A 71,227-nucleotide genomic window follows, 5' to 3' on the forward strand; every position below is an offset into this window, starting at 1 on the left:
CTGTCCTGTCATTTTCATGTGTTGTGACAGCTTCTTCTGAGTTTTTTTCAACCACTTAAAAACATAAAATCCCTTCTTAGTTCACGGGTTGTACCAAAACAAGCTGCAGGCTGGAGTTTGCTGAGCCCTGACTTACAGCTGTTCATCATACTTTTCCTGCAACTCTTCTGTCTGTTTGAAGATATTCAAAACAGAAAGTAGGGAAAACAAATAAAGAATAAAAGGAAACAGAGGCCATCCTGCTTATAACGGGCAGACTTTGATCTAGTCAGGTTTCCAGGATTCTCCATGCTGCCTTCTTTATCAATTACACACCTGAGGCTGAGTCTCAAAGCCATGGAAATGTGGGACATTGGGGAAAGATTTCTGTTCAAATGGTTACGAAGATCCGTTTTAAAGGAGGACACCTAGCATGTTCAGAAACTATGATTTCAAAAGAATATCTCTCAAAATTTTTGGATTTGGGGTTGCTGAAGTATTAGATTTGAAACCACGACCACATCTACCCTCTGCTAAATCATGGAACTGGAACTGCGGTGGCTTCCCATCCCTCCCTCTGCAGTGTCAATATTTATGCTGTTCTTTGTCTAAGTTTTCCCCGTGTTTGTCATTCCAAGTCTGCACATCCTTTTCGTGTTTGTGGGCATTATTGTGCCTGTTTCTCATCATGGGTGTCTCCATGAGGCTCTGACTAGGCCAAAGGGGGAAAACAAGAAAGACGAAAAGAAATGCTGCCCTTTGAGAAATGCTTCAGGTGGAGGAAATAAATGCTTTCATCTCAATATAGTCTTCACAGTGATTTAGTCACACCTACCTTCTCAAATAGAGCAAAGCTAAGAGGCCTCTGACAACACTGGTTTGACAAGGTTCCATCTGTGTCATTCATTCATTCAACAAACAGTTCCCAGGCGCTCGTTTTGCCACCTCGAGCAGAGGATGCAGTGATGAATGAGGCACTGCTTCTGCCCTTGAGGAGCTCACAGTCAAGCAGGAGGCAGACCTGCGAACACAGGCTTATCCCTGAGGAGCGAGAACTGCTTACCCAGAGCAGAGGGCAGAGGGCAGAGGGCAGAGGGCAGAGGTCATCTCTAGTGAGAACCGTCTTGTTGGATAACACATCTTGGAGCACCATTTTGGCATTAAAATGTCAGCGTTTGGGGCCTGGCTGGCAAAGAACTCTTCACCTGCTGCATTTAAGGCAAGAACAAGAATTTTAGGGGCCAGGAGCAAGCAAGCTGGAGAGAGAAAAAGGCCTAGCTCATGGTGTGGGAGAGGGCCAGGGGAAACTCTCTGGCTGAGGAGTGTGACTGCGAAAAGTTTCAAACGGCAAAGATGGGTGATATTCCATTTTTACTTACTTGCTGAGCTGCCCGAGATGCCCCACATTTTTGGCCGTTACCCCTCAATGCTTCATAAAATCCACACCCTCGCTGGTGGGAAAGTCAATTGTTCTATCCAACCTCCATGATGGGCAATGCAGCAACATCTGCCAAAGTGAAAGATGCCCAGACCCTTCCGTTCAGCTAGTCCACTTCTAGATATTTATTCTAGTGCAAGAGGGTATATGCTCACATTTATCCATTGCAGCTTTGCTTTCAGTAGGGAAACAGTGAGGACAGCCCAGACAACCATCAGTAGGGGACTGGTTAAATAAATTATGCATGCAGTGAAATGGTTTATCACACTTAAAGCGAAGAAGGCAGGTCTTTATGTCCTGATGTGGAAGGATTTCCAAGATATTGAGTGAAAAAAGTAAGGTGCAAAAGTAAGTGTGATTTCCTGTGTAGGTGTATGAAAAACATTGCTGGTAGAATTCACAAGAAACTGGTGAGAGTGGTTGCGTGTTGAAGAGAAAATGAGTGGCCCGAACACATGGGAGGAATAAATTCCTCCCACATGGGAGGGAGACTCACATTTTATACCCTTGTGTTGTTCACACCCTTATCTAGTTCGCTCCCGCACTGGATAGAATGAACCTGTGTAACTAATAGGATATCGTGGGAATGACAGTGTGTGACTTTCCAAAATATGTCATAAAAGACACTGTGGCTTCTGCCATGCTCTCTTGGATCACTGGCTCTGGGGGAAGGCAGCTGCGTAGTCATGAAGATGGTTGAGCAGCCCTGTGGAGAGGCTCATGTGGTGAGAAACTGAGGCCTCCTGCCGACAGCTTGCCAGTGTGTGAGGGAGCCAGCCTGGAAGGAGATCGTCCAGCCCCAGAGAAGCCCTGAGGTGGCTGCAGCCCAGGCCCTCATCTGAACTGCAACCTCCTGGGAGACCTTGAGGCAAGACCATCCAGCTAAGCCACGCCCCAATTTCTGACCCACAGAAATCATGTGGTATAATAAATGCTTATTGTTTCAAGCCAATGAATTTTGAGACAATTTGTTATGTCGTACCAGATAACTAATGTGTCTTTTTAACTTTGTACCTTTTGCATTTGTGCATGTCCAAATAATGGTGGTGATGATGATAATAATCATAATCATAGTAATAACCTAATATACACTGTGGACTTTGTGTGCAATAATTCAGGGATATTACCATTGGGTAGATATGGGGTGGAGAGATGGGAACCACTGCATGGACAGTGAACCCTGGACTAAGAAGGGACTCTACCGGAGTGCTCAGAGAACCCGGCTTCCAGGTGTGTGTGTAAGGGGTCGGGGCACTTGTGCAGGCAGTGGAAAGCCCTTAGGTGCAGAGGTTTCATACTAGATGCCTGCAGGCCCACAGACCCTTTTTGTTTGGCTAGCACTTTGGATTTTAAAATCTGAACTTGACACCCACCAGAATTGCTAAAATTATAAATATTGACAATATGAATCGGTGATGATATAGAGCAACTGTACTCTCATGTTGCTGGGGGGAATATAAATTGGTACAACTACTTTGGAAAACCATTTGATAGTGTCTACTAAAGCTCAACATATGCTATCCTACAGCCCAGAAATTCTACCTCTAAGTACATATCCAGGAGGATTGAGGGCACATGTTCACCAAAAAAAATGTTCAGGAATGTTATAAGAACGTTGTTCATAATAGCTCCATAATGAATACAACCCAAATGTCCACCAACAGTAAATGGGTAATAGACAATGTTGTATTCATATAATTGGATACTCCTCAGCAATAAGAAGAATACTGCTACACAAATGAAGATGTATCTCGTAGGAATGAATCTCCCAGACCCAACATTGAGTGAGGGAAGCCAGACAGAGAAGGTTACATACTGTATTATTTGCATTTCAAAAAGGGCAAAACTGATCTACAGTGGTAGAAATCAGGGTAGTGGTGATCTAGGAAAGGGCTGGTATTGATTGGGAAAGGGTAGGAAGGAGCCCTTTAGGGCTGTTTTATAGAATTTTATTTATCTTGATCTTAGTGATGATTCCAAATGTGTATACATATCTAAACAGTTCACTTAAGTGTGAACATAAATCTTAAGATTTATGCTCTGTATTGTATGTATGTTATACCTCAATAACACAAAATAGAAGTAACTTTAAAGAAATCTGCGCTGAGTGCTATTAGGGGGCATGCACATCCTGGACTCTGACGGCTGAGTGCAGTTCCTGCAAGACGTGCCCTCTACTGGTGCCTCTCCCGGAGGAGTAACCCTAGAGTCTGGGTGGGGCGGGCAGCTAGGGACAGAGGAGAGCAATCTTACCGGGATTTTCTTCCCTACACTGTGCCCAGTCCCTTTACAGTGGAGGCTGAATGAAAATGCATGTGATATTGTGATTTATAATAAATATATATTTGGTCGGTCCCCTGTTTCTGGCACAGGGCTCCTAAAACACTTGGCATTTCCTAAGTGTTGGGAGCTAAAAAGGTGTCTCTTGTTATGTTAATGAGGTGACCTTTGGGACGCACCTAAGTGTGCGGGCAGGTTGCCAAGAGAACCAACCGCTGGGAATAGAGGGTTGGAACTTTCAGTGCCCTGCCACCCCCCACTCCCTATATCAGGAGAGGAGAGGGACTGGAGATTATAAATCAGTCTCCAGCAGCCAATGATTTAATCAAGGATGCCTGTGTAATGAAGCCTCCATAAAAACTCAAAAGGACTGAAATGGGAGCGCTTCCAGGTTGTTGAACACGTAGAGATTTGGGGAGAGTGGTGCCCCTGGAGAGGGCATGGAAACTCCCTGCCCTTTCCCTATACCTTGCCCTGTGCATCTCTTCCATCTGTCTGCTCCTGGGATATATATCTTTTATAATAAGCCAGTAATCTGGTAAGTAAAACATTTCTCTGAGTTCTGTGAGCTGCTCTAGTAAATTAATTGAACCCAAGGAAGAGGTGCTGGGAAGCTCCCATCTACAGCCAGTCAGTTGGAAGCACAGGTGACAACCTGGACTGGAGTCTGAACTGGGGCAGGTGGGTGGTTGGTAGTCCTGTGGGACTGAGCCTTTAACCTGTGGGGCCTGATGCTATCTCCAGGTAGACAGTGTCTGGATTGGATGCAGAGTATTAAAGCACTGCTCAGCCTCCAGCTGCCTGGTTAACTGATAGCCCCAGAAGCTGCTTTTCTGGTTTCACTCCTTTCATGCCAAGGCCCTACTTCCTCTAGAGACTGCTGCCAGCCACTGTCTGAGCATGCAGGGCTGCAATATTGGACCGTTCCTGTGAGATGTGGGATCTTGGGCGATGTCTTAGTCAGTTTGGGCTGCTATAACAAATTATCATAGGCTGAGCTTAAGCAATAAAAATTTATTCCTGACAGTTCTAGAGGCTGAAAGTCTGAGATCGGGGTGCCAGCATGATTGGGTTCTGGTGAGGATCCTCTTCTGGGTTGCTGATGCTGTCTTTTCCTTGTATCTTCATATGGAGAAAGGAGAGAGCTAGCTAGCTCTCCTGCCTCTTCGTGTAATCTCATTCATGACCTATGTGCCTCCTAGAGGGGGCCCATAAAGAATTAGGTTCCAGTGCATGAATTTTATAGGGCATATGCTCAGTCCATGACAGGCCGCCCTGGATCAAGGATTCCCTGTTGGCGGGGTACATTTTCTTGGAACTGCACTGAAGTGTGAGACACTGTGCAATTCTGCCTTCTCCCTCTCTAACCAGGTGGTAGACTGGCATGGTAGTCTGCAAGCTCTCCCCACCTTTTCTGGCTACCTCTTCTTCTTCCTTCACAGGTCTTCCTTCCAGTACATCCCCTGCATGTCTGTTCCTGTCTTGGTGTCTGCTTCTTGGAAGACCCCAACTAAGACACAGATTACCAGTGTCTCTTTTCCCACTACTCAAGACCCAATCTCCAGACACCTTTAAACTGTCTAGACATCCTGCCTCTTCCCTCCCTCTATTTCCTGTCTCCCAAACCCTCATCTCTCTCTTCCGCTCCAGCTGAGGTGATGGTAGAGCTTTAATACATTCTCTCTTTACATCTTAGGGAAGTTTTCTTTTTCTATTTATTTATTTAAATTGTTTTTAGATATATATATTTTTGATGTGGACCATTTTTAAAGGCTTTATTGAATTTGTTACAATATTGCTTCTGTTTTATGTTTTGGTTTTTTGGCCCTGAGGCATGTGGGATCTTAGCTTCCCGACCAGGGATCAAACCCGCACCCCCTGCGTTGGAAGGCAAAGTCTTAACCACTGGGCCGCCAGGGAAGTCCCTCTTTTTTTTAAATTAAAAAATATTTAATTTAATTTGAATTGAGATATAATTGATGTATAACATTAGTGTCAGGTGTACAACACAATGATACAATACTTGTATCGAATTGTGATGTGATCACCAAAATAAGTCTAGTTAACATCCATTACCACACATTATTACAAAATTGTTTCTCTTGTGATGAGAACTTTTAAGATCCACTCTCTAGCAACCTTCAAATATACAATACAGTATTGTTAACTATGGTCGCCATGCTGTGCATTACATCCCCGGGACTTTATAAATGAGTTTGTACCTTTTGACCCCCTTCACTCATGCCTCTGACAACCACCAATTTGCTGTACTCTGTATCTATGAATTTGTTTGTTTGTTTTGATTCCACATGTAAGTGAGATCATACAGTATTTGTCTTTCTCTGACTTATTCCACTTAGTTTAATGCCCTCTAGGTCCATCCATATCATCACAAATAGCAAGATTGTTTTCCTTTTTTTGTGGGAGAATAATATTCAATTGTATATGTACATACCACATCTTTACTCACTCATCCATTGATAGACGCTTAGGTTGCTTCCACATCTTGTCTATTATAAATAATATTGCAATGAACATGGGGTGCATATATCTTTTTGAGTTAGTGTTTCCATTTCTTTTGGATAAATACCTAGAAGTAGAATAGCTTGACCATAAGGTAATTCTATTTTTAATTTTTTGAGGAACCTCCATACTCTTTTCCATAGTGTTTGCTCCAATTTACATTCTTACCAACAGTGCAAAAGGATTTCCTTTCTCCACATCATTACCAACACTTCTTATTTCTTGTGTTTTTGATAATAGCCATTTTAATGAATGTGAGGTGATAAATCATTGTGGCTTTGATTTGCATTTCCCTGATGATTAGTGGTGTTGAACATCTTTTCTATCCATTGGCCATCTGTATGTCTTCTCTGGAAAAACGTCTATTCAGATCCTCTGCCCATTTTTTAATCAAATTGTGTTTGTTTGCTATTGAGTTGCATGAGTCCTTTATATTTTTGGATATTAACTCCTTAGCAGATATATGATTTGCAAATATTTTTTCCTGTTCGGCCTTTTCATTTTGTTGATGGTTTCCTTTGCTGTGCAGAAGCATTTTAGTTTGATGTAGTCCCACTTGTTTATTGTTGCTTTTGTTGCCTTTGCTTTTGATGTCAAATACAAAATGTCATCACCAAGATCTACGTCAAGGAGTTTACTACCTATGTTTTCTTCTAGGAGTTTTATGGTTTCAGGTCTTACATTCAAGTCTTTAATCCATTTTGAGTTAATTTTGTGTATGGTATGAGAAAGTAGTCTAGTTTGATTCTTTTGTATGTGGCTGTCCACTTTTCCCAACATCATTTATTGGAGAGACTGTCCTTTCCCCATTGTATATTCTTGACTCCTTTGTCATAAATTAATTGACTATATATTCATGGGTTTATTTCTGCACTCAATTCTGATCCATTGATTTATGTGTCTGTTTTTATGCAAATATGTGCCATAGTGGATTTTTTTGTTTGTTTATTTTTTGGTCACGCTGCTTGCAGGATCTTAGTTCCTGGACCAGGGATTGAACCTGGGCCCTCGGCAGTGAAAACTTGGAGTCCCAACCACTGGACAGCCAGGGAATTCCCATAGTGTTCTGATTACTATAGCTTTGTAATATAGTTTGAAATCAGGAAGTATGATGCCTTCAGCTTTGTTCTTTCTCAAGATTGCTTTGGCTATTGGGGAGTTTTCTTTAGACAGAAAAATCATCTCTTTTAAGATGCAATCTATTCCTGTTTCTTAAGAAAAACTACAGCAGCATCTTCATAAAAGCCCCATGAAACCTCCCTGCTTAGACTCCTGAAAGAGGAGGAGGAGAAGGGACAATGTTTTCAACAAATGATGCTGGAATAACTAGACATCTATATGCAAAAAATGAACCTTGACCTACATTTTATACAAATATTAACTCATAATGGATTGTTCACCTAAATGTAAAATGTCAAACTATAAAACTTTTAGGAGAAAACAGAGAAAATCTTTGTGAGTTTGGGCTAAGCAAAGAGTTCTTAGATAGATACCAAAATCATGCTCCATAAAGGAAAAAATGATGAATTGGACTTCATCAAAATTAATCTTTTGCTCTGTGAAAGACAATTTTCAAATAAAAAGAAAAGCCACAGACAAGGGGTAAATACTTGCAAAATCACATACCTGACAAAGGGATATAGATCAAAAATATATAAAGAACTCTCAAAACTCAACAAAAAGGAAATAAATAGACCAATTAAAAAATGGTCAAAATATTCCAGTAGATGCTTTACCAAAGAATATATATTGATTGCAAATACACACATGAAAAATACACAACATCATTAGACATTAGGGAAATGCAAATTAAACCCACAATGGGATACCACTACATAACTATCTGAATGGCTCTAAAAACCAAACCAGAACAAAAAAATAATAATACATAATAATTCTGGATGCTAGTGAGAATGTAGATCAACTGGAACTTTCATACACTGCTACTAGGAATGCAAAATAATACAAAAACTTGAGAAACAGTTTGACAATATCTTAAAAAGTTGAACATACTCTCACCTGTGACCCAGCAACCTAATTCATAGATATTTACTCAAGAGAAATAAAGACTTTTTTTTTTTTAATGGAAGGCATTCAAGTTTTTTGTTTTTTGGTTTTTTTAAAATTTATTTTATTCTTGGCTGCTTCGGGTCTTAGTTGAGGCACATGAGATCTTCGTTGCGGCATGTGGGATCTTTCTTTGTGGCACGTGGGCTTCTCTCTAGTTGTGGTGCTCGGGCTCCAGAGCGTGTGGGCTCTGTAGTTTGCGGCACATGGGCTTAGTTGCCCCTCGGCATGTGGGATCTTAGTTCCCCGACCAGGGATCAAACCCGCGTCCCCCACATTAGAAGGCAGATTCTTTACCACTGGACCACCAGGGAAGTCCCAAGAGAAATAAAGACTTGTTCACACAAAATATGTTAACAGCTTGTAACAGATTTATTCATAGAAACCAAAAATTGGAAATGGTCTAAATGTCCTTTATGTGGTGGAGGGATGAATAAAGTATGTATATCCATACAATTAAATGAAAAGGAACTTAGTCATAATAGAGAATAAACTATTGTAGACCCAACAACAAGGATAAATCTCTCAAATGCACCATGCCAGAAAAAAATCCAGACTAAAAGGCTACATACTGTATGCTTCCATTTATATGACATTCTGGAAAGGCAAAACTGTAAGGATGAAGAAGAGATCAGTATTGCTTCTGGTTAGGGGTGGGGTGACTACAAAGGAGCAGTATGAGGGGAACTTTTGCGATGAGGGAAGCGCTTTTGTGCTCTGATTATACACTATGTACATTTGCCAAAACATGTAGAATTGTACACTAAAAGAGTGACATTGATTGTAAACTAAAAAATAAAAACAAATATTAGTAAAATGCATAATTATGTAATTTATAATTTAAAATCTCATTGCACATACAGCATTTTCTACATTTGTTCTTTACATGGTTGCCAATTAATTGGAATTTGTGTGTGTGTGTGTGTGTGTGTGTGTGTGTGTGTGTGTATTTCAAAAGTTTAACGTGTTGGATTTTCAAAAGAAATGGCAAAGTCTGGAGGGGGGACTGGTGGCCATCCAGGCATTAAAGAAAATCATGTGGGAAAACTTCCAGGTTACCTATTGTTAGGAGAGGAGAAGAAAAAAGCAAGCATAATTTTTCATTGTCGAGAACTCTTTCTCAGTATGCTTTAGGTAAAGGTCCTTCTTCCATGAACCTAGGGATTCTTCAGCTATTTCCTGACTAGGAGGCCAGGGGTCAGAACTTCCTTCCCTTTTCCAAAGTCACAGGAGGGAATTTCCCAGGTAAGAAGTCAGAATTTCCCTCCCCTGAATCTTAACAAGCAGAACATAGAATAAGTAAAGCTAAATCAGCAAAATCAAAGACATACAGCAACAACAATGAAATGCAAAAACCTCCCATACCAAATGAAATAAAACACAACTAGACAAAACAAACAAAAAACAATCTAGGCATAGAAATGGTCTTACAAAGGCCAGTGCAAAATATCCCACCAAAAATGTTTCTAAAGGAGCAACCAGAGTCAAGAGAAACAAGATTTCAGAAATGAATCTAGTTCTTATCTCTGCCCTAACCCCTCACCTCCAAACCCCAGAGCTGTAAGGGAGAAGAAAGAGTGAGAGGAAAAAATCCTAGTGGCACAACTGAGTACTACCTTCCAATAGAGAAAACTAGACCGAGTTTATCAGCAGGCCGTGAATTTGGGAAGAGTTGCAGAAATTATGACTCTTCCACACTCCCACCATCCCCTGTGTCTCACTAGAGGCTGAATAAACCACCTGGCTGCCCTCCTTGTTTTGATTTTTCCTGGCTGGGCGGCACAGTTAGAGATGGAAGACAGAACAATCATGTCACCATTGCTCTAATTTTCTCCAGCCACAAATTCCATAGGGATTCAGAAAATAGATGACTGCTGTTGGGTCTGAAGAAATGTAGGAATGTCTCCCCACCTAGAGCTGCACTGCACTTTGATTTCTTTTGACTGCAATGAAAAAAAAAATTCTAGATCCCAGGGCAAAAACTGCTCCTATTTCCTATTTAAGTCAGTACCAAGTTTGCACAAGACCCATGTGCCCTTCTTTTGCCCGCCTTTTGGTGGTGGGCCTCTTATTTCAACTGCTTTGCCATCCAGAGTGGTTATTGCCTATTTGGTGACTGGGGAGCAGACCTCAGAGCTTTGCCTAGAGTCTGTGGTCTGGCCCCTGTAGGAACTGTGGGGCAACAGGTCAACCTAACTACCTAATGGAGAGACACTGACCTGACCCCTCCCTTCATTCCCCCTCCCAGGCTGGAATCGCTCACTGGGCTGTCCTGAAAGTCTGGCATGAATAGAAGAAATTACACAGAGAACTTGACATGGCCAGTGTCAAGACTGGCCTTTGCATTGCCTAAGGGCCCTTTAAAGTGTGTGTGTGTGTGTGTGTGTGTGTGTGTGTGTGTGTGTCTTGCTGAAACTGAAAATACTTACTATAAAACAAACTACAGACAAAAAGAAAAACCAAACCAACAAACAGAAAACAAAGCAAAACAAAACAAAAACAAAAACAAGAGAAACACAAAATCCAAATGTTTTACCAAATTAAATTGCAAAGTTTAATACAGTAAACAACACAGTACCCAAAGGTTTATCTTGACGTCCCTCCCTCACATCTCCTACCCTCCCCTGAGTCAGCCACTTTGATATCTCTTAGCTGCTTTGTCTCAGCTATCTAGGCTTTTTAAAAGCCTTATAGTCAGTCTCAGATGGGACTGAAGGCATCTGAGACCCGACGAGCACCTCAAGGCAGGGGACTGAGCATGAAGTTAAGGACTGAATTTTCTGCTTCTTCAAGGTAGAGATCAGCCAAGCTCAGAGTGGGTGAGTTAATGCACCAGAAGTGTCTACAGCAGGGCAGGCACGCAGCAGGCCGTGTGAAAGGATGAGCTATTTTTATGACTGCTTTCTGCATTGTGACCGGGGTGTGATTTTGGAATATCTATTTCCTGTTTAAGAAAGTGGGTCCCTTCTGCTTTTCCTTCTCTGGTATTAAGACAACCCTGAACCTCCTGTTCCCTTCCTCCCTGCCAACATGAGCATCAGAGTCACATGAGGCCTCTGGCTACAGTCAGTGTCAAGATAGAGTTTCACCTGTCCAAAGGCTGTTTGAGTATCTGGAGTCCAAACCTCCTTATTCAATTTGCATTTTTCCTGAATTCATCATGTAAAACATAAACAGACTTTCCCAATGGGCAATATGGCATCTAACAAAAATCCAGAATGTATTTATTTTCCATTTTCCTTTGGTTTTGAACATTCCCCAGTTCTGAGCCCAGATGGGAGCTTTCTTTTCATGGTCACTGCATACAGCTGGGCAGGTTGTTCACTGCACAAAGATGCTCAGCAGAGATGAGAGGGGGCTGAAAGCCAACCTTCACTCCACTTGCCATGCTGTGTCCTGTGGGCTGCACCAGTCCAGAGGGGGCACCTTTTCGTAAGTTGTCAGTCTAGAAGGGGAGTTGGAAGGTTGTTTTTTTTTTTTTTTTTTTTTAATCTACTGCCCACAACACAGCCCCTTTTGAATTCTATAGGCCCTCTCATTGAGCAAACCAACCCTTGAGGATTGTATGAACAGGTCAGGCACCTGGGTCTCTTGACCAGCCTGGAGATGTTCCTTTTAAGATTCATGTTTAAAACCAATGGCTTTCAAATGTGAATGATTTTCCTCCCCAGGGGACATTGGACAATATCTGTGAACATTTTTTGTTGTCACAACTGAGAGGGTGGTACTCCTGGTTTGTAGACAGTAGAGGCCAGGGATGATGCGAAACACCCTACAATGCACAGGGCAGCCCCATAACGAAGAATTATCTGGCCCCAAATGTCGGCAGTGCTGCTGTAGAGAAACTGTATCCAAAGTGAATGGGATTTCAGGGCTTCCCTGGTGGCGCAGTGGTTGAGAGTCCCCCTGCCGATGTGGGGAACGTGGGTTCGTGCCCCGGTCCGGGAAGATCCCACATGCCGCGGAGCGGCTGGGCCCGTGAGCCATGGCCGCTGAGCCTGCGCGTCCGGAGCCTATGCTCCGCAACGGGAGAGGCCACAACAGTGAGAAGCCCTAGTACCGCCAAAAAAACAAACAAAAACAAAAAAAAAACAAACCAAAAAACAAAGTGAATGGGACAAAGCTATCAAATAAAGTGGGTTGTACTTTCCTGTTGGAGTTCTGAGTGCCCAGCTCATCGCCAGCTCCAGATGGACTGTAGCAACGGCCATGATGACTGCTTTCTTTGCTTATTTCCCTTTTGCCCCTGCCTAGCTTTGAGGAAGTTCTCACTACAGTGTCGGAGCCTTGGCCTGTGTTTGTTCGCAGGTCAGAGTGTAGTGGGTGACCAGGGTCCTTCCTGACTCTGGACCTTTGCACAGAGGGGCGGCAAGGAGGAGGCGAGGACCCTCAGGGGAAGGGGAGTCCTGGGCAAGAGCTGCAAGACCCACCCAGCTGCCTCCACCATGCTGGGCTCCTCTCTGGGTAGCCGCCTTGCATATCCAGGTCTGGACAGTCAGGGAAAGCTGTGATTCTCACACATACCTGCAGCCCTTTAAGGCTGCTCCTTCCTCAGCCCTCAGAGGCTTGGACTACCAAAGGTCTGACACTGGATTTGGGTGGTTCTTCTTCATTAGAGTCAACACCCAAGGCATCGTTCTTCCCCAGCGCATAGGCTGTCAGCGTCCCGGCTAGATGTGCTCAGCCTTCCTCTCACATCTTTGAATCGCCACTGCTTCCTCCTCTGAAACACCCTTCTCTCTGAGGTTCACCTGGGAAATCTCGCCTTCAGGTCTCAGATGTTCCATCCCTCCCACTGCAGAGGCTCCCCGGACTCCTGCTCTTCTTCCTCCCTCCCACAGCATCCTGCTGAGCGCTCTCACTGCTCTGTTGCTCAACATCATGGTCTTCTGTGATTCTGCCTCCCTGGAGACTAACACCCAGAGGACAAGTGACCTGGGCTCAGTCCCCATGTGCACACCCATGATATGCAAGGCAGTACCTGTTGTGGTTGATTTAAGTCTCCGTTAGGGGCACAGTCTAGAGTTAGGGAATGTACTAGAAAATGTTCTGGTGCCAACATGTTGAGCTCTGCCTGAAGTTTCAGCCACATTCGTTACATTCATAAGCTGTCGTTTTTAAGAGGGCTCTCTCTTGACTGTTGGCGTCACGATTGTATTTGAAAGTGCCTGCATGTGTCTGCTACTTATGAGGTCTCTTTCCCTTAGGAATTTTCTGATGGAGCATGAAATTTAACCTTAGAATACATCCATACCTCTGTTTATCACACATGCAAGGGGTCCTCATTATCTGAGGACAACCACTATCAGAGAAAAGCCCCTTAAAGTGAGTCATCTCAAGATGGGGACACAATAAGAGAGAACATTTAAAAAGAAGAAAGTACCTTGATCTTCAAAAATGAAATAAAATTATGACAATGTTTATCTTCCATTTAACAAAATGTAGGTTATGCTTGCAACGACCCAAACATTCTTAGAATGAACAAAGGTTGAGTCATGTTGGTTTGGAGGTTATGCTTGCAACTACAAAATGTAGGCTATGCTTGCAGCTACCCAAACATTTTTAAAATGAACAAAGGCTGAGTCACGTTGGTTTGGAGGAGGCATATATATTCAGACAAAATGTAATCACTTGATATGACATCCTCCTCTTCTGACTCTTTCTTCTTGGTCATAAGAGTCAGTTTTTCAAAAACATTTAATTATTTTATCAATTTTCTTAACCCATTGAAATTCAAATCATTCTCTTTTGAAGCAACTGTCCTGCCGTTAATCTAGTAATTTTCTCCAACTGTTAACTGCTCTATTATATATATTTTTGATGAATTATTTATTTTGTCAAAATGAAACATCTTTTAAAAAGCATTTACTGAGAGAGAGAGACAGAGTGAGAGCGAGAGTGAGAGAGAGACAGAGAGAGAGATGAGAGAGAGATGTTTGAAAATTCACAGACATTAACACTTTTAGTCTCTGTAGCATTGGAGAGGTGCACTGAGCTGCCTTGAGAGTGAGAATGGCTTGTTGCTCCTGGCAGGAGAGGAGAAAGTATCTCAAAGGGAGATTTCCTTGTACCTACCCTCCATCCCCCCGGCCCACTGCCCTGTTGACACATCCTATTCCCTGTGTACAGGGACCCATTTATTTTGAAAGATGTTAGCATCCATCCAGCTTGGTGGGTTTCACCATTTGAGCAGGTGTGGTGAAGGAGGGGAAGTAGGGGCAGGCAGCTCAGGCCCTGATGTCGCCCTGACAGCTAGAATCGGCGTTTTCATCTTCTCGAAGCAGCAAAGCCATCCTCCCCCCTCCTGCCTGCAGACTTTTTATAATAGCAATAAGACAACTCTGGGGAAGATCATCTTGTATTAACTCCGGGGAGTAATCATCTAATCACATTCCGGGCTGATTTGAGGCACTCATCTGGACCAGATGCCTCCCTACACCCCAGGAGCAGCTTTATGAGGCGGCAGCCAGGCCCCATCGAGCCTTATTGCTTAATTAAAAACAAATTCCCGAGTCATTTATTTTTTTTTGTTTTTTATTATTTTTTTATTTTTTGTCTTCCCACAAGAACTCCAGCCGCAAAAAGTGTGAGGGAGAGCCCAGCAGTTGCGAGAAGAAGCGGAGATTTACAGCTTTGGCTGCTGTGCCGGCCGCTGGCGCGCTCGGGGTCCACGTGAAATGGGAACATCCTGTGGGGCCGCCTGCGGGCTGTGGAGGGTGGCACGTGGGCGGGACGCGTGTATTATTAGACAATAGCAACCCTCAGCCCCTGACCCGCCGTTAGTATGACAGCCCTGCGCTGTGACAGACCCTCCAAAATGCTACCACCCTAACCGGGGCCTTAATTTATCTGCTCGGGCTGCAAAGGTACACTCTGTGCCCAGGGGAATCGGCCGGGGGTGGACGGGGCCTGCAGCTCCCAGGATGCCTCTGGGCCGCTTGTTTTTTCTCTCTGGAACTCAGTTTCCCCAGCTGAACAGGAGGACAGGTCCCACCTGCCTTACGAGGTGATCAGAGTGGACGGTGGTGCTGGAGAGGCGGGGGCTGCCCTCTCACGTGCAGGGGGTGAGGAAGATGATGTGAGTGTGGGCTGGGCTTTAAACCAGGAGAGGAGGGTCCCAGCCTCCCAGATGAGGCTGCGAGTGCAGAGCCTTCTCTCCCTTGTCTGTGCCAGGACTCACCAGGGAGTGGGAGAGAGCCTGCAGAAAGGAGCATGTGTGTGCTTGTGTGTGCGGGAGGACTGGAGGCATGTGTACGAGTGTGTGGTGGGTGTGAGTGTGTCTGCAGAGGCCCAAGTGTCTCCCTGGGCCCGTGCACCTGTCTGTGAGTGGACAATAGCATTAAAGGGCACATACTCTGGGGCCAGGCTGCTAGGATTCAAATCCCAGCTCTGCTTTGGGCTAGTGACTTAACCTCTCTGAACCTCAGTTTTCTTATCTGCAAAATGGGAATAATGATAGCATTGACGTCATTGGGTTGTTGTGAAGCTTAAATTAGTTAATATACGCAAGTGCTCAGAACACTGCCTGGCAAGTGCTTCATAAGTGCTCTGACATCTATGAGCATGTATATGTGACTTCTAAAAATTACATGTAATATAAATTTCTCCAACTCAAGTCACATTTCCCCATAGACTTTAATTTTACAAATTAGGGATGAGACTTCTGGAAATACTTTTGTTCCTATGATTAAAATCACCAAAAAAAGTGGCAAATCTTTACAAGTCATGATTTATACAGGTAGTGTACCTTATACTGGAGTATAAACCAGGGAGAAATTGTGCACAAAACTGAAAAGAAAATAGTTCTGTTCTCTACCTTACAATTCTGATTGCCTGAGAAAATTGCCTCCTGAGCCTGCAGTTTCTGTAGGAGAGCTGAGCGCCAAACACTTGTCTTCTCCTCACTCTCCTCTCCTCCTACCCCCATCATCACTTCAGAAGTAAGAGCCAAGTGGCCAAAATCAGCCCTGGGAAGATTGCAATCAAGAGCGGAGATCTTCAGCCACTTCAAAAAGAGGTAGCCTTTCCTGGGAAACTTAAGGGTCATTCATTAGCATCTGCAGAAAAACATTCCTGAAAAGAGACTCTGGGAAGAGCAGCTGTCACGGAAGGGGAGGCCTTGACTGTGATCACGGTGGGTACCCAGGGAGCCCAGAACAGGGCCCAGAAAGTGACTGTTGGTAAAGACAGGCCCTTGAGGCTCTCTGAAGGGGCTGCTTGGTTTTCCTTCTCTGAGAAGTGGGCAGAGCCTGGCGGTGGCCTAGAAGAGCCCTGCTGAGTGTGTGGGGTATGTGGGGACAGCAGTGGCTTCAGAGCCAGGCATCCAGGATTCGAATCTGTGCCCTTCCATCTCCCCAGCTGAGGGCCACTTCCTGAGGCTTTTCAGGATGCTGAAAGTTGCCTCACTGGGCTGTTGCTAGGATTTGAAGTGGGTACTTGTAGAGCAGACAATACTGGTCTAATTAATGTTAGTTCTGTAGCAGACAGTTGGTGTCTTGCCCGTATCCTGTAAGTTGAAGGCCAACAGCCAGTCTTTGGATCTATTTACCGGTGAGCTCTCTCCAAAGCTCCAGAACACACCTGTGTTCACCTGCATGGTGGTACAGACATGCCAGGAATCAACCTGCTGTGACAGCCCTCACCACTTGGCCTTGGTGGATAAATAACCCAGCTCCCTCACCCTTCAGGTGGGATAACTCTGAGGTGAGGTCTCCCGCAGTTGCCCACAGCTCCAGCTTGCCTGAAAACACACCCTTGGTTGGCTGCCTTCCCTTTCCTGCCTCACTTCCTCTCTCCCCTGCCAGTGTTTGTCTTTACCTCCCAAATAAACTACTTGCATTAAAATCCTGGTCTCTGGCTTTTTCCTGGTGAACACCAACTAAGACGGTTCCTCCCCCGAGTCTTATCCGTCCCCTCCTTGCTGTCGGACTGGCAAAGACTTGACGTAACAGTCGTATCCCCTGCCCCCAGCCCAGCCCAGCCTCCTCATTAAAACCAAGTACACCAGGCCTACACAGATGACTTTATCCACTGTTTTCTCCTTTGTGGCAGCCTTTCTCTGGCAGAAATACTTTTTTTTGGAGAGGTGGGAACTGAACCTTTCTCTCCCTTCATTCCTTTCATTCAGAGAGGACTGACCCCAGTCTTAGCCCTGGAGGTAGGTGTGGGATATGAGTCTGCTGGACTAGAGCACCATGTTCTCCAGCTGCAGTTGGTTCAGGGATGTGTGCACGATCTGAGCTAGGCCAGGATCCAACTCAGGCCCTTCACTGTGCTCCTGGGAAAGGTGTCCCGACACTGGGAAATTTAGGTTGATCAGATGAGAACCAACACTCCCCAGGATCAACTGACCTGAGTGAGAGTAAAGCCGACCTGGAAAAAAACATGGTTAAGAGATGGAGAAAGGCAGATTCCTGACAGCATCTTTGAGCCCTGAATTCAGCCACGTCTGAAGTTACAAGTGCCCCATCCTTTTCAGTTACCTGAACCAATTTTTTCTGCTCTCCCTGCTTTTTTTACAGAAGACAATTTTGACTTTGGTTTCTGTACTTCCAGCTGCCTAATACATAGTTTCATCCTGCTTAGCCTGCTGATCGGGAGGAGAGGACACGTGGCTTTGAAACTTTGCTCCTTTCTGGGTGTAGGTTATTCACGGGTGAAGTTGGTTTAAAACTACTCCCTCCAAAGGTTACCTGAGGAAGAAGTGTGTCTACACCAATTATCTGCTGGGGTGTTTTTAGCTGCAAGGAGCAGAAACTCCAACTCAAATTGGCTTAACAAGAAGGAATTTTATTTCCTCTCATAACAGGAAGTCGAGCAGCAGAGAATTTGTGGGCTTGGTTGACTCAGTGGTTTGGCCACGTCCTTAAGGATCCCGTTTCTCTCAGTTCCTCTGCTCTGCGGCCTTCAGGGTGGTGGTTCCCTCGGACTGGCTTCTGGTGTCAGGACGGAGGCTGAGTTCCAGGCTTCTCATCCCTACATAGCACCATCTAGAGGAACAAAAGGGGGTTATTGGCTCTCTTTCTATATGTACCTCATTCTCAGAAGAGAAGAAGCTGTCCTGGAACCCCCAGTAGAATTTTGTAACAGCCAGGAAAAATTGGGTTACACAGCAGTAACAAAAAATCTCACAGTCTCAGCGACTTAAAACAACAAAGGTTTATTTCCACGTATGCTACGTGCCAGAGCAGGTCCGTAGAGGGCTGCCTCGCTGACATCACTCAGACACCCGGCTGAGGGAGTGGCCGCCATCTTGCTTGTTGGTGGTGGCTGTGCCAAAGGGCTCCCACCAGCAGTTAACGGCTCTGCCCCAGAAGTGACACACAGGCCTCCCTCTCATGACTCATTGGCCAAGGTTAGTTTTATGGCCCCGCTTGACCACGAGGAGACCAGGAAATAAATGTTCCCCAGAAGTGCAGAGAAATGGAAGTACTAGCAAACAGTGCAAACAATTGCCACAGTGGCTCTCATTGGCCAGAATAGGGCCACTTATAAACCAATCCCTGGCAGGGAGAGCAGGATGACTATGATGGGCTTAGAGCAACTGTTTGGATGGGGCATGGATTCTGGCTAGTCAACTGCAAAGACCTCTACATCCTGTGACCACATCTTTAGATAGTGAGATACACCTAGTGAGGGCATTTTCATTGGGATAAGCCAGGGGAGGGAGGTCGCAGCGGCTGTGGGAAAGATGTTCTTCGCCCAGATGATCCTGTGTCCTGATGGAGTGACTCTAGTCCGGGTTTTCTACCTGGGCCAAAGCTTCTTCCAAAATGGACTTGGGTGCCTGACTGAAGTGGACGCACTGATGGTGCCTGGGGTGACTCGGGAGTCCTCATAGGCAGGGGGCAGAAGGCTGCTCCTGGCCTCGGTCCTATGTATCATTCCTGAGCTCATCAGGATGATTTCAGAGCCGGTAGCTCAGGAACTGTTGTGTCAGGGGTCCATCAGAGGAGCAGAACCTCTGTGAGATTATATATCATGAAGGATTTATTTTTAGGGACTTGACCTCATCCTATTGTGGGAGTTGGTTAGACAGACTACATGAAGCCATTACTTCTGTGTCTGCTCCTAGAACCTGGAGCCTGCAGGGCAGGTGACTGGGAAGGGATGATGCATGTAACGGGGAGGGTGCAAGGATGGAATGGACCTGGGAGGCTGGCACTGCATCAGCCTCTCACCGTCTCCCTGCCTCCAATTTCACCCTTGAGGGAGTCCTGCAGGAGGAGCTGGCATCCTTCTTCATGGCCCAGGACCAGAGGAGCTGAAGGAGGACCCGGCAGGAGCTGGAGGCCCCGTGGGCCTAGCTGCAGCCCCAGCCAGCCCTGAGAGCCAGCAGATCCTGCCAACGTGAGCGCCAGTGGTGCCTTGTGCCCGGCACCGACCTCAGAGCTCCGAGGAGATGGCTGCCACTGTGCTTCCGCCTCCCAACTCTCAGGCAGAAGGTCTCTTGTGGCCCATCACACTGGGAACTGTGCATGAAAGGGAATGCTGGGAGATGGAATTCCAGCTCAGCTGAATTACCGCTACCTATCCATCCCAGGGCCCCTCGCTGTGCTGCACCTGTTCCCTTCTTCAAGAGCTCAGTGGAGCGGACATCTATTACTATTATCGTTGCCACCAGCATCCATCCTCCCTTCTTTTAAAATAGCTCCTTGATGCATTTGCAGGAACAGCCCCTTTCCCATAATCCATCCAGGTGTTTCCAGGGCAGAAGCATGTGACCCAGGCCAATTAGCACCTTGGATGCCCCAGCCACAGAACAGAACAGGGATGGAGACCTGGTCCAAATGGTCAAATCCTGGGACTGGAGGAAGGGCAACCAGAAAGGAACATTCCTTTTCTTTCTAGCTAGACCTCAGCTAGACTGAGGGAATGTGAGGCTTGCTGCCGTGAAGGGAGAAGCTGTCTGAGCAAGGAGGCAACGCAGAGCAAAGATGTGGCAAGAGAGGGTCCTGAAGACGTTGTTTCATCGGGATCAAACCATTCCTGAAGGTAGTGCTACTCTGACCTTTCAATTATGGGGTACAATAAATTCCCTTTTTGTTTCACCAGTTTGGGTTGGGTTTCTTGCCTGTTACTTGCAACCAAAATAGCCCCCACTGACGCACTCAGTGGCCACAGTCCAAAGTCAATGATTCCTGGAATTGCAACTCAGACACCTGTCTGCATAGGGCCACAGTGGAGAAGACTCACCCACCTCAGTGCTCCTGAGCCAGAGGAGACCCTGGGCTTCCGCAGAGGTGTGGATGAATTAGGGCCTGGGTAATGGAGTAAGAAACTTGGGCTGGAGTCCAGCTCCACCCTGGATAATTCGTGACACATTGGGCTTGCTCCCTCACTCCTCTGAACACCATTTCCTGTTATATGCCTTCACTGTCCCTCATACCAGGTGTTGGTGCAGAGCTCCCTAACATAGACCCAACTCAGCACTCCTTGTGTCTGTAGACCTCCATTTTCACATATAACTGAACAAAATGTGAGGAAATAAAGTGTCCTGACTTTATTATTATAAAATGTGCAATTTACTTTCATATTTTATTCCACAGTTTATTCTGTTTTTTCAGAAAAGAAAAAGAAAACCAACAGAACGATGGTAACCACCTGCTATATTGACTACAAGACTCATTAACGTTTCTGGAATAGACTTTTTGAAAACATTAGTCCAAAGTGCCCTCTGCAAGGCATGCTGGGACATGTGCTGGCCTGCAGGTGGGTCACTGGGTGGGGTGGTCAAGAGAAGCCTCTCGGAAGCACAGTCCTGTCACAGACAGGACTGAAATGCCCTGAAATGACCCACGAGCGCCTGGCTATGCCAGCTGTGGGCGCATTCACTGGCTCTCGCCCTCATTCACTCCCCCGGCACCTGCGCGGAGCCTGCTTTGTGCTGAGCCCTGGGACTCAGCATGGGTTTCTCAGAGCTCACAGTCAAGGAGGCAGGTGCGTGTTTATAACACAGTGTGGAAGGGTCGCGACAAATCCAGGCCCCTGGTATCTGGGCCAAGGGGCACCTGGCCCAGCCTACCGGGCCTGTGTGTAGCCGTGGTCACCCTGGAGACCGGGGCTACATGTCTGGGGTGGTGAGACACAGCTATTTCCAAAGCCCCAGCTCTCAGACTGGTTCCTGATGCTCATGAACTATCCATTCAGCAACAGAAAGAGCCAGGACAGAGCAAATATTAATGAGACTTATTGTGCTTGTCCTTTTTCACTTCTTACAACACGGGGGAGACATTCCTATCGTACAAAGAGGAAGCCCGGACTCCCAGAGGCCAAGTGACTTGCCTGAGGCCATGCAGCTTGGGAGTGTCTGGTTGGGATCTGAACCCAGACTTTTCTACCACTGATTAAAAACATGCAGATGTCAGGGCCCCGCCCCAAGGAATTCTGGCTTAATTTTTTTTTTTAACATCTTTATTGGAGTATAATTGCTTCACAATGGTGTTAGTTTCTGCTTTACAGCAAAGTGAATCAGTTGTACATATGTTCCCATATCTCTTCCTTAATTTGGGGGAGGTGAGGTCTTGCCTTTGGAATTCTTCGGAAAGCTCCCGAGATGGTTGAAATATGCAGCCAGGATGAGCAGCACTGAGCTGGACACAGGTTCTCCCTAAGAAAGGCCGGCCCCACCCCGTCCTGTGTTCCACCATGACTGGGGCAGAGGGAAGTGTGGGCAGCCACTGCAAGGCCTGGCCCTCTCTACAGGGTGGGGACAGACCTGCGGGCATGGAAAGACAGCTTTGTGCCCCAGCACTGGGGGGAGGCGGATCACCAAGACAGGGTGGTCTGGGAAGGCCTTCCTGAGAGGGTGGCATCTAGTGTGCCCCCCATCCCCCCGGAGCTAAAGGAAGCCAGACAGTGAACAGGAAAGACCATTCTGGCAGGTTTGCTTGGGACTGCACAGTGGTCCCAGGCAGACCTGGACGGGCTGGTCCCCTAGCGTGTAGCTGGGGCTGAGGTGATGCTGGAGGGAGGCAGGGATTTTAGGGTTTTATTCTCCGTGCAGGGGCTGGGAGAAGCACTCCTTGGTCTCCCTACCTAGGAAATGTTGCCACTTGGGTTTCAAAAACCGTTGAGCCTCTGGGGCTGAGAGGGAAGAACCTTGGAGGGAGTGCCTCTCTCATCTCATTCGGGAACTGCGCTTCCCCACTTCTTGGGGCCCGTTAGCCCTCTGTCCTCATTATTTAAGGCCATGACTTACCTGTTACTCAACAAAGCCAGAATGGGGCTGCCACCATAAACGCCCCTGGAATGGGGCCCAGGCGGCTGGCAGGGCATCCTCTGAGAAACAACAGCCTCGGTGAGCGGACATTAACTATCATTTACATTAATTAGGCAGCCGGATAATAGGGTGTTCGATAGTTATTGCAGTCTAAATTCCGCAGCAAACGCCGCCAGGAGCCAGGAGCTGGCAGGGGTTCCTGCTTCGCAAAAATCAGTCCTGTTCTCATCCTGGCAGGCGATGACGGGGCTTTAAATTCAGGGGGAAAGGGAGTCTTTATCAAATTCCAGAAGAATAGCTGATGTGGGGAGAGAGCCCTAACCACGTGTTCCAGCCACCATTGTGTGATCCTGGGTGGATTAATCTCAGTGTCCTCTGCCAGCAAACGGATGACCAGTGCGAAGGCTCCACAAAGAGTGTGGCCACGGAGGGGACAGCTTTGACAACTGACAGGCTCCTGTATGTTTGAAAGATGAGACCATACACTGTGGGAACTCTCTGAGGTGATATGCATAGTAAATCTTACTCATTGTGCTTTACTTGTGATGCTTATTTTATAGATGGTGACACTGAGGTACTGCAAAGTGGTGGCTAGCCTAAGCGACAGAGCCAAGCCAGGTAAGGACATCGCGGAGGTGTGCCCACACCACTCCCTATTCCTGGCCCAGCCTTCCCATCTTCCTCCTCATTTCCTGCTGACCAAGGGCTCCTCCCTCCTCTCCCGCCTGCCCACTGGCTCATTCATTCCTCTCTTCCCTGAGTCAGCTCATCTGCAGCCTCTGCCCCCCTCCTTGGCCCTGCCGGCTGTGCTCCAGCCCCTCCGCTCACTGCCTGACTGGCTGCGGCCACCCCCTGCTTATTCAGCCGGGCTCCGCCTTACAGCCACTTGGCTGTGAATGGAGGCTCAGGTGGGGGCTCGTGGGAGGAGGCTTGAGAACAGAAGGCCTTGTCCGTGGGGAGTCGTGTGTGCACCCTTCAAACCTATTTCTTGGGTATCCCTGAGGCCGGTGCTCTGGTCCAGGCCATGGACACTCCCTCACAGGCACAGCCTCCTTGCTGGTCTCCCAGGCCTGGCCGTGGCCTGCTCTAGCTCATTCCTTGTCTCTCCTCCTCCCCCAACCCTGGCTTCCCGCCGCCCTGCCCAGTGTCCAAAGCCTCTAGCTGCAGTCAGCACTCTCCCCTCCAGGCCCCTCCTCCTACCTCCAGCTCCTCTGCAGGAGGTCTCTTTGCCTGCCTGGCTCCAGCTCAGCCCTCTGGTCTCATCTTAAGATCAGGTCCCAGGGGAGGCCTGTTCCACCTCCAGACCTGCCAGGTGCCCCTGACACGGGCCCCGTTTCCCTCCCCACCCCACTCTGCAGCCCCCACAGGCCCCGTTCCCACCACTCACTGTCTGTCACACCTACTAGAGCGTCTCATGGGCGGGGATGAGGACATCTGTGGCCATCACCCTAGTGACAGCATTGGTCCCTGGAGGTCCAGGGCAGAGAGAGAGAGAGAGAGAGAGAGAGAGGGAGAGTGCCAGTATTTTGAGAGGGAGGTGTTAAAACTGTAAATGTGGTGACACACCACATTTCTTAGGACTTTGGGTTTCCTTGCTTTCAATCCATGATCCTTGAGCAAGAGCCATTAAGGTAACCCAGCACTGCCATCAAGAAACAAGATTTCAGGGCTTCCCTGGTGGCGCAGTGGTTGAGAGTCCGCCTGCCGATGCAGGGGACGCGGGTTCGTGCCCCGGTCCAGGAAGATCCCACATGCCGCGGAGCGGCTGGGCCCGTGAGCCATGGCCGCTGAGCCTGCGTGTCCGGAGCCTGTGCTCTGCAACAGGAGAGGCCACAACAGTGAGAGGCCACAACAGTGAGAGGCCCGTGTACCGAAAAAAAAAAAAAAAGAAACAAGATTTCAGGGAGATGCTTAACTTTCAGAAATGTATGAAGCACCCACATAATAGACTCACATGCAGAAAGAGCACAGATCTTTCATTTCCAGTCCTGTAAGCTATCAGTCAGCAAATGCTCTCATGTTTCCAGCCCCCGGCCCACAGTGTCCCATCTTCTGTGGGCTGGGTGCCAAACAACCCCTCAGGCTCAAATCGTGTCGTCAAATCTCCTGCAGGGGGACCCTGCAGAGACAGACCCTCCTCTCTCAGGTGGTCCTGCTCACAGGGCTGGAACTTTTCATGGCCTCTCCTGCACACGGAGGTGCTGACCGGTGTTGTGTGGCGTGCTGGTAAATGGTGAACCAGCCTGATTGGTAGCATGGTCTAGAGATTCCCGCCATGGTTGGTCTCGAGTTGCCAACACGAGTGGTGCAGTGGAGCGGGAAGAGAGGCACACGTCAGCTCTCCTGGGTGGGGGAGCCCCTCCAGCACACCACCGGCTTAGGGTCTGTGTTACTGTGAACAGCATTACAGTCGCACACTTTTTGGGGAGACAGAGGGCAACTAAGGATGCCTTCCATCTCACACCACTGCAAGGCAAGTTTCCACCTAACGGAAGGGCAGGGGCATAGGCAGCTCCGTCTGCAATGTTATTTCTCTCCTGCCCTTTCTTCTGGTAGAGGGTACAGTTTAATTTGTGTAGATTAAATGAAACTACCATCAACACGTTTTCACGTCCTTTGTGGTTGAACCTGAAGGTCAAGAGTAAGCTGGACCTTGAGCTCAAGTTTCCTTGACTGAATGCCGGGATCCTTGGGCTCAGCCCCTCTCAGGCCGGGTCACTTGCACCAGCCACCCGTGGCCCCCGCCCACACCCTGGGGTCCAGTGGGCGAAGCTGGAAAGGGCAGAGGAGCGCTGGCCACACACACTGCATGTGAAGTGTAAGTGCAGCTGGCCGAGTAGCCGGGAAGGGCGGGGCCTGATGACCCAGGGAACTGCTGCCGCCTGGGGTGCCTGACAGTGTGGAAGGTGGGGAGCCTGTGGGTCCCAGGACACAGCGCTGCTCTGCTCTGGAGATGTGGTGATGGAGGCGGTGCTGTCTGGGCCGGAGGGGGTCGTGGCCAGCATCTCGGCTGCTGGGTCCCAACACATATCCATCATTAGGTCACACCCTTGGCTCCTTGTTTTTTTGTTTTTTGTTTTTGGTCAGACAACTATTTAACCAAACACTTACTATGTACAAGGCAGTGTTCTAGACTGCACTGAGGTCACGATGGCTATAATGGTCAATAAGACAGGCAAAGTCCCAGTGTTCAAGGAGCTTACATTCTAGTGGAAGAAAATGACAGTAAACAACAGAGAAAATTACGTTAGATATTAAGAACTGCTACAGAAGGTGTAAGATGGGGGTCATACAAGAGAGGGACTGGTGTGGGAGGCTGCTCAGAGGAGGCCGGAGGGGCTGCAGCTGTTGGTTGAGATGACAGCGGGCAGGACAGGAGACAGCAAGGAGGGCTGGAAGGAGGCCACCAGCACTTAATGAAAGATTCGTTGGGGGACATGAACGTAAGAGAGGATGACGCCTGGGTCTCTGGCTTAAGTAACGGGAGAGACGTGAGGCCGTTTGCTGAGGTGGGAGCAGAGCAAAGTCAGTAGTTCTGTGTGCAGCCGTATCAGGCTGGGAGGCCATTAGATCTGCAGGTGGGGCTGTCAGTGGGCACTTGTTTTCATTCCCTCATGGAGCACCTGTTAGGGGTCAGACAGTGCTTCTAGATCACTAGGGGGACAGCAGAGATCAAAACAGAGTCGTTGTCCTTCAGGAGTTCACATTGGAAGTGGGGGGAGGCAGGCAATAAAGTTACAGATTCGGGTCTGGGGTTAGGAGGAAGCTAGGCTGCCAATACGATTTTGAGAGTCAAGTGTATTTGAAGTTGTGGATGAGACCACCTACGGAGCAAAAGCAGAAGAGCCCAAAGATGGCGTTCAGGGCTCAACCAACATTTAGAAGTTGGGAAAAGGAGAAGGGTCCATGAAAGAACACTGAGAAGGTGTGGCCAGGGAGGCAGGAGGAAAGTCAGGGAGCGTGGGTCTACACAGCTGTTTCAGGGGGCAGGGCTTGGTCAGTCATGGCAAATGCTGATGAGAGACCAAGTAAGATAAGAGAACTGACTACTGCCTTTGGAAAGATGTAGTGCAGTGGAGAGCTGTTCAGTGGAGTGGGAGGGCCAAAAGCAACAGAATGTCTCCCTTTCATTCCATCTCATCCCATTCCGCCTGCGCATTCCAGCCAATCCTGCCCTGTCCTAGCCTGTGCCAGCTTTCCTGATCCGCGCATCTATGGTGTTTAGTGAGAATCTCTGGGTGAGTCCTCCTTCCTGCATCTCCCTCCCACATGCAGGAGCTCAGTCCGAAGGGCCAGGTCAGCAAACGTTTTCTGTGAAAGGTGTATGAAGGGGCAGAGCAGGGCTGTGCTCCTGAGAACTGCTTCTTACGACTGGACAGCAGCGCCCTCTTTGGGCAAAGCTGACCAGGACACAGAACGGTTGAACCCTGCTTGGGGCCTTGGCCATTGTGGACCCCGCTGGGGATGCCAGCTCCAACACTCCTCTGTGCAGCCCATCTCTGTATCTGTCTACTTAGCAATGCTTGCCCTTCCCAGCTCAGGAAAGATTACCACGAATGTTATTGACTCTAATTTTAATTTGTCTAGCACTCTTGTTAATGATGTCTATTTAAGACATCCATTAAAGGCCCATGAGGTTAATTAAATGGACAATTCCAATACAGTTCTATTAGAACCCCCTCTATTAAATTAATATTATAGACATTTAACAGATGTCTTAATTAGGCATTATAGCTAAGAAATGAATACTAAATTAGAACTAAAGCCATTGTCCAGAAAGAACACTTTTTAGCATAATTTATGGCTTTTGGGGGGAATGTTCCTGTTTACTCTTCAGAACCTGAGAGATCTGTCATTTGACAATCTTTTCCGGCATCGAGAAAGCACCACCCCGAGAGGCCCAAATCTTAAATCACAGTCCAGATGTCAGAGCTGGAAGAGACTTTAGACACCATCTGGAGTCCATGATCCTCAAACATCAACGACTGGAGGAACCAGCTGGGGTCTTAGAGAAACACAAAGCTATCTGGGCCCCACCCCTGGAGACTGACTGCAGCCCAGGATCTGGCTGCTTTTAACACGCATCCTGATTCTCGTACAGGAAGTGCTAGAATACAACTTCGGGAAACCCTGATCTAGTCTCATGGCCACAAGTGACAGATGGTGACACTCTCAAGTGTCAAAAGACTTCAGAACTGGGTGACTGGATCAGCAGAATTCCACAATCTGCCCCCATGGATTAGAACTTTGCTAGCAGCTCCCTCCATCTCACCCCTCCCACTGATAAGCTAGGCGTCTCCTGAGTTTGGCAGCCGTAGTCCCACAGCCCTTCTTGCCTCTCCTCCTGTTGGCCCTGGGCCCTGCAGGCAGGAGATTTCCTGGGTCCTCCACCCTGGCCCTGCAGGCCCCTGCCCTGAGCCTGTGTGACCACACTCCTCACATCCCACAACTGCCTGGATCCAGAGCTGCCTCCTCCAGGGAGGCTCCCTTGCCCACCCTGCCTACCTGTGTGTGCATTTCCTCCCCAACCAGACTGTGCCTGGCCCCAACAAGAGGGCGAGGGAAGAGGATTTCAGCTGTTGCAGAAACGTAAGGGAACCTAGCCCCCTCAGGGCTCCTGGTACTGGAGGGAGCAGCTAAACTGAAGTTCTATGAGCAGGTCCTAGAATCCTGTGGCGATGGGAGCTCAGGGTCCCGCAGCTGGGCTGGGTGAGCGAACGGTCCAAGCACTCCATGTGGGGGGTGGGAAGGCCAGGCGAGTGTCCGAGGACGGGAGTCAGGGTGGGGGCACAACTAGTCTGTCCCAGCTGGGACAGCTCCACGGCTGTTACGGACTGAATTATGCTCCCTCCAAATTCCTGTGCTGAAGCCCTGGGCCTTTAAGGAGGTAATTAAAATTAAATGAGGTTATAAAGGTGGGGCTTTAATTCCCTAGGACTGGGGTCCTTATAAGAAAGGAAGAGACACCAGAGATTCCCCCCAGCCCCCGAGTGCACACAGAAGGCCATTTGAGGACGCAGTGAGGTGGCCAAGGAGAAAGCTCTTACCAGACAGCAATCCTGACGGCGCCTTAATCTTGGACTTTCAGTCTCCAGAACAGTGAGAAAAGAAATGTCTGTTGATTAAGTCGCCACCTGCAGTATTTTGTTACAGCAGGCCAGGCTAATACAATAGCCGTGGCCCATCATGTCCCTCTTACCCTCCAGGTGATTCACCCTTTTCCTGCCCTGGAGGCTCTGACCGGTCCTCTGCAGGCCTACAGTGCGGCTGTGTCCTCCACAGAGCTGGCCCTGGGGGATGTAAAGGGCCTGGGCCCACTCGCTCTTTGGGGAACAGTGGGTCGCTGGACTGATGTCTCCTGAGCCCGTAGCCTCTCCTCCATCCTGTCCTGAGGTGTTTGCCATTTCTGCAGCTCCACGGGCCTCTCTGCGTCAGAGTCCTCTCGGGCATGGTTTACACTCAAGGCGAATTTAGCTGTGTCTCACAGGTAGCCTACATTCAAAGGCCCCCGCTCTGCTGGGGTCCTGCTCCCTGGGCAGTGGAGATGGGAGAGACTGGACTGCAAAGTACTACACCGCTCTCCATGACAAGCCCTGTGTCACAGCCATGGGGACACGGCCAGCCCTGTGCGCTTCCCTATGCAGCGATGAGTGCAGCTTCATTGGGAACGCTCACTCAGAGCCAGTGCCCAGCCTGGCCTGCGCCCTCCTCACCTCCTCCTCTGCCTGGGAGGATGGCATGGTCCTTGGAGCACAGGACCCAGTGCTAAGTGGGCCTGGGGACAACAGGGCGTCCCAGAAACAGACATGCATAGCAGCAGCAGCTTCGTGGCAGGTGAGCGTTCTCACCGAGTCTCCCTGGGGAGGGGAAGAGAAGTCTACAAATTAAACAGCCACTCACATGGAAACTTGAGTCTGCGCCAAATGAAAAACAGATTTCACATGGCAACTGGTTCCAACCACTTTTCTGGAAAGCAACTGTACGTTTACACAACATTGGCCGCCTTTTACATTGTGGAGGGGTGGGTAAGAGCAGTGGGGTTTAGGAAATTATAGCACCTACGCTGTTACCAGCGTGGCACTTCCAAACAGCCAGAAGAACAGAAGCCACATTACACGGAAGACCAGAGATTCCCTCAGTGGGAACCCAGGTAATAAAGGGACCACGTCAGGCACTTTGGAGTATCTTCTCATCCTTGCGGCCACGCGTGGCTCTGGAGCTAGACCATGGGGTTCAAGTCCCAGCTCTACCTGTCTCAAGCTGTGAGGCCTTGGGCAAACAAGTGCTCTGAGTACTAGTGACCTCGTGGTCACACCCGAGGGCTGTCACTGGGTCAGGCTGCCCTGTCTGAGGTGGTGCTGGGACTTGAGCTCCCAACCACAGGCAGTGATAGCTAGACTGGGGAGAGCACCCAAGGAGACTCAGACCCTCCTGGTAAGCGAGGGACACCATGCACAGACGGAAGCGGGGTCGAGCCGCCGGGCACGTCTGTGGGAGACCCCGGGCGCGCTCAGCCTTCGGGAGGCGTAGAGGCACCGCTAGGTCTCCTTGCTCTCCTCCAACAATGTGATGTCAGTGCTTACGCTCTCCCCTCCACTGTGGTGTTTCTCGTCCAGTGTGGAGCCTGAGCGCAAAATGCTGACACAGTGAAGCCTCTGGCATTGCTGCTTCTCTTGGTGCGGAAGAAAAAGCACATGAATTTGCTGCCAGTTTGTCGCCAGGAATGCTTCTGCCCTCACCCTGTTGGTCAGCAAACACTTGCTTCTCAAAACAAAGGGGCGATAGGGCCTTCTGAGCCATGTGGCTTTCCTGGTAGCAGACCCTGGAAGTCTGGTCCCCACCCCGTCCTCATTCGGCCAGTCTGTACTCAGGCCCTGCACAGAAGGGCCCGTCTACTGGCCCACAGGCACACTGCCCAGAGGGCTAGGGTCAGACTGCAGAGCCTGCAGAGCCACGGCTTCCAGCAGCAAAAATGGGACTAAGACGTCAACTAAGGTGCCACTGCTGGGGACTCAGGCTTTCCTAGTAGGTTAGGCCTTGGGAAGCGCTCCAGTCTTATTTTCCCTTCAGCCCACCTTCCTTTGGAGTCTAACAGACTCAGGAATTGAGAACACTCTTGTAGGCTTAAGCTCCCTATACTGGAACAAGCTTCAATAAGCACACCTAGGCCCGGCATTCTGCCTTTGTGGTCCACCTCAGTTCAAACTCCCGAATGGGCCCTAAGTCACTTAGCAACTTCACCGCTCACTCCTCTTCAACTTTCTTGAAACGGCAAAGTAAACCTCAGGTCAAAGAGTTCGACAGCAGGCATGATTTAAAGTGATGTATCAAAGAAGCAGGGCACCACCGAACTAGTGAGACACGGTGCCCGATGACAGAGCAAAAGACGTGGCAGCTTCCACAGAGCAAAAGTAAAGGCACGAGCCAGGCACAGCTTGGGCCTTCCCTTCCCTTCCATCCTGGCGGTGCTGCAGGAATCACTCCTGCAGCCTGTTCATGCCCACATGCATATTTTATTATCAGATAAACAACTCATTCGTCATAGAACATTCTGAAAACGCTGAAAAGTACGAAAAAGAAAAACCAAATAAACTCACTATTCAAGTCAACCTGTGTTAATTCCGGTGTTTTCTGCCAATCTTTCCTGTCCATGGGAGTAATACACAAACAAGAGCATCTATAAAGACACATCCCTGTGGTCCCTGACTTCTGTGCTCAGTACAGTGTGCTTCTTTCCACATGATTAAACGTCCTTAACTCTGATTTAGACTGGCTGGAGGTGGTCTATAACCAGAACTGGCCCGACCGTCTCTTCCCTGAAAGGTGGGTAATTCAGGTTGTTTCCAGTTTTTCGCTGTCATAAACGATTCCCTTAGGCAGGAAGAGCTCACAGGTCAATTGTTCCCTTTGCTTTGAACTTCTTCGCAGACCGCTCGCTTGACCGCAGCTGGAATTTGCTCCCATAAATGTAGGAAATAAAGCCATCGATCTCCACAGTGAACACACAGTTTAGCTTGGGGATAACTAAAAAAAAAGCAGGAGAAAAAGGATGAGGGGAAAAAATCCTGGCAGTAAGTTCACTTTTGTGGAGACTATTATTCCCAAGACGTTTGTATTCGAAAATACAACAAGCTAATAGGAAAAGGTAATAAGAAATGGAGGAACCCACAAAGGTAACAGCACCAGGATTAAAGGGGATTATTCTGCCAAAAGGCCAATTTATTCACATTTTAAATATAACTCGACACCTAGTTTTCCGGGTCAAAGGCTATGACCCAAACTCCCAAAACCAGAAACCCCCAGAAAAACTGCCAGAAACAGGTCTTGCTGCATAACTTTCAGATGGACTCATGGCTTTACGCTTACTGCGGAAACTTGTACACCACTTGCTGAGGTCTAAAATGAGAGCAGAAGAATACAGAGGGGAAATGGAACAAAGCAACAAGAAAACAAGCTTCAAAAAATTAAAGGAACAAAAACCTCCCACTGTTGTTTTGCAATCTCTGGATTCATGGGCAAGGATGGGGTGTGGAAATCCTGACAGACTGGCCGCTCATCTCTGCCAGAGCAGTGAGCTCTAGCACACCAGGCGGATAAGCTTCCCCTTGCTTCCCTGGAACCCAGAGAATCACCACCAAGGGCGCTGGCTCTGGGAACTCTAGGGGCAGGTGCTACCTTAGCTTTCGTCCCTGCTATTTGTCTAGCTGGAATCCTCCGGGAGACAGCAGCCTTTGGGCAGGTGGAGGGTCCCAGTCCTGGAAATAGACCCAGGTGTCCGGAGGCACAGCCAAACAGCGCTTCCTTCCCTTGATCACATCTGGCCAAAGATGCTGGCTGGGCTCATGAGTACCTCAGGGAGAGCCCTGGGTGCTGGGATGGTCTCTGCAGGCTTGGAATGTAAGGTCAGCAGGTACCTACAATCTGTGCTGACTTGAAAGGCCAAACTGAGCTTTAGAGTCATGAGGAAAGGGCCGACAAATCGGCTGGGGAGGCCACAGCCCACGGCGATCCAGTTACATACCTTTCAGGCGGTCTTCTTTAGTGATAATTTTGAAAATGTGCTTTGTTTCCTGTAGAAGGATTCCTGTAACGCCCACATAGGAGGGGCATTTGGATTTTGTAACTGCAAAGGAAAAGGGTGGTTCAGGGCTCAGGCCTCTGTGGTGTTAGGGGAGCCACAGGCAGCCAGGCCTGCGGGGGCTGTGGGTTCTGGTCCCAACCTTGAGCCAGCAGAGGAAGAAAGACCACCCACAGGGGCAGGGTGAGGTGGAGGCTCCTTGGCTGGGCAGGGACCAAGTGGGATGAGAACCTAGGCTTCCCAATCCCTTGGCGGTGGCTTTATAGCCTCTGTGCTCTGATAAGGTGTCCTTTGGAAGGCCTGCTGCCACAGGGGTCCTGGGCAGGATTCTGGAGCCAAGAGGTCACCCGTGTATCTAGCACCACTAAGGCCCACAGTCGGGTTGCTCTGGCAGGGCCAAGTCTCACTTACAGGACCTGAATGAACGCCTGTTCATCATGGTCTTCCCAGAACCTCCTGAACTCTGGACAGAATGGGAGCCCACTATAGGCCACCCCGGAGTGAGCTGCCACCACAGGCAGGAGGCCTCTCACCTCCCCTAACCTATCCCCCAATGTAATCAATACACGTTCACTGAATGCCTCCTATGTGTCTGGCACTGTCCTAGGTAGGTGCTGGGCACAGTAGTAAGTCCTGGTCTCACGAAGCTGCTGTTCTAATAGGGGGAGGGGTAATATGCACCAAACAAGACAACTGTTATCTTCTGATAGTGATGAGTGCTATGAAAAAAACAAGGGCAGGGTAACGGGGTAGGGGGTCATCTTTAGCTATGGTAGACCCCTGGGAAGTGACATCTGAGTAGGGACCTGAATCATAAGAAAGAATCAGTCCCTGAGCACACAGAACTCTCTGGGTAGAGTGAAGAAGCAAATGCTAAGACCCTGCGGCAGGGCCAGGCCTGGTGAGAAGCAGAAAGCAGGCCAGTACGGTTAGACCTGGTGCCCAAGGAGGTTGGACAGGCTGTTTAGACCACAGTAAGGAGGCAGAAGGGACACAACTTGATTTCTGTTGTAGAATCTTCACTCTGGCTGCCTGGTCAGGGGAGGAGCAGTGTGTCAGCAGGGAGAGGGTTAAGCAGCTTTGCAGTAATCCAGGGGAGATGGTGGTGGCTTAGATTTGGGTGTTAGGACATGCTAATGGATTGGAGGTAGGCAATTAGGAAAGAAGAAATGTGGATACCTCCTAGGTTTTGGCTTGAACAACCTGGGTAAACAGTGGTACTATATTAGTGGCACTCAGTAGTACTCAGTGGTATTACTAAAGGTGATTCTCAGTGGCAACTTAGATGATGAAGGCCAGGGGAGGGGCTGATCTGAGGAGAGGCCCAGAGTTCTGTTTTGGATAAGTAAAGTTTACAATGTCTACTGCACGTCTGGGTGGCTATATCCAGTAGACAGTTGAATCCAAGGAGTTCAAGGGTAAGGTGTGTGCTGGAGATGACAACTTGGGAACTGTTTGGTCCACAGCCGACATTTAAAACCATGGGGCTGTTCAAGATACCAGGCTGTGGGTGAGTGCCAGCAGCTGCTGTGTCCTTTGGGATACCAGCAGGGATCTTCTGTGTGGAGAAGGTACACAGAGGCCATTTAGAGTATACAACAAGTGGCCAGAATTGGCTAAGACAGCTATAGTCATCGTCCACCCTAAGTGCTGGTGATGTAGGGATATCCACATAGCAAGGAACTGTCACTGAATGATGGCTTGGGCATCCAGATGGTGTGCTCTTAGGCAAATTACCTGAAACAATAGCGCCGTGAAGATCTGCCTTTAAAAGCTTGGCCTGAATCATCTGTGGCTGCCTACGAGGTAAACAAAAGCCCACAATGTATACCATGATAATGAATTCTGAAAGAAGTAAACAGGTCTACAAACTTCTGCAGCCAGGCAATGCTGATAGCAGGCTCCGAAAGCTGCATTTACAACGATCCTAAGACTTGGGCTCTGCCTCAAAGGGCAAGGCTTCAGCACTGTAACTCACATGTCTGGTTTGAGACCATTGCACAGATCCCGGATGTACTGTTTCCAGAGTTCATGTAGAGGGAGAAAAAGACTGTATCTGTGGCAAAGTCAGATAGAGGTAAAACGTTAGGCAATGTGAGCTTGGGATTATAGCATCCAAAGAGCACAGAGCTTGGCTTGAGGCCAAGGACCATGACCTGGATCACTGGGGCCTGGGTGCAAATCCTAGTTCTACTCCCGATAACCACACTAAAATCCAGTACTTTCACCTCTCAAACCTTAGTTTCCTCACTGGTAGAACCCTCTCAAAGCTAAGTTTTTGCTAATGAGACGAGGAAGCGTTGCCTTCCTTTGCCCCTTCATCCTTCCTGCTGGTTAGATGCAGGCATGACAGCTGGAGCTCAAGCAGACATCTTAGACCAGGAAGTAACACCTACAAATGGTGGAGCGGCAAGGACATACCCAGGGCTACACTCCGGGTTGTCTGATGGCTGTGGAACTGCCTACCACACCAGCCCAGGATGGTGTTCATCTAGACTTCTTTTCACAAGAGAAATAAACTTCCATCTTATTTAAGCCACTGCTATTTTGAGATTTTCTGTTACAGGAAGCTGAACCCAGTAAGCCCTCAGTAAACAGGAGTTGCTGGTTGTCATTAAGTCCCTGTGCAAGGTGACAGGGTCTGTCTGGAGGATGAGTGAGAAGTGGCGGGGTGAAGGAGAGGGAGCAGGTGAGACGACCCCAAACGGGCCTTCCTGGCGCTTCATGGGGAGTCCATTTAACGAAGCTACTGGTTAGAGAAATGAGAACCTCAGGCTCAAACCCAAAGTGGACGTTATTGGTGGGGACATGGGTGAGGCACACCAGGGGCAGGCAGCAGTCCCTTCCTCCTCCCAAAGCCCAGCTGATTTTGTGAGAGGAGCCATGAACAAAGTGACAGACTCTGTCTTGTGGGATGTGGGAGGATATCTGGTTACAAATCTTGGAGCAAAAGCATACGAACAGTCCTAAGACATCCAAATGCAGAACCGTGGCCAAGGAGGGATGGAGTGTCAGCTGGAGGCAGGAACATGTTTTCCCACAGAGAGTGATGTGTCTCTTTCAGAAACTTCTGAAACATGTGGGCAGCACGTTCTTTGGCAATAAGACCCCAATGGGTGATTCTGTCTAGTGCTATTAGAAGCTACAAAGAGATATATGTTAAGAAATATCAGTTCCTCTTTTTCTAAGAAAACTGAAAGACAAACAGTCTGTTGCCCATGGCTTATGGCACTGGTCTTATTAGTTAAGGATAGGACAGGAGCCAAGCAGAAAAGCCAAACCCAAACAGTCCGAATTGGTAAAGGAAGCCTGCCCCCTTGTGGCAGAAGTGGGAGAGGCTCTCTTAGCTTAAGCAAAGCAGGGGCTACCTAGCTTCCCAAGTCCATACTCAACACAAGGAAGATTAAGTCTCTGGGGTGGAAAGGCAGGAAAGGCTTGCCATACCTCTGTTGCTCTGGATTAATGTCAAAGAGCCGCAGCTCCCTCCTCTGCTTGGCAGAGAGGCCTTTAGATTTCTTTCTCTTTTCCTTCTGCTTCCGGTGAGTGAAGTACTCCAGAACAACGGCCTTGCGTTGCAGGTGGTCGTCCTGGGCTTGTTGGCTCATGCGGGGCATGCTCCGCTTCAGGAAGGCCCTCACAAAGGCCTCGGCCCGCTGGGTTCCTGGGTGCTGCACGAGGACAAGATGGTGTGGTGCTCACAGCTCTGGTTGGGGCTACCCAGACCCCCAGGCCCTCCCACACACTGTTGAAACAGCAGATGGGCCGCCTTCACTGACCCACCTATCTACCCACTGAGGCTCACACAGCCTCTCATCTGCTGCGCGTTCGCTACCCCCAGCTGGGCAGATGTGAAAGTCACATTCAAATGCCAATTCGTAACTGCCACACAAAACAGCCACGTCAAACTCCAACCTCCTACCCTGCTCTCTGAGGTTATTCTGAGGATAAAAACAAAACAAAACAAAAAACAACAACAAAAAAATTAAAGCAAAATAAACAAACAAAAACATTACCTTTGGAGAAAAAGACTTCTCTCATCCTTGAGAAATGTATGACAATGGTATTTAAACTGTCATGATCGGATGAAGGCAAGCTCAGAGTAGAGCCAGGCTATGGCCTTGAAGGAAATGACCCCAACACTAGGAAAAACGGCATAACCAAGCACTCCAGGGTGGGCCCAGCCGCAGCAGGTAGGGATTTTGACATTGCGGCCATATCGTAATACTCTTTACTTGAGTTTCCAGCCTGTGGATGCAGCATGGCTATTTTCCTGTTCTGCTCTGGCATCACTTGAGGAAATAAACTGTCAGTGTATCTTAGCCCCATGTGTTCACTCTTTTCCACATGGAGCAGAGCATCACATGACTGTGACTGAGCACCTGCACTGAGAGAGGACTTCTGGGCAAAGTAACTATCAAAAACTGTGTATAATTCTTGAAAGAACAAGCATCACTGTCTCTCAAGTTGGAGTTCCACCAGTCTATTCCTCATTCTGATGCTTTGCCCTCATGTTTGCCACAGCCCTGGGGAGCACGGTCTACTGAGGTCCTCCCTCTTGATGGGGCCATTTCCTGGACCTTTGTTGCACTAACTGGGCTGCAAACACCTTGCGGCTAATGTGTCAACAGTAATCAAGATCTCATTTCATGGGCAGAAGCAGGCACGTGGATGGGTGGGAGGTGGGGATAAAGATGTGATACACACGCTCTTCACGGTAGCCCATGGTAAGGAGGGCAGTCAGCTTCAGCTTTGTACTTTTAAAAAGTAAAAATTCATTATTATCAGTATTATTACTGTAAGAAGACATTTGATTCTTTAAATGCCTAAGTGGCCCATCTTTCATGGAAAAGCCAAATTAAGGTGTATCAGTCTTTCAAAATCTTGACTTCAAAAGCAAGTACCTCATTATGAGTCACCAGTGAAGCTTCTGCCGAACTGACAAAGAATGTTTGTAGCACCCAGATACGATCCATCAATTACATTTATGAAATGTGATCTGACTGCCCTCTTCAGGAGTGAAAGGGGCACAGTAACAAGGTCAAATGACAGTGCTTGCCACGGCAGGTGTCAGGTGAGCAGACCTAGTGTCCTACACAGTGGGAGATGACACAGATCAAGAAATCCCAGTTAACCAAACTTGACTCTGGTATAATGGGAAAGGAGGCCAGCAGAACAACAAATCTTGATTAAGCCTAACATGTCCACTGGAAACGTGTGGAGTGACATGTGGGAAAGGACATCTAAAACAGCACTAACGGTTAAGAAGCCACTGAGCCATCTTTGCCATCACTTCTGTTGCTCCCAGACCTCCTGCCAAGCACTGTACCTGAATGTCGAACTCTTTCGCATCTTTCTGAGAAAAGGCATGGTAGATCACACCTGGGGGATTTAAAGAAAACAAACACGTAATGATCAACTCTGTTGGCTATGGCTATAAGACCTAAGACTTTTATAACTATGAAAATAATATGCTTATTCAGAGACAGAAGATGGGGGTAGTACAATGAGCACAGCTTCAAAGCTTTCTTGGATGCCTCTTGCCCTACCCTCCAGCCAAATCCGTGCTAGAAGTTCCAATGGTGTGCCTTAAAATAGTGCTTCTCAAACATGAATGTGTGTCAGAATCTCCGGGAACTTATTAAAATGTAGATTCTTGGGCCCCACTCTCAGATCCTGCATTTCTAACAAGTTCTCAGATGCTACCGAAGCTCAGCAGACGATACTTAGAGTTGCCCTGGTTTAAAATACCACAGGTTAGGAGCCTGAGCAGTTGCTCTGGAAGTCTAATGATGTAACTCATTTAAAAGTTATGTGACAGGGCTTTCCAGGATGAAGAGAGTTGGAACTATTACATCTTGTTTACTGTTAGATGTTTAAAAAAGACTCTTCACATTTTAATATCTATGAAACTGAGATTATACAATTGATGGTGTCCTAAACTGATAAAATACAGCAGATCTTTCTTCAAGCTCAAAATACACATTGCTCAATGTGGTTTTAACCTTTAAAAACTCACACTCCTGTTTCTTCATTTGTCTGAAGAAGAAAACCATGGCACTGGGGACAGAATATGGGTGTGAATGGAATAAGAATAAGACAAAGGCCTGGTTTAAGGGCCAAAAGACTAGAAAATTTGGTTCACGCTCTGTAAATTCCATCCCAGCTCTACTGTGCTTCCCTGAGTACAGCTGAACCAGCACACCTAAGTGGTTACAAGTTTTATATAGAGTCTGGTTCTCTCTCAGATGGAAGATAGGGATTAAAACCTGTCTGTAGAGAGCAACTTGCAGGGCCTGGACCCCAGGAATGACTCTGTACCTGTCACTGGTGCCTTGCATTAGACCCAGGAGTCTTTTTTTCCCTATAACAATAGACATCTAACAGTTACTGAGCCCTCATTGGTTGCCATGCCCCTAATTAAAAGCTACATATATTTTATCTCATTATACTTTCTGAACAATCCTTTAAAGGAGTTCTTATTCCTATTATGCACTGAGAAAACTGAAGTTAAAATATGCTCACTTAACTTGATCACATAGGTAGGGAGTGGCCGAGGTGGAACTCAAAATCCAGTTTTAACGGTGTCATGCCCCTGCCTCTAAATGCCCTGGGTGCTTGCTCCCCTCCTTGGCACACCTCTGCTCAACTCTCAAAGCTTTGGGCTAGTGGTATCAATCCCCAGCACGCTCCCTGCGCTTTACACCAGACAAGGGTGATTCACAGAATAGCAGGCTGGGCAGGCATCATTATCAGTACTTTACAAAAGGGCAAACCGGGTTGCAAACAGGAACAGGGCCTTGACCACGCCAAGAAGGAGATAGTGGCCAAGTCGCACCAAGGCCTTGGGCCGACCTCTAGCACCACTCACTCACTACTGAGCAGCCCCCGGAGGGAACCTGCCTCCAGCTCTGACATAGTTCAGAGACTAGGCAGGCCAACTGGGACTCCGGGCCACAGTTACATTTAGGTAAGGCGGGACAATTTCCACAGCAGATCCGTTCGGACTCCGCAGCGACCCTTTTCACCCACCAGTATCTACACCTAGTCTCCGACTCTTTAACATTCCACCCCTCTCCAATTTCGTGACCCTCAACACGGCTTACTGTTCATTCTCGGACCGCTTCCGGTGCGCTCTGTTGACGTCTTCTTCAGGCGTCGCTCACTCTTTACCTCTCTCTACTTTCTTCAGCAGCCCTCAGCCACCACAGCCTCTCTCGTCAAAGTTTGTGGTGGAGAGGTTCCTTCTACCCGAAGTCGCGCGGTAAGCGAAGCTGACAGACTGACACGCTCCTACCGGCACCAGGATCCACAACTCCAAGCTCGAGGATGGCGCCGCCCGTGACGTCACCGACGCGCGCCGACTGAGGGTGGCGCATGCGCCTCGGGGCGGACTCCGCGGCGTGGAGGATTACCGCGGCTTCTGAAATTGTCTCTCTTCGGTGGGGCTCTCTCAGTGTGTATTTTGTAGGCGAGGGAAGGCCAGAAGCAGTAGGGTTGGAGTTGGGGAGTGTGGAATGCTTGTGAAGTCCCGGAATACAGCGAGGCGAGTCGACTTGGAGAGGACAGAGGGAGGTTGGGGACCAGGGGAGGGTGGACATGGGATGGGGAGGGTGGTGGGAATGAGGTCTGTGCGATCCCTAATCGTGCTCTCTACACGTCAGCCGAGGCACTGAAGTTGGGATAGGAGGCTTACGTTCCTGTTTTGTCTCTGCTGCTAGCTAGCTATGTCATCTCACTTAAGGCACTTCCCATCTCTGGGCCTCACTTTTCCCGTGTGCTGTGTGAGTGGGGTTGGACTTGATAGTCTCTGAAAGTGTCCTTGAGACCCAGCATATTAGTTTCTGTCAGTAAAATAAAAGGCGAGGAATTGATTCTCGTTGACCTGGGGCAGGGTTCAAGAAGTGTGGCTGCAAGGCCTGGTGGAGACCTCTTAGATGAGACCCGATGCTGCACAGAACTGTGCAGCCTTAACTTTTACTGAGTGCTGGGCATGGGCAGGGTGCTGCTCGGGAAAGAAAAGCAATATGGTTTGTATTCTAAGCTAGTGGTTCTCAACTTTCAGTATGGTATAAACTCCTTTTAAAGAAAAAAAATTTCTCAGGGAACCCTGGGAGTATGTCCACGCATCCTACTTTGAGAAACATTGACTTAAGTTTCTTAAGTGGTGGTGACCTGTGCCATTTTTATCTTAAACATAAGACTGCAGGCCCTGAAATTGAGTGACTTGTCTAGCATTTACCTTATATGTATATTACCATCACAATTGAAACACAACATTTAAACCAAAACGTATTGCACTTGCAGATGCCTGAGAATACTTAGGAGTCTATGGAACTAAGTTTGAGAAACTGCTCTTGGGGATCCATACTATGTGAACTACCATATCTATTTTTTAAAATAGCAGCAGAAGACAGCAAGAGCCAATTTCAGTGTTATACGCAAGGGGGCCCTTTTGAGCAGGACCTTTGTGATTATGGAGATAAGGGAGAAGGCAGACCTCTGTCTTTGAGAGTTTTTCTAGGGTTGTTAGGACTCTTAACTCCCAATTGACCCCTTCTCGAGTAGTCAAGGCAGCCCTGGATGACTGCTAGTCTTCCCTAGAATTCCTTGATTGTGGTGGGGTAAGCACTCCCAGAGCTGCAGTTACTCTATAGTTCCCTGATCACTTAGTCTTTTTTAAAAAACGAACAAACCACTTTATTGTCCTCCGGAAATAATTGTATATGTATGCAGAGAGATACCTGTCCTTACAGGTATTGTTATCATTGTGATTGTCATTTAAGCGGCAGTTTGAAAACTACTTGATGTTTGAAAATAGTGGATTAAACACATGAAGTATGTAGGTTAATTAAATACATTATAATCGCAGAGTAAGCTTCAAAAATTCATATTCCTTGCCATCCCTGGAGATTCTTATTTAGTAGGTGGGTCCCAAAGAATGTTCCCAGGTGACTCTGTTGAGTAAGTTTGGGAACTACAGTATGGTATGTTTATATAACATATAATGGAATACCATACAGCCATTTAACAAATTACATACAATTTTTGAAAAAGTTGCAAAATATTAACGTATTAAACCAAATAGTATACACACAAAAAGGATTGGAAAGAATATAACAATATACTGAAAGTTTCTGTAGCTGTGTAAGTGAACTTATGAGAGATTCTTTTTTTGGTCTATTTTCCAAATTTCATTCAGTGAAAATAAGACTTTCTTAAATTTCTTTTTCTTTTTTATAGCTATCAGTGATAAACTTTCAAACATGGATACACATGTTTTCCCACTAGCGGCCTTGTGAAAGTTCCATGGGAAGTCAAGATTTGTTAGTATCGTTGCAGGTGATTTCCCTCTACCCCGAACAACTTACTGTCAAAAACTTGAAATATACAGAAAACTGGAAAGAGTTCTATAGTGAACACCCTTATGTTCTTAGATTATACAATTAACATTTTGCTTTAATTGTACAGGTTTCTTTTGACTGCTGCTTTAAGACATTCAGGCTGTTAGGTTGAGTACTCAAGAAAAGTTTTATATGTAAAGTGAAAAAGATTAAGCCTCAACTATCAAATAAGTGCATATCTATGAAAATTAGGACCTCCATATAAATAAACACAACTAAATCCATAGAAATCATTTATCTAATGCCTCTGACAATACAGTGGAAAAATATTTTTTCTGCACTCCCTTTCCTCCATTTTTGGATGAAAGAAAAACATTATTTCTAGTAGATTTTCTGCCATTCCTTTAAATGTAAGAAAAGGTAATGATCCTGAAGAAATACCAGCACACCTGCGATGAGAACATGGAAAGCTTTGTTTTCAATGAAAATTGTAATCCTCCAAGTTAAAGTCAGCATGTTATTGTATATATTATATATATATATATATACACACACACATATATGTGTATATACATGGATATATACACACATATATATGTAAATTTTTCTTTCTTCTGTGTATAAGTGATTAAAGAGGGATAAGGGCTGTCTGTGCTGCTTTTCTACAACAGTAAGGCCTTGTCTGTAATGGGTTGACAGCAGTACCTGCTTCCTAGGGTGCCTTTGAGCATCCAGTGCAATGATGCCCATGTTCAAATGGCCTGGCATAGACAGCACGGTTTGAGAGATGATAGCCATCATTATCTTAATCCTTACAAAGCTGGAACAGTCCCTCAGGCTCAAAATTATGAACTTCCTTGGCCCTGCTTTACCTTTGGTCTATACCCTGGTCCAGAGGTGGTATACTGAAAAGGGGAGCTGGGAATGGTGGTTGTGGTGGTGGGGACCTGGACGCACTGGCACCAGCGGTCATTCCTCAGGCTTAATAGTGCCCTCTGTCCACTCTGACAGAATGAAGAGACTAGGCAGTAAGGTACTAGCGCTGACATTGGACATTTCTGCCAGGCAAACCCTCTCCAGCTGGGTAGTTGGGTGCTCTGGCTACAAGAAGCAAAGGACTGATGTTTACGGGAGGATGCCAGTATCAGTCCCTTCTGGTCAAGAGGCGGCACTGTGCTCTAAGTCAGTTCAAGACTGACCATTTAGGATTCTGAATAGCAAGGACTGTTGCTATTGGCAACACACTTGGCATGTGTTGTCAAATAGCAGTATCTGAAAGCCAGGTTTCTCAGTCAACATCCAGAAGTCACACTTCAAGGCTGCCTTGATCCCCAAGGTCTAAAATACAACTCTAATAGATTTGCCCAGTTCCCTAAAGGAAGTTTCACTCTGAGCTGAGCCCACTGAGAAACACTTGGTTTTGGTTTTCATGGTGGAGTATCTGAATGCACAGGAGGCTCTTTGGGGGTCCTAAGAGGTCTCCTTCACTGGATTTATGGGGTAATTCTTGAGGCACTTGAAAGATTTACAGGGAAATCACTGCAGGCTTCATGGGGCATGTGTGCATGCAGCTTCTTTTCTCCTCGCCTGTTTTGCCCTGTGCTCAACTTTGGGGAAGCAGTCGTTGGCTTCTGGCCAAAGAACTGTGTGTTTACATATGTGTGAGGCCATTCTGGTCCAAAATATGGGAAAGTGGGAGGGAGAAGGAGCTGATATAAAATCACCCCAGGGCTTCCCTGGTGGCGCAGTGGTTGAGAGTTCGCCTGCCGATGCAGGGGACACGGGTTCGTGTCCCGGTCCGGGAAGATCCCACATGCCGCGGAGCGGCTGGGCCCGTGAGCCATGGCCGCTGAGCCTGCGCGTCCGGAGCCTGTGCTCCGCGACGGGAGAGGCCACGGCGGTGAGAGGCCCGCGTACCGCAAAAAAAAAAAAAAAAAATCACCCCAAACTGGAATTGGGGTGGGCTGAAAAGTGAAGATACCTGGTTTTGTATTGTTTGAGTCAAAGCCCTGTGGGAGGTAGGGGACAGATAGTCTTCTCTCTTCTTTTCTGTTCTTTAATACACACCATACAGCTTAAGATGTGGAAAAAAAAAAAAAAAAACCCAGTATATATGACATGCAAAGAAGCAGGAACTGTGACCGTAATCAAGAGAAAAGAATGGTCACTACCACAGAACTGTAGATGACCCAGCTGTTTGAACTGAAAGACAAGGTCTTTAAAATACCATTATACAATAAATACATCAAAGAGCTTAGAGAAAAAGAGGGACAAAATGAGTGTAAAGGTGAAGAATTTCAGCTGAGATGTGGAAATTCTGAGCTGAAAAAGACTTTCATTGTTCCCTGTGATGGCAACTGTGATTGCCTGCATGTTCAAACTTAACATTTTCATAACTACTGAGAATACATTCCCAGACCACACACTCCCTTCTTTTTAAATCATCTGATAAATATTTATCTCCCATAAGCCCTGAGGCCTCTCTAGGCCCTTGTGTCTTGCTTGAGGGAACCCTGGGGTTCGCTCATCAGCCTCCCTGCAGCTCTTGTATGACCCGGTGCTAGAGGGGTCAGGTCCCGGAAAGGTTCTCTGTGTGCTCTGGGTCCTGAGGGCTGCTTTCCTTTGCCAGAAGCCCTCTGAGCAGCCTCAGGCATCAGAAAAGTTGGGGCGCGGAGCTTGCCAGTGGGAGAGTGGATCCACATTTAGGCTGGACTCTCAATTGTTTTCCATCTTCTCAGTACCCACATTCATGAGGCTCCATCTCTGCCTGTCAGTGCAGTATTGGTGACCAGGCCCCACTTTATCCACGGTGCTGGTCTTCAGGGCAGTCAGGACTTGGGGGTGGGGGGGCTGCAGCCCTCTCTGTGAGCGTGGAGTGGCTCCTCTGTCTCAGGTCTTTGGATTCAGTGGGGACCCCCAGGAGCTAAATGTAGTGGTGGTGGATACATGTCCAACACACACCTGAAAGCCTGCTGACCTTGGCTTTTGGAGCATTGATGGCTGTGAGGGAGGCCCCCACGCTTTGCCCATAGGAGCCAAGAGGAGGGCCTCAGTCCATCTGACACTGGGTTGGCTGTTGGGAGAACCTGAGGGAGCGGGTGGCTGGAGGTGCCAATGATAGGGCATACTTCAGATTTTTGACAACGATTGAGTCTGCTTTGAAATCTCTTTTCCTATATAATGATGTTTCTTGACGTTTGAAGAAGAATGACTTGAAAATTAATCTGGCCATTTGGACTATGACAGGTTGTATTGGCATTTATTATTTATAGGTTTACTCCCCATCTCCCCCAACTTAGGATGTTGGAGGTAAAAGCTGCCCACGGTCCGCAGCAGATATCCGCATCTGTCACTAGATGGCAGCCTAACACAAGGATTGAATCAGTGGCCTGGCGCTTCTTCCTCAAGTCTTGGAGATATTTCCCTCCAAGCCCGTCAAAAATCCGGTTTACCGGCCACTTCAAAGAACTGCAGCCTGTGGTACTACAAAGCACCGACATCCAGAAGCTAGGATTATTTCTCTGTAAACAGTTGATTTTGATCAACACCCTCTCTGCCAGAACGGACAGTTACAGAGTCAAGTGGTTTAAATAAGATAGAAGTTTAAAGGAGAGAGAAGTTTGAGACCCTGTGGAAGCGGTGCGATTGTCAATGACATTCTGAAATTGATGGCTCATTAACGAGGTGTAAGGAGAGGAGGTGAGGAGCGGTTCTGCTGGCAGGATTTACGGTAGACTGTGGCCTGTTCCCGACTGGGCTGCCTAGAGGAAGGTGAGGGATGGAGTACCACTCCTGTCGGGTTTGATTTTGGAGGTGTCCCTTTTTCCTTTTACTATGAAATGATTATCTGCCCAGTGACCTTGTTATTACCATGGAAAGAGACATTCATACCTGAGGAGCAAATAATATGACACTGGGCAGTAATGTATAGACATGAGCTCATGAATTTCATGTGAAAAGTGTCCGCTTCTGTGTTTATAGAGGTAGAAATTGAGACAAAGGGAGCCAAAGTTACTTAACAAAATTGCTACCAATTTATTTTTTACATTAGAAACTATCTGGTGACGTTTATTCATGACATCTGGGTTAGGAACCACTTGACTGCAACTTTCCCTCCTTCTTATCAAGAGACAGCCAGCGCTTGTGGAGGAGAGGCCGACAGGCATGTCAGGATCTCGTGCATCCACAGTGCTTGGACGTGGCACTTGAGAGCATTTGTGGAATGCTCAGCATTTGTGGAAGGAGGCACGAATGACTGAATGTCTGAAATCAACTGAAAGGCACAGAGAGGGGCCACCTCATGCTTAGGCCCAAGAGGTGGCTTCCTAAGCAGTGCGATTCCAGGGGCACCATAAAATACCACCCTTCCACCCCCAACAGTGTGGTAACAAGCAAGCTCCTGCCCCCAGGGAACCAGAGTGCCTGGAATTCCAACAATGGAGAGTCATTCTTTTAAGCAGAGCATTGCTTTCTCAAGAGTTTTATTTTGAAATGCAAATATCCCTATTGAGGCTAACCCTGCCAGGTGACTAGGTGAACTCCTCTAGGGGCAGCTGAGCCCTTACTGAGGAGTCAGGATGGGGTGGGAGGCGAGTGCATAGAGAAGAGCTAAAAAGTGGGGAGACTTGGGACTGACCACACACTCTATTGATTTACCCATTTATCTTCACAGTGAAAACCTGGACCTAGAATGTCATCTGATGTGGAGCGTTTTGAGAGCTTGACTTATCTCACTCGGATGTAACTGGGGAGAAATCAATTGTTTTTCTTCTTTATGAATCCCTGGGCTCCTCTCCATGGAGGTTCTGGTTACTGGTATGCAATGACTACTCAGGGGCAGGTGTGGGGGCCAGCAGTGCCTGCCTCTTCTGTACAGTGGGCCACTCTGCTTTATCCAGCAGTGGCAGGCATGAAATTCTGTTTGCCCCGAGGCTGGTTGCTTCAGGAGGTGCTGACTTCTTCTCCCTCCTGGAGACACACATGATTTCCTTGGAAACACACAGCACAAATTTCTCATTGGGCTTGAAAAGTCATCTGTTATTAAGGCAGAATCCTGAGCAGAGAACAGTCCTGAGGTATATAAGTGCCGCATGGGAGGCATATAAATTCACTCTGATGCCAAGGAAGCCCTTCCTCTTTACCCCCTTTTATTAGGTCATTGATCAGCGGCGTTGATCAGAAGAAATTATGCCTTGTTGACCATATTCTTGGTTGAAGATCAGTGATGTTAATTTTCAGTACATCAATACCCACATCAGGTGCTAACTGGAAGGGATAAACCTGTTTAGTGTATCACCAGGTGGGACCTGGAAACCGCGCCTTTGAAGGGTGTCCAGATTTGATTTTACCAACCTATTCATCAGATAATAAAATGGTAGGTGGACTCTGAAGACAAGTTGAAAGGCCATTCCAATCCTCTAGAGCTGAGAAGGACAAATGACATAGCAGAGCTTAGGAAAGCCTTCGTTCCTTCTACCCCAGAAATGAGCCTCTTCTTTCTTCCCCTCCAGCACATGTTTTATTTTCTAAGCCCCATATCTTGTAACTGTTGTGAGAAAACTTTACTTTGAAAGATGACAACTGTGTCAAGTCTTCTAGGGTTTTAGTTTGAGTGTTGACCTATCGCTTTTTTTTAATGTCATTTTTTGTGTGTTTTGGTCTTGAAGGTGGGCCCGAGTTATTTTCACCTTCGTGAGAAATGCTTGTTATCGTGTGAGTGAAGGCGCAACGTTTCTAGACAGCTGGCCAGGAAGTGGATCAGGAGGCATTGTCTCCCCCGGGGTTCTGGGAATCTCAAGTGTCAAAGCCTCTGCTATGGAGTGACTGCGCTACCCTGTGACGGAGGGGGAACTGCCATAGATGGCGGGCCCAGTTGAATCGAAGACTCTAGTCCAGCCTGGCCTTTGCTATGGTAGCTTTTCTAGGCCCTGGTTTTTGCTGAAGTTTCTGGATTCTCAGACACTAGGTTGGGTAGGTTCCTTTCCTGTGACATCTCACCTCTTTACTGCTTTTGCCTGATGTTGAATTATAATGGCAGACTGTCTTACAACTCTTGGGCATGGGGGGGGCCTTCACATTTCCTTCTTCCAACTGCCTATTTGACTTTAAAACAATTTAGAGGGGTTTTAAGCAGAAATTATTGTTAGAATAACCAAGTGTTTTTTTTTGTTTGTTTTTTTGTTTTTTTTTTTTAGTGAGACCAAAAAGTCAGGAAATTGGGTTTAGATGAAAACAAAAGGGAAAGTCTTCAGATGATTTGACCAATCTGACCATCAGGGTACACTGAGTGGTTGAGAGAAGGTGAGGAGGGTTCCTGCTCCCTTGAGATTTAAAAAATGGAATAACCAGCCACCTACTGTAGATAATGTTGCTATTCCCCACCCAGTGACAGGTGGTTTTCAAGGTTCCCTGGGCTTGAGGGGTCCAGGAGTGCAGGAGGATGAATCAGTAGTTCTGAGGGTGTCCTGGGAGCTCTTGGGGATCAGGACCTCAGGCTGCCTGTGATGGACTGAATTCCACCCCCCCCCCCCACACACACACCCTGCCGCCCCATTCATATGTCAAAGACCTCATCCCCAGTGTGAGGATATTTGGAGATGGGGACTTTGGGAGGCAGTTGGGTTTAGATGAGGCTCTCATGATGGGGTTAGTACCCTTATGAGCAGAGACACTGGAGAGCTTGCTCTCTCTCTTGCTGCCATGTGAGGACACAGTTAGAAGCCAAGGAAGAGGGTCCTCACCAGAACCCAACCATGTAGACACCTTGATTATGGACTTGCAGCCTCCAGAACTGTGAGAAGATTTCTGTTGTTTAAGCCACCAAGTCTATGGTATTTTGTGTGGCAGCCCGAGCAGACTAAGATACTGCTCAAAGAGGTTCAGACTACCACCGTGTCTGCAAAGGAACATGGTGATTTGGTCAGTAGTCTCTTTGTTATGGAGGTTGGGCAAATTTGATTAACCCCTCCAGGCAGGTGTCCTGGAGACTTCAGTGGGCTCACAGTCACGGGCACTTTTCTCTAGTTCTGCTTGGGCACACCAGGTTTCCTCCCCCCTCTGCCCTGTAGACTCTTACTTAACTCCTGCTAAGAAAAAAGATCCAAGGCATTTAACTTTTTTCTTAAGAAATTTCTGTATATCTTGGGAAAAAAAAAACAACAAAAGAAAACCCCAACCCAATCAATCAATGACCCTTTATCAAAACACTTTCCTATGCTCTCAATGACACTCTTCAATGGCTGAAGACATATGTCATTTTCCTGCTCAAGAACCAGCAGGGAAAAACCTGGAGTTCAAGGGTCTCTTGTCACCAGATGTGCAGAAATGTGAGAGGCCCATGAGGAACTGTCTCCCAACATCTCTCCCAAGGGCTCTGCGTTGACACCTTGGTGGAGTGGCAGGTGGTGATGGGAACGTGTTAAGTCCTTATTGATGGGCTGTTTGAAGCCTGTGACTTTGCAGGGACAGTTAAGCAGACGTGTGCTGCTGATCTGTGCTGCAGTGAGGTTCTTCTTGGGGTATTGAGGTTGCCGGCTGGACACAATTTCCTGAAATTGATTGCATTGACTTGTGGATTCTTTTGCAAGCAGCTGTTGTCTCTGCAAGATGCAGCCCCTGAATCACATCAAATTTGTTGAGATCTCACTTGTTGGGTTCAGATGTTTTCTGTTAATTAAACAGCTGCATTTCTCATTTTGAGTTACGGAAAGGGATTGCTGGGAGAAGGAAACACTATGCTCAGGAGGTTTCTCCCCTACAGAAAGATAGAAATTTAAGTTAATCTAGTATATGTTTGTTGAGCATTTACAGTGCACAGGGGACTTGGGGACATAGAGAGGCAGAGGGCATTAATGACACGCTGGTCCCTGCCCTGCAGAAGTGTCCATCCAGCAGGGAGGGGTCGTGGCACTGAGGGAGAGCAAGTCCTGCAAACATGAGACAGATAGCAAGGAGACAAGACTTGTTAGCCTGCAACTGGAAGTGGAGTTATATTACTTAATACTGCATAACAGAGTACCCCAAACTGAGTGGCCTAAAAGAACATCTATGATCTCAGTTTCTGTGGGTCAGGAATTTGGGAGTGGCTTAACTGAGGAGTTCTCGCTCACGATTTCTCATCTTGCAGTCCAGGTGTCAGCCAGGGCTTCGGTAATCTGAAGGCCTGACTCAGGTTGAAGGACCTGCTCCCAGGAGGGCTCATATAGATATGGGTGGGGGGGTCCCTGCTTCCTCGCTGTGTGTGCCTTTCCACTCGCTGTTTGAGTCTCTTCACAAAATGGCAACCGGCTTCTCCCAGAGTGAATGATGCAAGAGAGAGCAAAGCAGAGGCTGAAGTATCTTTTATGACCTACCCTCCAAGGACATCATCATTTCTGCAATGAACTGATTGCACAAGCCAGTACTACTCAATACCAGGAGACAGGGGTCATTAGGGACGATTTGGGGGGCTGGCTGTCACAGGGCTGTCTCCTGCCTGAAGAGGCACCGGGACTGGAGAACTGAGCCCTCAATTTCCCTGTCTATTTTTTTCTCTTTTATTTAGTTACTTTAGTGATAAAATATGCATACCATACAATTTACCATTTTAACCACTTTTAACTGTTTGGTTCATCCCTGTCTACTCTTACTCCTGATCAGACTGACAGCCTCTGCAGGGACTACTTTTGGAACCTCTGCCTCAGGTCCCCGCCAGTGGGGAGAGCTCTGAGTCTGCCCTGGAGGTGTTGCTGGTGCCTGCTCGGGAACACAGATGCCCCTGCTTCAGAGGGCTCTCCTGGCAGGGAACAGGGGAAGCAGCAGGTGGCTGTGCACTCTGTTTGCCCCCTGAGCTGGCTTCCATGAGATTACTCCCTCTTCTTCACTTTGCACCGTCAGTGTGGAAGCCTCCTCGGCCCTTCATCTAAGCTGAGGTTCACCTCTCTAAAAAAGAAGATTTTGCATTGCTGACCTAGATTGGTCTCTGCAAAAGCAAGATGCATTTTCTCCCAAGATCCATGGCAGTCAGCCCCCAAATGAAGTTTATTTAATAAAGGAATTAGTTCCAGTTGAATTCTCAAGATGGGATTATGGGTTCATTTGAAGTGAAATGAAAGGGGCAGCAGGCTCAAAGGTTGAGGAGAAGCTAATGAGCACTGTTTTCTAAGTGTACATGGTGCACAATCTGAAAAATGCAGTGTTTCCAGAATGACATCGTTGTTTTCCAAGCTTGTGGCTTACTCTTTCTCCTTCTCACACATATTCTACGAGGACTACATTCCATCACAGATGCACGCGTAGGCCATGGCTTCTGTGTCTGTGTTTTCCATTCCTGGAGCAGTCCCTCCAGGGCTGACACCTTGGAGTAGACCCCTTCAGATTTCTAGTTGTAGGGGACACTAGTTATTTATGCCTCCCAGCATGCGCCTCCCTCCTGGGAATAACTTACTTCTTCTTTGCTCTTAGCCCATGTGCATCCAATGAAGGTGAGTCCATCCTGGGCGCACCCAGCCAGCACATGTAGTCCCACTGGCCCTGGCGATTTGTTCCAATGAGCATATGATCCAGGCCAGGCCAACTCTGGTACTTTTGTTGAGCTGGTGGACCTGCTGCCATGGGCTCACCACCATGTGTAGCTACCTGTGCATCAGGCAGACCTGAGAGACAGCAAGAAGAGGCCAGGCCTTAATGCTTCTGTGCTCTGGACCCAGCTGCAGCCAAATCCAGCCCATATATTCTGTTTTGGCTTGAACCAGTTTGGATTGCCATATTTGTTCAATATGATACACTTTTACTTCTTAGAGATCAGGTGGGTCCACCTCTCCTACATGGAATCTGATGCTTCAGGTACAGGTGCTGTGGTGAATGGATTTCTTTAGTGTCTGTATGTCACACCATTTGAGTGACCCAAGGTAGTCCTAGGCTGTGGTCTTGAGTACCATGCACGGATGTCCACTGCATCCATGCATTTATGGGACATCTGCCACCAGCCTTGAGGACAGGTCTCAGAATTGTAGGCTTGGGCTGGTAGAAACAAATCTGAGGTTTGTGGTCAGGCTGTCATAGTCTAACATGTGACCTGTCTGTGTCTTGTCAACCTCTTTTGGCAAACAGAGAGAGTGGTACTTGGATTGCAGACTTGTTCTCTCTCTAGTCTTCAACCTTCATTGCTTTGGTACCCATTCTTCCTTCCTTTCTCCTTCCCATCGTCTGGGATCTTGCTCCATCAATTATCCTTTCTTCCACCTCTCAGGCTCTACCTGTTAATTGCCTTTTCCTCCCATGCACAGATTGAAGACTTGGATACTGAGCAGAAAGTGTCCTCTACCCTGGCTTTGGTCCTGCCATCCTCTAGCTACTAATCTCTTTCCCTTGCCAGCCAAGATTCTTGAAAATATGGTCTATACCACTTCCTCCCATCTCATTCATTCACCCCCACTGCAATCTTCTCTGGTAAAGGGGACCAGTTTGCCATATTGGCGAAATCAGTGGAAACAGCATACACAAAACAACAGCACAGAATGTACTCAAGGCATGGGTGGCTTTGTGCCTGTGTATGCCCTTCTGTGTATGTGCCTGTGTGTAGGTCTCTGGGGCATTGGATATTTGGAGCCTTTCAGTTACTTGAAACTCTCCAAGCCCTGGGTTCCACGACCTCATTCTCTGATGAGTTTTCTTCTAGTTCTCTCTTTCTTCCACTTCTCTACTTCATGGTCTCCTTTGTTTTCCTGCCTCTGTGGGTTTTGCCTTTAAGATACTGTCCTTCCTCTGCTACAGATTCTCTCCAGTGGCACTCATGGTTTTAGGTACTAGCTCTATGCGCTTGCTCCCGAATATTTATCTCTGGTCCCAACCTCTCCCATTACTTACAACTGTTTGTTAGATATCTGCAGTTGGGTATTCTGCAGGAACCTCAGTTTCAAAATGTGCAAAATGGACTTCTGCCTCTGACCATGACAGAGCAAAAGGACTGAACTTATCACAAACAACTAAAAAAAAAAAACAAACAGACAAAATGGATGTAACAACTGCTCTCAGCTATTGAATAAAAGGCAGCACAGGACAGTGATCTGTGAGAGAAGGGAGACAAATGAGGTGAGGCCGGATTGCCTGAGCTTCCTCCCTGGAGTGGGTTGCCAGGGAGACGGAGTCCACACAGAGACCAGTGGTTTCCCTGAGTTGAAAGGCTGAGTGGAGGATTCAGGGAGGCAAAGTAGCTAGTATTTACAGGAAGAATACCAGAGAAGAGATGGAGAGAGCATGATAGAGGGCCCTGGAAATTTGCTCAAGTCTTTAGTTGAGTATTGGTCAGTGTGTGAATGTGAGGAAAGTACTTGAGGCCACTGGAGGAACCACCAGGAAGAAGCAGGTAGAACAATCTCTGGAACTGATACAAGCCCAGAATAGGTTATGTTCCCAGTGGCCAGAGTGGAAAAATACTCAGTATTCCACAATATAGATAAAATGGACACATTTCTTGAAAGACACAAATTACCAAAGCTTACTCAAGAAAAAAAGTAGATAACCCAAAGAGCCTTATATCTATTAAAGAAATTAAGTTTGTAGTTAAAAACCTCCCCACAAAATAAACTCCAGGCCCTGATGGCTTTAGTGGGGTATTGTACCAGTCATTTAGGGAAGAAATAATATCAATTCTATCCAAACTCTTCTAGAAAATGAAGACGAGGGAACACTTCCCAATTCAATCTGTAAGGCCAGCAGTACCTTTAATTTCAAACCCAGAAAAAGACAATACAAGAAAAGGGGACTGCAAATTAAGATTTCTCATGAACATAGATGCAAAAATTCTTAACAAAATTTTAGCAAATTGGATCCAACAAAACATAAAGAATACATCATGACCAAGTGGAGCTTATCTAAGGAATGCAAGCAGTTTAACATTTGAAAATAAATCAGTATAATTGACCTTAAACAGACTAAAAAGGAAAATCATCTCAATAGATGTAGAAAATAATTTGATAAAATCCACAAACAAACATGATAAAAATCCTCAGTAAACTGAATAGAAGACACTTTCTCAACCTGATAATGGGTTTCTATGAAAAACCTTCTGCTAACGTCATACTTAATGGTGAAAGACAAAGTGCTTTCCCTGTAAGATCAGTAACAAGACAGGGACGTCCATTCTTATTATTTCTATGCACTTCTCTTCATTTCTGTTCACTTCTAGCAAGTACATTGTATTCCTATATACTAGCAATAATCATAAATTTAAATTTAAAATAATATAATTTACATTAGCATTAACATTTTGAAACACCTAGAGATTGGCAAAAAAAGTGCAAAGCCTGTAAACTGAAACCTACAAAACACTGCTGAGAGAAATTAAGAGACCTACATAAATGGGGAGAGATATACCATGTTCATGGATCAGAAGACTCAGTATTGTTAAGATGTTAATTCTCTCCAACTTGATCCTATAGATTCAACATGGTCAAAAATTCCATCAAGATTCCAGAAGTTTTTTTTAAGAAACCAACATGCTAATTTTAAAATTTGTATGGAATTGCAAAGGTCCTAAAATAGCTAAAATAATTCTTAAAAGGATGAACAAAGTTGGAGTACTTGCACAAACTGGAAAGGAAGCAGATAAATGGCTAATTGTGCCTGGAGTTTTATGGCCGGCCAGGCTGGATTTGGCAAATCTCCTTCCATCCACATCTCGTTGCCATAGTCGAGTCACTTCATGTTACAGACTGGGTGTTGGCCCACCTTGATCCTCTTGGGTCACTTTCATCAACTCCATGCACCTATCCCTGAACATCTGTCTGTTTTCTGCTTACAGATGGCACCTGCAACCTTCTGTGGGCTGCTCTTGTTTACCAGAGCCTCCTCCCCTATATGTAGAGAATATTGTGTGACATGAGACATGACTGACTGCTGTGGGAGAAGAAAAGACCAGCATTTTTGCCTTGAGGCAGGTCAAACTCCAAGATGTAATTTATGCTCCAGAGCTTCCCATGGGTCAGGCTGAGTCTGGGACTTTCATGTGCAGTCACATCAATCACATTCTTGTTTGCCTTCTCCCCTTCTCTACCCTGCTTCCCCCCTACCTCCTTGCTAGCATCTTCAGCAGCATATTTTCAACAAATCAATTGCACCCAAGAGAAGCAAGAACTGGTGAGCACCTACTCGGTCTCATAGCTCCTTATTTACCTAAATTTTTCTTTTGGAGACTCAGGTCTAGGCTTCTCTTTGTGAAGAAACCTCCTCAGCTCATCTCCATCACTGAGTGGCTCTGTTGACATGTCTGTTTTCCCTCACTGGACTGGCTCTCCTGCAGACAGGAACTAAGCCACATTCATCTGTGCATCCCAGGTGCTCATGCAGCCCAGCAGCAGGCATACAGTGGACACACTGTTCCTAAACTTTGCATCCCTTCTTGAGGTTCTGCTGCAAGGGTAACATGAGGTACGATCCAAGGGATCGTTCTCTGCCATGTCCCTGATGTGGAGAGAGCTGAACTGTCCAATGAGGCAGCTGGAGAGAGATGCTGGACTCTCGGTGCTGTCTTCAGGACAGTGTTCCCAACTCTGGACTTTGCAAGAACAGTTAAATCATTCTTGGCCCCCCAGGCATTACAGCTCCCAAATTACACCCTCTATTGCTTTGCAATTAAGCAATACTGCAATTAGAACTAATGCAGCAGAGATGATGATCTGTGGGGCTCGTTCATAAAAATGCTTCATTTAAATATTGAGCTCAGTGCTGAGAAAGAATAAACAGACATAATTCTCTTTTTCTTTTCCTTTTTTTTTTTTTTTTACATAAAAAGGAATTTGTCTCAGAACAGTTGTGGGTTTTATGAGTCATCACTTCTGTTCAGCCGGCAGCTTTCTGCTGTGAGATGCATCGGGGTCTCGCCCTCGTGGTGTCCACTTTGCTTGTCCCCACCGTACAGTGGGGGTGGTTCCACAGGCAGATCATGTCTCTTGCCACTTGTGCAGCCCCTCTAATGCTTTGCCATGCAGTGCCTGGGGACCCGATGACAGTTACCTTGTACTTTCTACCCTCTTCCCTCCCCTGGGGAGGGTGGGGGAGGGCGGTGCTGAGTCAGTGCAATGGAGGAGGGGGCCATTAAAGCAGAGCTTTATGCCTGGAGCACAGAGTTTCCATGGCAGTGGCCCCAGGATGGGCTTCCCTGGCATTCATTGTCAAGATGGAGAAAGTCAGCCCTGGAGACTCCAGAGTGACGTGGGTCCCTGGATCTCAAAGCTGGTCTGATGAGCACAGTGCAGACAGCACAGCAAGTGCTTCATGTCTGGCATTGTGAGACAGAAACTTTCCTATATTTTTGGTTAAAATAGTCTTACATATTTGAAATGGAGTTTTTTCCCCAATGTTCTTGCTTACTAAAGTCAGTTACCCAGATTGTTTTGTATTCAGTCGAATCATGTGAAATTGCTAATATTTGACTGTTTTGACCTATAAAAATGGCAAATTTGCTTTTATTTCATCATTTGACCAATAAAAATGGCAATTTGGATGATTCAATCTAATAATTTTACTAAGGCTTGGGAAACCAAACATCTGGGGCCCCATGGTGTAGCTGGAAAGAACTATAAGCCAGGATTGGGTGGGTTTAGAGTCAAGTTTGGTTTCTACTTCTTCCATCGACCCTGGTAACTCCCTTGCCTGGATGAGTCTGTGGAGTGGAACTCACAATCCATGTCCTTCCCATCTCACAAGTCACATGCCTTTTAAATGGTAAAGTGCCCTATGCATGTGGGTTAATGGCCTACAGCTGGGAAGATTCTTAGGTGTCATGATCAAACCCTTGGCTTGGACTTTTTGGGGGCAAAGTGTTCCTTCTTTAAACTCCAGTTTTTACCTCTTTGGGGTGAAGACACTTGGGGCCCAGCTCTGGGGACTGGCCAAGGTAGTCTGCGAGAGGCTAAATTCTGTATCTGTTATGGTGGCATCTCATCAAAAGTCAGAACAACTGGGTTAAATGTGCAAAAATCAATCTGTCAATTACATTATCTGCAGAAGATTATGCAACCAGTTTGGATCTTCTGAAAAAAGAAATTGACTTTAGATAAAACCTTGAAATTCAGTTTTCCCTTCTTGGGGTGGCTTAGAGACCATGTTATTTATAAAATGTTTTGAAATTCTTAGAATAATATCAAAGAGGAAAAAAGTATCATTATTCAGGAAGACGTTTCTAACTTTTAAAGCTCATAAAGTGACTTTACTCAACATTCTACCTATGAAAAATCTCTAGTAACTATGTTTCTGTAAAGGGCCTGATATAGTGGTACATTGTATTCCTATTACAGACCTGGAGGAATTTAAACATTCTCACATGACTTTAGTACCTCCAAAACAATGTAGTTCAGTCTAGACAGCCTTTGGAAATTGCGGATGTTGTTGGTTCCCTGCCCATGTCCTGTTACCCTTCTCACTTTAGTGTGAGCCATGTGAGCTCCGGGAGCAGTTCTTAACAATAACAGGAGTTGGTGTCTAAAACCCGCAGCTCCCTCATTCCTTGGGTGGGATAACTCTCAGGTGTGACTTGCTGTCTTCCAGAGTTCCCCAGTGGGATGAATTTCAATCTCCCATCATGGTAACTAGCCTGGTAACATACCCTTTATCGACGGCCTTCCTTCCCTGTTTCACTTTCCGTCTCCCCTATAGATATTTCATGAGATCCCAAACAAACTACTTTTGCTCACATCTTTATCCCAGTAGCTGAGTCTGGGGTGACTCAAACTAAGACATTCAGTAATCTGGGAATGTTGTGTGTGTGGTCCCAACATATTAACCAGAAATATAGGATTATCCATGACCTGCTATTTCTTGGGCATGTTGGATAATGGCTTATATAACATTATGTAAAATAATTACAATTACAAGAACTTATGCAGTGTCCCCAGAGGTCTAGTTGCTTTAGCCAAATTATAATGTGCTTGCCTTCTTCTGGAGCAGTCCCTCAGCTTCCCCTTCAGGAACATTCTTCTCCCACCCTCTGTCCTCAGCTCCAGTGAGAGGCTTATAACTCATGTTGGCTAGTGAGAGTGCCACATCTTCCTGGCCACCGTGGATGGCTCTAGGTTTGGCATATAACCCAACCCAGACCAATGAGAGGCAACCCCAGGATTTTTGCTGGAGTTTTTTTTTGTTTTTTTTTTTGTTTTTTTGCGGTACGCGGGCCTCTCACTGCTGTGGCCTCTCTCGTTGCGGAGCAGAGGCTCCAGACAAGCGGGCTCAGCGGGCATGGCTCATGGGCCCAGCCGCTCTGCGGCATGTGGGATCTTCCCAGACCGGGGCACAAACCTGTGTCCCCTGCATCGGCAGGTGGACTCTCAACCACTGCGCCACCAGGGAAGCACTTTGCTGGAGTTTTAAGGAAAGAGGTGGTCTCTTTCCACAGGTTGCTAAAGCAGTGGGATGCAGGCTGGGAGCCACAGGAGTTACCACATGGAGAGGGGCCTGCCCAGGACCCATGTGAGCCTCAAGGAAGGCAGAGCTGGGGGAGATGGAGGGAGAATAGGGCCTGGTAATGGTGTTTCACCCTAGGTCGTGCCTGCACTTTTCATCACATGAGTTGTTTTTCTGTTACTTGCAGTTGAACCAGTCCTGACCAAGCTGCTGAACTGGGAAGAGGGTTTCCCTGGGGGAGTACAGGGTTCCCTTCTCAGAAATGGCTTTCTTAATGGAGGTGTGGGCTACTCTTGGGTGTGGTTACTGAGAAGAAAAGTCCTGGCTCTGGTGCCAGGCCTACAAAAGGTTAAACTCTATGAATTGGGAAACTTGCCTTTGGTGACTTTTCCTAGAAGAGAGGTATATAAGAGTTTGCACAAAAAGGTGGGGTACAGGGGCAATGTGAAACGCTGAGTAATAGGTGTCAAGGCCACGCTGCTCCTGCAGCCTCACCCATGGAGCACAGTGCCAGGTGGTCCTCCCCAGCCCCTGTGGAGCCTTACAGACAGGCTCTGCAGCATTCGGGTGGTAGCCTCTCCACTGAGATTTTGTTGCTGCCCTAAATGGGCACCTCCTATACCCCATGGTGGTTTGGCCAGTGAACTTAGCCATCTCCTGACTGGCTATTAAGAAGGGAAGGGCTGTGAGGGGCATGTGGCCACAGCCAAGAAGAGCAGGTGAAATAGGAGCACCTGGTACTGGTTGTCACTGAGGCCACAGACAGGGCAGGATAGAACAGATGCAGCTGGAGGCAAGGGGGGCTGTAGGGGAATGAGATTTACCAGAGGCTGGGGCCAGGATGGACAGCTGAGAACACTCCAGGGACTGGGTAAAGGGGACAGATGAAGCAGACCACTTTGACTTGGCCAGGTGATGTGATGACTGCACCAAAAGTGCTATGTTGAAATGTAAAATCACTGCTTTTAATTAATCAGTGATGTTCCCATCACGATCCCTGGCAGATTATGGGGTAAGGCTCAGGCCTAGGGTCTGATGTTATCTGATTTGATCATTACTTGGTAAAAGTAATTACTTGGCTCTAAGTTTAATGGTTTGGTTTGTAGGCTGAGTTAAATGTCCCTGTGTAAAAACAAGGCCCGTCAAAATGTCATTGACAATTCACTTCTTATCATATCTCAACAGTAAGAAGTCTTCCTTTCTGCCTTTGCTATTTAGCAAAGAGATTTCTGTTGTTGGGTGTGGGGAGGGTGGGCCCTTACTTAGTGAGACTGAAGAGGGCTGAGTGTGTCCTCCTTGGCTACGCAAAGTATGGACTGTGCACTCACGTCAGTACCACCTGTTACCCCAGACCTGCATTTTAACAAGATTCTCCAGTGGCCTGTGGCACAGAGAAGTGTGAGAAGCACAGAAATAATGGATCCATTGTAATATCTTACCAGATCACAGTGGCACCCTGTTCCCTCACCAGCAGAATGGGGTAGGGCTGGCAGCCATACTGGATACCATGACCCCAGCTCCTTGTCACATTCAATTAGATTAAGGCTGGTCATCTGACCTAAGATTTGCCAATCAGAGCCCTTCTCTGGGAATTTGGAATAGGATTGGTGTGTGTGTGTGTGTGTGTGTGTGTGTGTGTGAGAGAGAGAGAGAGAGAGAGAGAGAGTGGGGCAGGGATACAACTTCTCCTTGGGTAAGTGGATGTATAACAGGTGTACTTTCACCAGCTGCAGGGCCCTGAGCAAAGGGAGCCAGTTGGTAGAGAAGACAAGCAGATGTGTTTGACAATGCATAGCTTGGCTGTACACTAAGAAGCAGGCAGAATGCTTTCCAGAATGATCCTCCTGAGGATGGTGAGGCAGGGGCATTCACCCATGGGATCCTCCAGGGCACTGCCCACCCCCAGTGTGCTTCTGCTGTGTCTGCTCTTGATGGAAACAGGTTCCACGGCTTAGAGGAAGCCCTTGGTAGAAAAGCAGAGAGCACAGGCTGCACCTTGAGGTGGGGCCTCAGTCATTGTCTGGAAGCATCCACCACAGCTGTGTGAAGTCGGAGAGGGCTGAGGCAAAGTCCTATGTGACCCAGAAAGTACCCGCCACAGTCAGGACACACTGACAGTCACATCTCCATCCCCTCTGTGCCTAAGTAACCCAGATGTGGGAACGTAGTAGATGCCCCCAAATTGGAATGGCTGAAATTATCACCTCAAGTGGCATTTGCAAATGATCTTCCAGCGAAACTTCCCTTTTAATCTTTACCAACGGCATAAATTGGGAAGTTGAGAACTTATTTATAGTAACAAGCAAGGACAAAAATCTCTGAATTTTCTCCCCGGTTTTATGGACTTCTTTCTACAATTTCTATTTTGTAGAAAATGCACACTGTAGCATGCCAAACACCGTGCAGCTCTTTAATAAATAAAAACCAACTGCTGAAATATTTCCTGCCTGATAGATCATTTTCTTAGTCCCTATCTTATAAAATTTAAGAGGGAAGTGGCAAATTTCTCATGTATTTGAGTGATTTTAGTTTTCTACAAAGACAACAAATACATCCTTAGGACCCGGATCTGCCTATTCATTTGCAAAATTTCCACGTGGCTCATGTTTCTGTGTTCCCAGGTGAGTCTCTGTGCACAGACTGGCCAGCTCTGGCAAAGCTAAGAGCAGAAGAGCTGACGTTTCTTCAGTCTTATTTGACTGGAGTTTTCCTTGTTATTTTTGATTTGTGGTGTGCCTGGCTTCCACCACATCTGTCTGCATCATTATAGGTGCCCTCTGATTCATGAGGTGCAGCACTGTCTCTCCCAGGCACCGCCTGCTTGGAATGGCTCAGAACGGGTCCCACTCCCTGTGCCTGACTCAACTTTGCACTTGCTGCCTGTCACAGCCCTGTCCAGACCCATGCTTATGAGTGGGCTCTGAGACTCCCACATGGCTGCCTTTTGCTCAGACACCCTGAGACTCACTGGTTCTTGTTTCCATATCTCAACACACCTTGGAAAGAGATGTAATAAGGCCTCTACTTCTGGTGACAGCCATTTGTGGAAAAGCACTGAGTTTTGCCCAAATGACAGCAGCTCTGGTGGTAGGGGAAATCTAGCTGTGTCTGGTCTAATAGGACTCTCCAAGCACTGGGGAGAGGGAAGGAGGCCTCCTAAGTCTCAGCTCAAATGCCACTTCAATTCAATTCCACTAACATTTGATGAGTCCTGGCTATCCCTCCCCCGCACCTCCTCGCAATTAATTATTCCTGCCTCGGGGCCCCTTTCTACCCCATTTCTGTGCTTATCATGGTCCAACTTAAATTCCAGTTAACTGTGGATGTGTTATCCCTCCTGCTGGACCACCAGCTCCTTTATGGGGAGGGGGTGAATCCTTCCGTAGTCATCTCTTTCTGCTCTATGGGGCAGTTTACAGAATAATAATCAATGTGTTTGTTGAACGAATACAAGTAGCCAGGCCCTGCAGACCTTGTGGGTCCCTGGCCCCCAGGACACCCCACATCCCTAAACTCCCCTTCCTCTGAGTCCTGGTTGCCACCTCTCCCCTGCTTAGGCCAAACAGATCCATTTTGAGCGGTGGCAGGTGTAGTAGATCACCCACCCCAGGTGTGCCTCAGGCTCCCTCCCTCAGCTATCTGCTCCACTCTCAGCCACCAAGGAGCCAGGTGTGAGAAACATTACATTCCTTCAGAGCCTCTCCATAGAGTAAACGTTCTTCTGAAAACCACTGGGAAGTTACACCTTCATAACTGAATCTTCCTCTGTGTGTGTGTGTGTGTGTGTGTGTGTGTGTGAAATTGTCTTTTCTTTAATTAAAAATATTTTATTGCTTTTATCTTATTTCAGAAGTAATAAATGTTCATCACAGAAAAGTTGAACCTCACAGTCAGGCATTAAATTATACATCACCCCACCCACCATGGAGACATAAACTTTTATCTCCTTGATGTATGACCTTCCAAACCTAATATTTGCAGCGTGCTTCACTTTCTCTGTGTAATAAAGTTGGGATTCAAATCCTATTTTAAACATGCTATAGGAGCTTGCTACTTAAAGAAATTCTAAAGTGATTCCTTTGGGGATGTGAATAATTCCTCTGGGATTTATTTGTGCTTCTGGATCAGGCAAAATCTGGAAGTCATAAACCATTTATGGTTGGGGGGTTTTGTCTGATAATTTTTGAAAATTTCTATCTCTATCTCTGCCTCCATATCCATCCATCCATCCATCCATCCATCCATCCATCCATCCGTCATCCATCATCTATTAGCTTATCGTATATTTCCTAACTGAGTGTTGAGAGATTGAGATAAAGAGACAGGCAGGGAAGCCAGTGCTGGATTGATTGAGTGCCCTCCTCAGGGAGCCTCATGCACTCAGTGCCACATATTCATGGTGTGCCCCAAGGACTGGATTACACGGCAAAAGATTAACATCCCTGCCGTACAAATTAATGTTCTATCATTTGCAGCATGGAGCAGACTAGCTAAAGATGAGCATCTTCTCTTTGAACAATATAATTGAATGTCTCTCAGCCTGAACCCCTCGTTGTATTGATTTGAATTAATTATTTGTGCATTTGTAATCTCCTGGCTTCCCCAGTCCAGGAGTGCCCGCATCACAACACTGAGTGGCCGCCTCCTCCCCAGCCATCACCTCTAGTCTGGAAGCCTTGACAGTCCTAAGGACAATTAATCAGTCAAATGGAATCAGTTTTTGCTGATAAAGGAGAGCCTTCTGTGTAAAACTGACATTCCATTTTATGGGAATTAACGTTCTGAAAAGTGACTGTGCTCTGCCTTAGTTAAAAGCACCGATGATCTGTGAGGGCCCAGTTCCGGAAGCTGTGGAAGGAGATGGTGGAGGGATCAAACTTTCACCGTGGAAGCGCTTAGAGCTGGGTGAGTGGAGGGAGAGCTGGAATAACAAGACCAAGGCTTTTGGTGTTCAAGGAGCAGGAATCTGTTCAGCTGCAAACTGAATTAGTTACATAAAGTATGTTGGTAGATTGTGCTGCAGACACACCGCAGACCTTCCGAAGCAAAATGGAAAATTCTGTACACTATAATTTACTAAAAACAAAAGGCACAGAAAAATTAGCATTTGCGAGGAAAAGAAAACTCAGGTTATCTGCAATCCAACTGAACTTTGCTGTGTGCTTAAATAAAAAACCGGATACATGGTACTTGAAAACATCCATTACCTGCTTTGGGAATGGGATTCTGGTGAACCCTGAACCTTCTCTTGCTTCTGCCTCTTTGGGGAGCATTCTGAATGGCTGCTTTCTGGTCCTGTAAGTGACCACAGCTGTCAGAGGCTGCTGAGGGGAGAGGCGGCATGGAGATGGCAAGGGACCTGGGTGCATACTCATTTTCCTGAAGGTGCTCACAGACTGTGTATCTGCATACGGCAGGCTGCGTAAGGTGATGGGGAGTGGTAGAGCTTGTAGGGAAGTGGGGAGACTGTCCTTTTGTAGGGGACAGCTACTGCTTGGCACCCACCCATTCACCATTTGGGAATGTGGGCCCCACGTGGCCACATATTATGATTTTTTTTCAAGAGAAGCTAGAAATTTGATTTTTACATGAGAGTTCCCAATATTGTAAAGTAATAATAAAAATCCTTGTGTGGCCCACGAACTGCCAGTTTGCAACCTCTGGGTGGGAGATTAAGATGTGCATTTGTCTCGGGGGCTTGGAAAGGGAAAGTTATTTTGTTTTTGGTTTTAATATAAATCCCTGATAGGTCTCAGTCTTTTTTGCTTCTTCTTTTTTTTTTTTTTTTGCTTCTTTTGTTTTTAATTTCACCTGCACAGAAGGTCTGTCCTTGTTATGATATGTCAATGCTGTCAGCATTGATTCCTGTATGGCATCATTCGTTCATTCAAAATAATACAGTAAGTTCCCTACCCCACCACTCAATTCGAAAACTAGGATCATGGGAATCAGCTACGTCCGCCTGTGGGCTCCTCTCTCCCTACCCCCTTCCTGCCTTCCTCCACCAAGGTATCCATATTCATCACTCCCTTACTTTCCTTTTTAGATTCTTTATCTCTTGGTTTTAGCTGGATTTTAACCATATAAAAAGGGTCTTATACTATATTTAATCTTTTGTAATTTATTTTTTTCAACTAATAGATGCTGAGATGTAGTTCACCCACTTTGGCTCTCGTGTAATATGCCATCAGCGTGTTCTACAGCAGATTTAGCCATTCTCCTGCCTGTGGGAAATTGTCTGTTTCCAGGTTATGTGAATGGGTCTGCCGTGTACTTTTGTTTACATCTTCCCTGAGCCTATAAACCTGAGCAAGAGTTTTTGCCACTTAGGAGTGGAACTCCTGGGCCACAAGGTATGCGGATGTTCAGTTTTAAGAATTAGAGCCAAAGTGTTTTCCAGTGACGTTAGACCAATTTACCCTCCTACAATCAATGAGTAAGAGATCTTGTGATCCACATCCTCTCTAACACTTGGTACTGTCAAACTTTTTAAATTGTTGATAATTGAGTGGGCATAACCATTGTGGCTTTGATTCACATTTCTCTTATCACTTTGAGGCTGAACACCTTTTTATATATTTTCTGGCTGTATTTTCTCTTTCATGATAGGGTGGTTCAGGTCTCCTGTCTAATTTCCCATTGTATTATTTGTGCTTTTTTTTTTATTGATTTCTAGGAGCTCTTTATACATGCTTGATACTAATCCTTTGTTGGTTGTATTTCATGAATTCTTTCCACTTTCTTTACGGTGGCTTTTGAGAAATGTTCTTAATTATAATGCAGTCAAAATTATCCATCTTATCTTTTATAGTGACCACTTTTGATGTCTTATTTAAGAAATCCTCCCTGACTTCAAGATCTAAAAGATATATCATCTATATCTTCCAAAAGTATTACTTAGTGATAAGAGTTATCACTTCCCCCTTAAAAAAAATTAGATCCAGGGAACAAATCTGATTTTTGTTGGTTTTTTTGCTAGTTGCTGGCAGATTAGACTTGGTGTGAAGTCATGTTTTCTGACTTGAAATGTACTTTTAGTGCTCCATGGCTCTTTCTCATTTAAAAGGGGTCACTGCCAGTGTTGTTTCTAGACTTTACCTCGTGCTGTGTCTGCAGCCGCAAAATAGGATGGGTCCCTCCTAAAGGACATGGGTTTTGCATGCATTCTAGGGCCCCTGGAGTCCCAGGGACGAGATAAAGTTTCTTCTGGGCTGAGGAAGGCAGGGAGCTCTGCAGGGCAGCGGCATCTCTGTGCCACCAGGTTGGCTGAATTTGTGCACAGGGTGGGTCACTCCGCTGCTGCATCCTTTCCTTCCTCCCTCTGGAAGGAAAGTGTTTAGAGCAGCAGACTGCTAAGCAGGCACGTGTATGGACACAGGGAGCAGATGCACTGAGCTTCTTGCCTCTTGTCCAGAAAAAGAAGGGGTTGCACCCTCTGAACCCTGGCAAAATGGATGCCAATGTTGTCTGATGTGGAGGTGGGCCTGTATGGGGAAGCAATGCAAAGATAAGTAAGAACGGGTACCCCTGCCTGCCTGTGTAAGAAGCACCTTAGCTACAAGCTCAGCTCACAGATGGCTTGATTTGTTATACTCCAACCAAGGCCAGTCTTGAATCAACTAGACAGAGCTCTTTGTTCTGACTCAGAGCTGTAACTAAGATTGTGGGGTGGGAATAGAATCAAAACTCAGAAAGCCACTGGCCCTGGTCACATCACCTCCTGTCAGACTGAGAATTCCTGTCCCTCCCCCAAGGCTGTGCCCTGAAATGCCGCCTGCTGTCTGAAGGGCTCATGTGGGTCAGCAACAGGAGGTGCTGTCACAACTGTAGATGCGGGGGCTGCTCCCCAACTTGCCTGGCTCCCCCTCGCCTCCCCTACTGCTCTCCCCCACCCTCTCGCTCTGCCTCCGGCCGGGGTGGAGTGTGCCCTGCCATCACCTCCCTCCTCTTCCCTCCTGCCTCCACGCCCTCATTTTGGTGTTGGTTGCAATACTGACAGTCCCTTCAAGCAGGGTGGGTAGTCCTCACAGGCTGGGACCAGAGGTCCTGAATCACCCACAGTGTGTCCTTCCCAAATTGAAATAAATTGTCTTGTCCTTGGACCCCTATCTGCCCTGGGCTGGAACCAAAATCCAAAGGAAAAGGTGGTTTGGGTGGTGAGTCCAATCCCACCTTTTCCCTTTTCAGTGGTGCTTGGCCCTCCTGGTTTGTATGCATCCCATAAAATTCAATGCAGGCTATTCGGTCTTTGTCCTTATCTTGGAGGGCAGCATAAAGGACCCCAGAGAGCATGTGACCAGATCGCCATCTGTCTTCTTTGTGGATCTGCAGAGGCACACTTCACTTCTCCCTCCTTTGAGTCCAGGGCACTAAACTAGCAAGGATGCTGGGCAAGAGTTTGGGTGTCCCAGGGTCAGAGCGATTTGCTGTTGCCTCCTATGGACACTCATTCCTCCTTAGTCTGACTTCCATTTTCATCTATGGGGGGCAGTTAAGCTCCCACTTTAGGGAACTTGCCAAGCCCCGTCATGACTTCCTTCCCAGAAGTCCTTGATCGCCGAGCAGAGACTTAAGGGCTTGTTCCTCTGGGTGCGAGACACTGCCTCTCTGTGCTGAAAAGGGGCAGCCCGTGGGAGCAGTTCCCCAAAGCACACCTGCCTCCTCTTTCCCACATGCATCACGCCAGGGCCAGTTGCTTCCAGGCAGGAACCTGGCTGATTGCACGTATGCAGAGGCATCTGGTTTTGGTGATGGAAAATGGCTCCCCGGCTCCTGGCCCCTAGTGTGATCTGGCACAACATCAGCCCATCACTGACACATTGCTTCCATTCAACCTGGCCTCCAGGAAGTTCCTTTTTCTTTTTAAGCACAGAGGGCCTGTATTTAACATGACAGCCCGCTGCAGTATTGAGTTAACTATAAACAGAGATGATCCTTCTGGACAGAATCACTACCCACCAGACAGAATGATTAAATTTACAGCTCAACTGGTGCTGATCAATATAAATGAAATGTGAAACAGCTTAATGTAGCCACCAGAAACAGCTGGCCCAAGGTTGTCTTCTCACAGGTATCCCAGTATGTCAGCTCCACACTGGGGCTCTCTGCACACGTGGGATTGTCCAAACTCACTTTTATTTTCTCTTTCCTCTCAAATAAATATGGCAGTACCTTGCCAAATCAGTACGGATAGGCTGGATTATGCTGCAATAACAAACAACTCCAAAGCTCAGTGGCTTGAAACAGCCAAGGTTGATACCTCATAGTGCTGCATTTCCAGTGCTGGCCAGCAGAGGAGGCTCTGACCATCATAGAAACTTGGGACCTTGGCTGGAAGAGCATTTACTGTCTTGAAAGTTGCCAGTCATCCTATCAGGGGAAAAGAATGCTTCTTGCATTAGCAAACCAATGTCTGGGACTGGAAATGAAGCATGCCCCTTCTGTTCACAACTCGCTGGCCAGAGCTGGTGACACGGCCCCACCTTCTTGGTATCCCACGCAGGATACCAAGAAGCACAGTCCTAAACACGTGCCAGCCAGTGAAGAGATGGAAATGTCTGGTGAGCAACATCAGTGACAAGCACATTTGTTTAAAAACTGGCTAGGATTTAAACGAATCCATGGGATCTGGAGATTTAATGTGATCTTGTCATGGAATGACGAATAACAGCCCCCAGGGCTTGTCTATTTCTTTAAGACATGTGTAACCTGCCCCGAACACACACATTTCAGAGGCTCAAAGCAATCTCTGGATGCATGAAGAAAGAGCGTGGAAAGCCCCACCTTCTCCCCAGATTCTCTCCTCAAACTAGCAGTGAGTCCAACAGCAGAAATCACACCTGGGTGCATAATCTCTAACTGGGCAAATGCATTTGCACAAAGAGTTAAGCCAAAAGGGAAAAGAATGGCTCTTGATCTATATCACACCTGTTCCCAGGAACTCCTTTCCTTCAGGACCCAGGCTGGGGATGCCTTTCACTCCGGGTTCCATGAGGTTCCCTGTCCCTAGCAGAGGCTGGGCAAGCACTCCGGTCTACTCAGTGTGGCCTTGGCCGGGTGCCCTGAGCTGTCCTCCAGGCTGGGCCGCAGCCAGCCGAGGGTGCAGCTGGCATCAAAGACCATGAGGTCACGGCATTCAGCATTCGGGCTGCTTTGGGCATCAAGGCTTAACATTCATACATGTCTGTAGAAAGGTTATTTCAAAGTTGTTTTTTATTCAACTGTTATTCAGCATTATACAATACAGTTTATAAACAAGTGTCTGACCTTGTTTCCAATCTTTATTTAAAAATAAATATTATTGACAGTGAATTTTAATTATGATAAGATGTATCTTTTTTTAAATCAAAATGTCTCAAAAGAAATAATTTACTTTAATAAAAAAAGAGAAAAGCCCCCAAAGGAAAAAGTAAATTAAAAATTTCCTAAACACATTAATCTACTAAAAATATTTTGCTTTGTCAGAAAGGCTTTGACCCAACATTTTTACATAGTATCCTAAAGATAACTGCTCAACAGTTCGTGCAAAATGAAGACTTGGAGGAAAAGTTTAGAAAAGAAAAATACATTAAAATAGAGAAATCACTGATCCCATGCATACTGCATGGTCCAAACTCCATCTTATTTGGAAACTAGATGCATTATTTTAGGTGGTCTACATTTGTGTAACTTCCCCCAAAATATGATTTATTTATTTTCCACGTGGACTTGGTCATGCTTCTCTGAGTCTGTCGGCGTCTGTCTGGCAACGCAGTCCTCACCCAGGGACTGGGCAGCCACGGCGGGCCCACTCAGGAGCGCAGGACGGCGAGTCTGTCAGGGGCCCACCAGCAGGCGGAGGAACTTATGTACAGCTAACAGGAGCAGGGACAGGAGCGGGTCTGTGGCGTAGTTAGGGCCCGTGCCTGCAGGGGACGAGAGAGGGACAGGGTTAACACCTGATTCACCAGAACCCAGCGGCCTATGCACAGACGGGGGAGGATGAGCCCTCTGCCGGCTGGGCTCTTGATGTCAGCACCCAGCTGGTACTCAGCTGGCACGCAGATGCTCTGCGCTCGCTTCCTATTTACCGACCGCACAGGAGCTCACCGTGGTCAGACACAGAGGTGGCCCTGCCTGAAGGGCGTGCGCTAGATAGTGGATCCAAAATCCAAACATTATTTTAGTTGACTAGGAAGACGATACGCTCCCTCTCCACCCCCACCCGCAAGACTACGCTGCAAAGTGGCCTCAGTGTTTAAGGCCCAGCTCCCCACTCCTCCAGAGAGACTCCATGGTTGCACACAACTCCAGCCCCTCCAACTCCTGCCTGAACTGCACAGTTTTGCATTCACAAACATCCCGCTTGAAGCATCCTGATGTCTGCACGTGAGTCCTTTCCACAGACCGTCAGTCCAGCCCTTGGGGTCACAGTGGGGTGCTCGGCAATCACTGGCTGGTGGAGGTGGGTGGGCCAGGGCCCCCCAGGAGTGACCCAAGCACTGTCCTGGTGGGAGGTCACTCCCATCTGCTCCTTCAGCGTGGCCTCTAACCCAAGCCTCTGGCCCACCCCTGGGACGGTAACATCGTGTCTTCATCCTCCTCACCTGGGCTGCCTGCTCAGCTCCTCATCTGTCTGTCATAAGGTCTTCATCTGTTTGGAAGGCCTCCTGTGTAACTGGGCGAAAGTCTACCCATGAACTCCAGGCTTCTCACCTGGACGTGGGATGCTCCCTCCAGGGTAACTGACAGGAGCCGATGTAGAAGCACCATGCATGCCCCAGGTACTGCCCAAACCCCGGGGACATCACTACTGACTTGCATAGAATCGGGCTGCATCCGTGGAAGCAATTTCCAGCCCCACCCTACTCACCTGCAACATATGGAGGCCTCTCCTCCCTTCACCCCACCTAGCTAGCTGGGCTGGAGCTCCGTACCTGGGAGGAGAGACACAGGAGGCCCTTCCCTGTGCCAAGCAGATGGTACAGAGGTTGTGGCCACTTCCACTTAGCCGCCTGCGGGAGCTGCTGCCAGGCCGGCCAGATTTGTGGCTTCCCTGACAAGGCTGGGCCTGAACCCACAATTTCCTCCCCTTTCCAGGTGGAAGAGCCATTTGTCTTTTCTATCCAAGGTGTTTCCCTCAATCCCAAATCATTCTTGTGTCCTGGGCCCCAGTCTCCCCTCTGTACAAGGAAGGGGGTTGGACAAATGATCCAGGACCATTCTGGCTTGAGATGCCAGGATTCCATCTGTTCATTTTCAAAAAACAAGGGTTGTGTTTGAAGATCGGAAATAAAAGAGGGCACAGGCCATCCGTTGTGCCTGTCTTGTCCAAGGTCAATCATTTCTGCACGTAGTTCTGAGCCCCCACTGAGAAGCACAAGGACAGGAGAATCCAAACGTGCTAAGCTTCCCTTGGGGTACTAATTTTTCACACAGTCGTCACTCCTGGCCCTCCGTGCAGCTTGGCCCGAGTTGACGCCCTGCCTGTTGCCCTCTGTCATTGGGGAGGACCACGGTGTGGTCACTCCAAAGACTTGGGTCTTCTTTTGCTTGTCCTCACTGCCACGTGTCTCTGGGAAGGACGAGGGTGGATGCAGTGACGGACTAGTTGATGGATGGCCAGATGCCTGGGAGGATTCACCGAGGCTCGGATGCATGGAAACAGGGATGCAGCCGGCAGAGCACTGGCTCCTGGGCACACAGGGCTCATGTGGCCAGACTGGGCCCACTGGCTTCCACATCTCCTGGTGCCGGTCTTTTTTGCTCCTGCAAACCCTGACACTCAGGCCCGTGCAGGCGAGACAGAAACAAGCATGTGAGGCATTGAAAAGCAGATGTATGTGTGCAATAGAACTCCAGATCCTCAAGGCACTCAGGGGCAGGAGGCATGGCAAATGGGCTGCGAGCCAGGCAAGGTGAACACTGCAGAACCGTGGGCACAG

General features: G+C 47.3%; 2 protein-coding genes across 5 annotated transcripts in view; both read right to left on the reverse strand.

Annotated features, from left to right (window-relative positions):
- Window positions 1-31,006: 31,006 nt before the first annotated feature.
- Window positions 31,007-39,929, reverse strand: POP4 (POP4 homolog, ribonuclease P/MRP subunit). Of its 3 annotated transcripts, none has more exons than XM_007114379.3 (7): window positions 39,690-39,929; window positions 37,913-37,965; window positions 36,031-36,254; window positions 34,565-34,642; window positions 34,324-34,385; window positions 32,530-32,631; window positions 31,007-31,532 (listed from the first exon to the last, which is right to left on the reverse strand). In XM_007114379.3, the coding sequence occupies exons 1-7, from the start codon at window positions 39,694-39,696 to the stop codon at window positions 31,396-31,398; spliced, it is 663 nt and encodes a 220-aa protein (XP_007114441.2). In that variant the 5' UTR covers window positions 39,697-39,929; the 3' UTR covers window positions 31,007-31,395. The 3 variants fall into 3 exon arrangements, with proteins under 3 accessions (XP_007114441.2, XP_007114443.2, XP_007114442.1); XM_007114380.4 differs by lacking the exon at window positions 31,007-31,532 and adding an exon at window positions 31,549-31,904; XM_007114381.4 differs by lacking the exon at window positions 34,565-34,642.
- A 28,569-nt stretch (window positions 39,930-68,498) lies between these two features.
- VSTM2B (V-set and transmembrane domain containing 2B) overlaps window positions 68,499-71,227 on the reverse strand; it is a 26,375-nt gene continuing 23,646 nt past the window's right edge. For both annotated transcript variants that reach the window (XM_024132346.2, XM_024132345.2), the window contains one exon: window positions 68,499-69,208. In XM_024132346.2, coding sequence (XP_023988114.1) covers window positions 69,120-69,208 — 89 coding nt within the window. In that variant the 3' untranslated portion in view covers window positions 68,499-69,119. The remainder of the gene's footprint in view (window positions 69,209-71,227) is intronic.

This window comes from Physeter macrocephalus, chromosome 17, assembly GCF_002837175.3.
Source record: "Physeter macrocephalus isolate SW-GA chromosome 17, ASM283717v5, whole genome shotgun sequence".
Taxonomy (NCBI): domain Eukaryota; kingdom Metazoa; phylum Chordata; class Mammalia; order Artiodactyla; family Physeteridae; genus Physeter; species Physeter macrocephalus.

Coding starts and splice junctions, on each gene's coding strand:
- POP4 (XM_007114379.3), bottom strand. Junction 34,643..36,030: donor ATTAATCCAGAGCAACAGAG/GTATGGCAAGCC, acceptor ACTTTGCCACAG/ATACAGTCTTTTTCTCCCTC. Junction 31,533..32,529: donor TAAAGAAGACCGCCTGAAAG/GTATGTAACTGG, acceptor CTTTTTTTTTAG/TTATCCCCAAGCTAAACTGT.